We start from the raw sequence: 72,089 nt of genomic DNA on the forward strand, positions 1-72,089 counted from the left end.
CCTTCCCCATATGCGTCTTTTCAGGGGTGCATTCGTACGAGACTTCATTTTTATAGATGAGAATGGGCGGCCTCATCAAACAGCGCAGGTGGTGGTGGATACGGGAGAATACTCGGCGAACGAACTACCGTGCCCGTTGCCCCGGCTCCAATCCCATCGAGCACGTATGCGATGCATTGGGAAGACATCTACATCTACATACATACTCCGCAATCCACCATACGGTGCGTGGCGGAGGGTACCTCGTACCACAACTAGCATCTTCTCTCCCTGTTCTACTCCCAAACAGAACGAGGGAAAAATGACTGCCTATATGCCTCTGTACGAGCCCCAATCTCTCTTATCTTACCCTTGTGGTCCCTCCCCGAAATGTAAGTTGGCGGCAGTAAAATTGTACTGCAGTCAGCCTCAAATGCTGGTTCTCTAAATTTCCTCAGTAGCGATTCACGAGAAGAACGTCTCCTTTCCTCTAGAGACCCACACCCGAGTTCCTGAAGCATTTCCGTAACACTCGCGTGATGATCAAACCTACCAGTAACAAATCTAGCAGCCCGCCTCTGAATTGCTTCTATATCCTCCCTCAATCCGACCTGATAGGGATCCCAAACGCTCGAGCAATACTCAAGAATAGGTCGTATTAGTGTTTTATAAGCGGTCCCCTTTACAGATTAACCACATCTTCCCAAAATTCTACCAATGAAACGAAGACGACTATCCGCCTTCCCCACAACTGCCATTACATGCTTGTCCCACCTCATATCGTTCTGCAATGTTACGCCCAAATATTTAATCGACGTGACTGTGTCAAGCGCTACACTACTAATGGAGTATTCAAACATTACAGGATTCTTTTTCCTATTCATTTGCATGAATTTACATTTATCTATATTTAGAGTTAGCTGTCATTCTTTACACCAATCACAAATCCTGTCCAAGTCAACTTGTATCCTCCTACAGTCACTCAACAACGACACCTTCCCGTACACCACAGCATCATCAGCATACAGCCGCATATTGCTATCCACCCCATCCAAAAGATCATTTATGTAGATAGAAAACAACAGCGGACCTACCACACTTCACTGGGGCACTCCAGATGATACCCTCACCTCCGATGAACACTTACCATCGAGGAGAATGTACTGGGTTCTATTACTTAAGAAGTACTGACGTACTGCAGCGCGTTCACACGCGCCAACAACTATCCAGCAACAAATTGTCAGCTGGGGTGGAAAATGAGATGATATGAGCGTTTGGCGTCATAGGCCGGGAGGCCCCTTGCGGGGCAAGTCCAGCCGCCTTGGTGCAGGTCTTATTACATTGGACGCCATATTGGGCGACCTGCGCGCCGGATGGGGATGAAATGATGATGAAGTCAACGCAACACCCAGTCCCTGAGCGGACAAAATCTCCGACCCAGCTGTGAATCGAACCCGGGCCCGTAGGACGGCAATCCATCATGCTGACCACTCAGCTGTCGGGGCGGCCAAACTGCAATGGTAGAGAAATAGAACGCTCTACCACAAGAACTCGTTACCATCATGTCACCACGTTGCAGAGGATGAATTACCGTTCCTGGTGACCACACACCTTCACAACCTATTAAGAACCATGTTCAAATGGTTCAAATGGCTCTGAGCACTATGGGACTTAACATCTGAGGTCATCAGTCCCCTAGAACTTAGAACTACTTAAACCCAACTAACCTAAGGACATCACACACATCCATGCCCGAGGCAGGATTTGAACCTGCGACCGTAGCGGTCGCGCGGTTCCAGACTGAAGCGCCTAGAACCGCACGGCCACCCCGGCCAAGAAACATGGTCCTCTGTTTGTGATGTCCAGGGGTCCATCATGAATAGCCGTGACTTTATAACATCGCTGTACTCACTGTCTTTGAGTAGAAGTGTCATTTCTGTTCTTGTCGTTGCGTACTTCTTTCAGCTACCTTCTGTCCTCTATTGTAGCAAATTTTTCTATGTATGGTCCAAGTTTCGTCGAGCTATGTTATTTGGCGGTGGCACGTCACGCGAAAGTTCTCAAATGTTGCACACTACTGTAGCAGCCTCTCAGTTTGTATGACGCATTTACCTATTGCGCTGTCTGAAGAAAGCCGCACAAATATTCAGTCATATCTTGATAAGATTTCGAAGTATTGCAGGGATTGACAAAGAAGTGTAAATGTCCAGCGATATAAAATTTTGCGTTCCACGAATTAAAACAAAACATAGGATCCAATAAATGTAGCTGTGTGTTCAACCTTGTTTGGTTGTAATCTGATACGTAACGATCCTGGTATATTAATGTGTTTATTAACGTCAAAAGAAAAGTGATTAATTCGACTTTTTGACGGAATTTATGAGACAGTCGCTGTACTGCCAGATAATTGATCTGTTCCACTCGGCAGCGGAGTGTGAGCTGACGTAACCTTTCAGGAGGTTTCGAGTGCTGCACTGGTTGTGACCCTACTGTCGGTCGTGTGTTGCCGACCTCCTGTATCGCGTCGGTGGGAGGAGAGGGAGCCAAATGGCTCTGAGCACTATGGGACTTAACTGCTGAGGTCATCAGTCCCCTAGAACTTATAACTACGTAGACCTAACTAACCTAAAGACATCACACACATCCATGCCCGAGGCAGGATTCGAACCTGCGACCGTAGCGGTCGCGCGGTTCCAGACTGTAGCGCCTAGAACCGCTCGGCCATTCCGGCCGGCAGAGGGAGCCACTTTTTCCTTTTGCGAGTCTGTAGGAGCGGCTGCATCCAGTCGCAAGGGCAGTCCAAGGTTCATCCTGGAGCTGGTGAGTGAACTTCAAATTTTGTTATTTCCTCCCCCTGAACATCAATTCTTTTTCCAACTTCTCCTTGGTTTTCTTCGGAACTTACTCAACAAACAGGCTGAATGACATTGAGAATATGATACGCACCCTGTCTCGCTGTCCGTATTACAACGGTAATTGCTGAGATAAGAGAAATTAGCGAGGCCACTTCCTTTTCAGTAATGTTTATTCCAGTTTTCGGCTGCAAGGTATGAGATCCACGAAACTTCCTGACAGATTAAAACTGTGTGCTGGACCGAGACTCGAAATCGGGACCCCGAGTCCGGTCTCGGTCCGACACACAGTTTTAATCTGCCAGGAAGGTTCATATCAGCGCACATTCCGCTGCAAAGTGAAAATCTCATTCTGGAAACATCCCCCAGGCTGTGGCTAAGCCATGTCTTCGCATTCTTCCGGGAGTGCTAGTTCTGCAAGGTTCGCAGAAGAGCTTCTGTGAAGTTTGGAAGGTAGGAGACGAGGTACTGGCAGAATTGAAGCTATTAGGGCTGGTCGTGAGTCGTGCTTGGGTAGCTCAGTTGGTAGAGCACTTGTCGACGAAGGAAAAGGTTCAGACTTCGAGTCTCGGTGTGCTACACAGTTTTAATCTGTCAGGAAGTTTCATGTCACCGCACACTCCGCTGCAGAGTGAAAATCTCATTCTATGAGATCCATGTTTTTCCGCAATTACCCAGTGCATCGGTGCACTGTAGAAATTGTGTGTCCTTCAAAATTTGTTCATCACGTAATAATAATTTTACTAGTTTCTGTGTGATAATGTCTTGCTTATAAAATTAATTATCCATAAATTTCAAGGAAGAGTACCTACTGAGGCAAAATGCAGTTTGGTTTTTTTATTTTTTCTTCTTGATATTGATGTACTATCATTCACAACCAATGCTACTTATATATGATTATTTTAGAAATTTTAATTTATGTGAATCTTGTGGCCCGGAATATTTTGAAAATCATTTGCTTATTTTCGTAACTACATAAATACCTTTTTTAATTACATTTCAAAGAACTTTGCATTCATAAAAAATACAATTTCATTTACGTTTTTTCTATTGTTGAAGGCTTAAACTTCGCCATTTGTTAAGCTGACTAACAGAACTTCTAGTTCTTTTTGGAAAGAATACTGTTTTATATGTACTATGAATTTCGCGCCAAAGGCGTCAATTTAGTTCGGTGACTTCAGTTCCCCACTTCAGTGCCGTCACTTTTTGTAAGCTCTTAGACTGCTGGGATACTGCACATTTAGTCTTTGAAATAATATGGCAGACTGTGTGTGAACATGTTTTTGAGTTGCATTTAAACTGCTACATTGTAATGTAATATGTGAAGTTTGTGATGAGTGTACATAAAAATATAAAAGTGTTACAACTAAAAAGTCAGCATTGTGCTACAGTCTCATCGCAATAAACAACTGAGAGGTTCCATAATTTTATCAAGATTTTCAATGGACGCAAACACTTAGACGGTGATGTCATTTACGAGATGAGTAATAATATAAACTCTTTCCTTGGAATAACAAAATGTCAATTGCAAAAGTAGTGACTAGCACTGAAAATACATAGATCAGTTAATACCATGTCTTAGGGGGAGTTTATAGCGTGTGCGCCGTAATGGTAGAATTGCCAGCTGTATCGGACCACTGTTCAACGTCCTGAATCGCAGTGATGTCCAAAACACCGTGACGACTGCCCTCCCTGCTGTCGGCTGACGCTGTAACAGTCTTGACTTGTTGGAGGAGTTGGAGATTTACAAAGCGAAAAAGCATGAGCCCATTAAGGTACTCAATGGACAAAGCGATTTTATGACCAATGCCTACTTTGCTTTGTTTGATAATTCACAATATACATAAATGACCTTGTGGATGACATCGGAAGTTCACTGACGCTTTTTGCAGATGATGCTGTGGTGCATCGAGAGGTTGTAACAATGGAAAATTGTACTGAAATGCAGGAGGATCTACAGCGAATTGACGCATGGTGCAGGGAATGGCAACTGAATCTCAATGTAGACAAGTGTAATGTGCTGCGAATACATAGAAAGATAGATCCCTTATCATTTAGCTACAATATAGCAGGTCAGCAACTGGAAGCAGTTAATTCCATAAATTATCTGGGAGTACGCATTAGGAGTGATTTAAAATGGAATGATCATATAAAGTTGATCGTCGGTAAAGCAGATGCCAGACTGAGATTCATTGGAAGAATCCTAAGGAAATGCAATCCGAAAACAAAGGAAGTAGGTTACAGTACGCTTGTTCGCCCACTGCTTGAATACTGCTCAGCGGTGTGGGATCCGTACCAGATAGGGTTGATAAAAGGGATAGAGAAGATCCAACGGAGAGCAGCGCGCTACGTTACAGGATCATTTAGTAATCGCGAAAGCGTTACGGAGATGATACATATACTCCAGTGGAAGACTCTGCAGCAGAGATGCTCAGTAGCTCGGTACGGGCTTTTGTTAAAGTTTCGGGAACATGCCTTCACCGAGGAGTCAAGCAGTGTATTGCTCCCTCCTACGTATATCTCGCGAAGAGACCTTGAGGATGAGATTAGAGTCCACACAGAAGCATAGCGACAAACCTTCTTTCCACGAACAATACGAGACTGGAATAGGAGGGAGAACCGATAGAGGTATTCAGGGTATCCTCTGCCACACACCGTCAGGTGGCTTGCGGAGTATGGATGTAGATAATGCATCGCGTAATTATACCTAGCCTTACTTGATGATTCATGTCGAGAACAGTAGGCATTTGGCTTACTTCCATACATTAGTCGCACCAATCCTGTAACTGATTATGTCCTACCTATTCATGGAATGTATAGCCAGACTATATAATTTTATTTATTGACTGTTAATATGTTGTTTAAAAGTTTTCTGTGGGAGACATATAACAATGTATGCAAAGCCCTCTAGTGGTTAAGTTCTTACGATCGGTGGGCGCCTACATAACATCCTGGCAACCGACCCAACAGAGGGCGCTGATCATTGATCTGTCTCTTTTTCAGCTGTCATACAGACAATTTATCTTTCATAGGCAATTTATAGGTTTCTACAGGCAATGTATTACGTATATTAATTGTTGACCGTAAATTCACTATAAAAAGGATCGGACCTATTGTCTTCATAGATTCCCTTTTATTAATTTTGTATGGGTAGCGGTATTCGTCTTTTAATGTATCACAATTGGTTTCTATGATAGTTATCAATTTTAAAGGTCTGCTACATGTATTTTACCTAATGTGTTTTTATCAGATTATGTCTTTTTGCGTAAATGATGACTACATCGAAGCCCACAGTAGCGACGTCTAGGTAGGATGTAGGCAAACAGATTTCTGGTAGCTACTGTACTTCAGTAGCCAGTTGCAATAATGACTGTGTGGACAATGTGGCGTATTCTACACCTTATATTAGACCTCTGAGACGATGCTGTGCTGATTATATTTATATGTTTTGACGATACCATTATGGCCTTATCACTTTAGGACACGGTGTAAAAAAGGTACGTTTTACCGTATTTTATCTGTACATTTCCCTGGTTGTATGATAGTTTATTGTGATACGTATTGCTGTATTATCCTGAAAGACACACTGCTCACTAGGTATATTTGTATATTATATATCTGAGGATGGTCATTACGGACTGAAACCAGTCATCGTCTAAAGAATTGATGCTGTGATCAAAGACTGGAATAAAAAACACCTACCATGGTGGCCAGGAGAATGCGGATGTGTGTAGAGGGACCTTGTGCGGAGGTAATGGATGTTTTGATTAATTTTCCAAGGTCGTAGGTAGCTAGTCGACTTTGCGTTAACGTCAATGCCCAACCTGCGTCAGAGCTGCATCACTGCGATGAGAATGTCTACGTTCTAAGGTCAAGCCCAGGCAGATGTACTGTGGAGTTTTTGCACAGTTACGGTCGCTTGACAGCCGAGTGTTTGCAGGGACCTGGCCGGTCTGGACAAACACACGTAATGGGCATGGTGTAAGAGTGCTGTCTACACATATTTCCGTCACTTACTGGGAGCAGCCTCCCTTGCGGTAATAGCTTCCGTTAATTGCATTTTATTATTTATCCCATACGGCCACTGTATGCCTTTGCCAATGTATATGGAATGCCCTCTTCGTTATTCTGGATGCGGAAGGGAAAAAATACAGGGAGCGAAAGGTTATGTCCAACTTGTGCAGAAACCAGAGAGCAGTTACAAGAGTCGAAGGACACGAAAAGGAATGAGCAAATACATAAATACATACATTAATCCTTCTTCCATAGATCATGAATACGACATTTCGTAATGATGCGGAACGTGTCACTTTAACATAGGTTTTCTTTACACGAAATAATAAATAAATAAATTAATTTTTTACTGTTACTACTTCATATCTAAGAATTCATCTATTGAGTAGAAGGAGTTGTCATTCAGAAATTCTTTTAATTTTCTTTTAAATGTTGGTTGGCTATTTGTCAAACTTTTAATACTGTTTGGCAAATGATCAAAGATTTTTGTGGCAGCATAATTCACCCCTTTCTGTGCCAAAGTGAGATTCAATCCAGAATATTGAATATCATCCTTTCTTCTAGTGTCGTAGCTATGCACTTCGCTGATATTTTTGAATTGGTATGGGTTATTAATGACAAATTTCCTAAGTGAATATATGTATTGCGAAGGTACTGTGAATATCCCGAGTTCCTTAAATAAATGTCTGCAAGGTGATCTTGGGTGGGCTCCAGCTATTATTCTGATTACACGCTTTTGTGCAATGAATACTTTCTCTCTTAATGACGAATTGCCACAAAATATGATGCCATATGAAAGCAGTGAATGAAAATAGGCGTAGTAGGCTAATGTTTATGACCAAAATTGGCAATACCCCTAATAGCATAAGTAGCTGAACCTAACCGTTTCAGCAGATCATCGATGTGTTTCTTCCAATTCAATTACTCATCAATGCACACACCCAAAAATTTTGAGTATTCTACCTTAGCAACAGACTTCCGTTCATAGTCATTACTTATCAATGGTGTTATGCCATTTACTGTGCAGAATTGTATAAACTGGGTTTTCTCAAAATTTAGTGAGAGTCCATTTGCAGAGAACCACTTAATAATTTTCTGAAAGACATTATTTGCAATTTCCTCAGCTGATTATTGCCTCTTGAGTGTGATTACTGTACTTGTATCATCAGCAAAAAGAACTAACTTTGCATCTTCATGAATATAGAATGGCAAGTCGTTAATATATATTAAGAACAATAAGGGACCCAAGACTGAACCCTGTGGGACACCATTGTAAATGCCTCCCCAGTTACAGGACTCTGCTGGTTTCTGTAGACTATCTGTACTGTTAATTTCAACCTTCTGCATTCTTCCAGTTAAGTATGAATTAAACCATTTGAGCACTGTCCCACTCATACCACAATACTTAAGCTTATCTAGAAGAATTGCGTGATTCACTCAATCAAAAGCCTCTGAGAGATCACAAAATATCCCAATGGGTGATGTTCGGTTATTCACTGCATTTAATATTTGATCAGTGAAAGCATATATACCATTTTCTGTTGAAAAGCCCTTCTGAAAACCAAACTGACATTTTGTTAGTACTTCATTTTTGGAAATATGTGATGCTACTCAGAATACATTACTTTTTCAAGAAATTTGGATAAAGCTGTCAGAAGTTGTAGAGAAGGGAGTGAGACAGGGATGTAGCCTATCGCCGATGTTATTCAATCTGTACATCGAGCAAGCAGTGAAGGAAAGCATAGAGACATTTGGAAAGATAGTTAAAGTACAGGGAGAAGAAATAAAAGCTTTGAGGTTAGCTGATGCCATGTTAGCCAATATCATTGTAATTCTGTCAGTGACAACTAAGGATTTGGAAGAGCAGGTTACAGACTAGGGTTTGCGGCTCTGTAGCTTCCGTGGGGCGAGAACTGACACAGCTGGTGCGGAATTCTTAACATGATGATTGCCGGGTATTTTGGATTGTGAATGCTCACGCGTTATTCCGTATTTGGACAAAGAAAATCTCCTCTACAAATTTCAGTATGAATTCCACTAACTGCTCTCTCTGTTCGTGCACAAGATTGAGACAGCCGCGGACAACGGAGCCCAGATTGCTGTCGTGTTCCACGCCTCCTAGAAGTCATTCGACACACTTCCGCACTCTTGTTTAGTAAACAGGAGTGTTTTCGACCCAGACTTCACTTTTACGGGCGATAGTGCGCGATCGCATTGAACAGATGGAGTAGGTCTTGGAACGAGAAGATATTCTACGAATGTACTGACCTGCCTGTTTCCTGACTTAAATCCTGTGGGGCAGGTATGGGATGCGTTAGGCAACGTACTGCGGCAGGTCCAAATGCACCAATGACCATGGACCAGTTGTCAGCCGCGATGGTGGGGGAAATGAACGCCCAGCCAGAGGAAGCCCTTACCAACATTGTCAACAGGTTGGGAACACGTTACGGAGCATGTAGTACCGTCCGATGTCATGACACACCCTACTAAGAACCATGCCCCGCCATATACAGTGTCCAGGGGACCAGCATGAATCGCGGTGATTTCAGTGTAATTATTGTCTTTGACCAGAAGCGTTATATTTGTTTATCTGATTACGTATTTCTTTCATTTACTTTCTGTACTATACTGCAGCAGTTCTTTTTATGTATGGTGCAACTTTCAGGGAGCTGCGTTCCTTGGGAGTGACACATCACGCGAAAGTTTCTTTCGTACTTAAGTCCTGCACGCCAGTATACACTGAAGAGCCAAAGAAATTGGTACATCTGCCTAATATCATGTAGGATCCCAACGAGCACGCGGAAGTGCCGCAACACGACGTGGCATGGACTCAACTAAGGTCTCAAGTAGTGCTGCAGGTTATAGACACCATGAATCCTGCAGGGTTGTCCATAGATCCATAAGAGTACGAGATCTCTTCTGAACAGTACTCTCAATAATGTCCATGTCTGGGAAGTATCGTGGACAGCGGAACTCAGAAGATTGTTCCTAGAGCCTCTCTGTAGCAATTCTAGGCGTGTAGGGTGTCGCATTGTCCTGCTGAAATTGTCCAAGTCCGTCGGAATGCACAATGGGCATGAATGGATGCAGGTGATCAGAAAGGATGCTTACGTAGTGTCGCCGGCCGAAGTGGCCGTGCGGTTAAAGGCGCTGCAGTCTGGAACTGCAAGACCGCTACGGTCGCAGGTTCGAATCCTGCCTCGGGCATGGATGTTTGTGATGTCCTTAGGTTAGTTCTAAGTTCTAGGGGACTAATGACCTCAGCAGTTGAGTCCCATAGTGCTCAGAGCCATTTGAACCAATTTTTTGCTCAGAGCCATTCGAACCATTTTTTTTTACGTATGTGTCACCTGTCAGAGTCGTATCTAAATGTATCAGGGGTCCCATATCACTCCCACTGCACGTGCCCCACACCATTACAGAGCCTCCCCCAGCTTGAACAGCCCCCGCTGATATGCGGGATACATAGATTCATGAGGTTGTCTCCATAATCGTACACGTCCATCCGCTCGATACAATTTGAAACGAGACTCGTCCGACCAGACAACATGTTTCCAGTCATCAACAGTCCAATGTCGGAGTTGACGGGCCTAGGCGAGGCGTAAAGCTTTGCGTCGTGCAGTCATCAAGGATACACGAGTGGGCCTTCTGCTCCAAAAGCCCATTTCGATGATGTTTCGTTGAATGGTTAGCGCGCTAACACTTGTAGATGGCCCAGCACTGAAATCTAAATGTATCAGGGGTCCCACTTCTGCCACGAACGATTCTCGTCAGTTGTCGTTCGCCTCGTTCTTGCAAGATCTTTTTCCACTCGCAGCGATGTCGGAGATTTGATGTTTTGCTGGATTCCTGATATTCACGGTACACTAGTGAAATGATCGTACTGGAAAATCCCCATTTCATCGCTGCCTCGGAGATGCTGTGTCCCATCGCTCGTGTGCCGACTATAACACCACGTTTCCTTGTTATTTAGTATTGAAGTTAGCCGCTTAGTTCGTTGAAATGCGCAAAGTCGAAGGGATAAATATAGGCCAGATGGGCAAAAGCTACGCCTATTCGATTTGAAGAACACGTTTGGCGGCACTAAAATGTGGCATTGCACAGACTTCTGTGGGTCTGTGAGTTACCACGTGTCCAGCCGGCCGTTGTGGCCGAGCGGTTCTAGGCGCTTCATTCCGGTACCGCGCTACTGCTACGGTCGCAGGTTCGAATACTGCCTCGGGCATGGATGTGTGTGATGTCCTTAGGTTAGTTACGTTTAAGTAGTTCTAGGGGACTGATGACCTCAGATGTTCAGTCCCATAGTGCTCAGAGCCGTGTGAACCATTTTACCACATGCCAAGATAGTCAATACCAGTTAAAATATGCCTCTTTTGGAAGAGATAAATATAAACCAGGCGAGTTACAGCTACGCCCATTCGATTTGAAGAACATGTTTGGCAGCACTGCCTCTGGCAAGCCATTTGAATTTGTACACGCAATGACTTGATTGGATAACTTCTATGCTTAACAATTATTTCGCAGCACAGCCTCCCCTGCAACCCCCGTGTAAGCTTTTCAGACTTCGAGTTGACTTGACATATATGTGTATATAATTTGTGAGGTGATTCTGCAAGTGAAAATAAATCGAAAATGTCCTATGAACATGCCTCTGATTTTCAGTCTTTGTGGAACTAAAGCGGACTGAAGACTACGCTCATCCGTGAATTAATATGAATACAAGTGTGAATATTACTTCCCAAAATGCTGTAAAGAAGCTGTAGTGGACAGAATAGTTGTGGGATAGGTGACTGACCCACCCTACAAGAGGTGTAGGGGTTCTCCAACAGATGGCTGTATTGTGTTGTCGCACCGAGGCAACAGCTGCAGGAGTACCCAGTGTGCAGTTGTGGCTTGGATCACTGAGCGGCCGTGTGCGTGTCGTACTTGTGTGTTGTTTAGCTGAGCAAGTCCATTGTGTCTGCCGATACCAACACGCGGCATACATTCACCCATGCAGAATATGTAGACATGTTGTTTGTGTATGGGTACTATCAAGGCAGTGCCCGTGTGTCTGCGACAGAATACCAGAAACGTTTCCTTGATCAAAGAATCCCCTGTGTCAGATCACCCGAGCTAACCACATTAGACTTCTGTTTATGGGGCTGGCTAAAGGGTGTCTTTACACTAAGAAGGTGGACAAACGAGAAGAACTCGCTCACATCACGGACCCTGCTGCTTGCATTAAAGCCCGCTTAGATAGTGTTCAATGTGCAACACAACACACCCTCCAACGGGTTAAGAACTTCACTGACATGGGCGGGGTCTTTTTGAACACCTCTTGTAAGATGCATCAGTCATATGTTCCAGCATTATTCTGCCCACCACAGCGCCTACACAGCATTTCGGTAAATAATATTCCAGTATGAGATTTTCACTCTCCAGCGGAGTGTGCGCTGAAATGAAACTTCCTGGCAGATTAAAACTGTGTGCCCGACCGAGACTCGAACTCGGGACCTTTGCCTTTCGCGGGCAAGTGCTCTACCATCTGAGCTACCGAAGCACGACTCACGCCCGGTACTCACAGCTTTACTTCTGCCAGTATCTCGTCTCCTACCTTCCAAACTTTACAGAAGCTCTCCTGCGAACCTTGCAGAACTAGCACTCCTAGGAGACGAGATACTGGCAGAAGTAAAGCTGTGAGTACCGGGCGTGAGTCGTGCTTCGGTAGCTCAGATGGTAGAGCACTTGCCCGCGAAAGGCAAAGGTCCCGAGTTCGAGTCTCGGTCGGGCACACAGTTTTAATCTGCCAGGAAGTTTCAAATAATATTCACTCTTGTCTTCATAGTCATTCCTGGATGTGTGTAGTCTTAAACACGCTTCATTTCCATAACCATCGAAAATCGGACGCATGTTCGTAGGTCTCTTCCAGTTTCTTTTCACATGTACCATCACATCACAAGTTATGTAACATTGCTCCAGGAACAATCAAATTGTTCAAATGTGTGTGAATTCTTAAGGGACCACACTGCGGAGGTCATCGGTCCCTGAGCCTACACACCACTTAACCTAACTTAAACTAACGTACGCTATGGACAACACACACACACACACACACACACTTATGCCCGAGGGAGGACTCGAACTTCCGACGGGGGGAGCCGGCTGGACCGTGACAAGGCGCCTCAAACCGCGCGGCTACCCCGCGCGGCTCCAGGAACAATATGCATACACCTCATTTGGAGGACGCGGTTCTGTAGGCTAATGAGACGAATCGTAGCATAACCAGATCTGGTGTATGTACAGTCTTCCGCCTCCCTGCAGAGGCATGTTCATCTGTCTGAAAAGGACCCATGATCAGACAAATGCCCAAAAAGGGCTTGAAATGTTGCCTGATGTGGTTGGTGTCTGTGAGGAAACTTGTTTCGTTATGGCCGTGGCGACTTTCGATAGTTTCCATGTGCTTCGGTGTACACAAACACCATCTTGGCTTGTTTCTGACACGAATAACGGACCATTCTGCTACTTACAGTACGCTGCGTCAGTAAGATAGCGAGGAACACGCAGCACGCGATCAAAGGAACTGTCATTCATCAGCACCACCTACTGTGGCAACGAAGCATTTCTGGGCAAATGCTCATGGGACATTTTTTCCTCCATTTCCAGCCTGGAATATGTCCCTGCAGTTTGTTGGTGTGTGAGGTAGGCGTCAAATAGCCAGATTTTTGAAGAGGTGTCTATACGATGTTCTGCAGGTTGAGTTTAAACAAAAAATGATTGCATGACCCATCAGTGAAAGAAATTGATGTAGGTGCTTCATTGTAGAAAGACTCACTATAGCAATTACGCATACTGCAAATTTAGCTGGACTAACCCTCTCCATTAATTCGAGATACATGGTTTTCAGCTGAGTTTGAGTTCTATCTGTAGTCTCAAGATTGTTGTTGTTGTGGTCTTCAGCCCTGAGACTGGTTTGATGCAGCTCTCCATGCTACTCTATCCTGTGCAAGCTTCTTCATCTCCCAGTACCTACTGCAGCCTACATCCTTCCGAATCTGTTTAGTGTATTCATCTCTTGGTCTCCCTCTACGATTTTTACCCTCCACGCTGCGCTCCAATACTAAATTGGTGATTCCTTGATGCCTCAGAACATATCCTACCAACCGGTCCCTTCTTCTTGTCAAGTTGTGCCACAAGTTCCTCTTCTCCCCAATTCTATTCAATACCTCCTCATTAGTTATGTGATCTACCGATCTAATCTTCAGCATTCTTCTGTAGCACCACATTTCGAAAGCTTCTATTCTCTTCTTGTCTAAACTACGAGGGCTATCCACAAAGTACATTACGTTTTGGAATTAAAAATAAATAAAGTATTGGAAATTTTTTTAATTATATGCAGCTGAAAGCCACACTTAAATACTACTTTTCTACATAGTTGCCATTTAAATTAAGGCACTTATCGTAGCGATGGACGAGCTTGGAAATTCCTTCGTCGTAAAATTCGGCCGCCTGCGACTTCAACCACGTGGTTACCTCTTCTTGAAGCTGTGCGTCGTCATCAAAAATTGTATGACCTACCCATCTAATCTTCAGCATTCTTTTGTAGCACTACATTTCGAAAGCGTATATTCTCTTCTTGTCCAAACTAGTTATCGTCCATGTTTCACTTCCATACATGGCTACACTCCATACAAATACTTTCAGAAATGACATCCTGACACTTATATCTATACCCGATGTTAACAAATTTCTCTTCTTCAGAAACGCTTTCCTTGCCATTGCCAGTCTACATTTTATATCCTCTGTACTTCGACCATCGTGAGTTATTTTGCTCCCCAAGTAGCAAAACACCTTTACTACTTTAAATGTCTCATTTCCTAATCTAATTCCGTCAGCAAAGATGTGAACTCCGTTACTCCTGAGTGGTGCTAGCGCGAGTCTAGCAGAGGTTCGCTGGCCAGCAGGCGAGACGCTCGGTGTCGCAGCCGTGTCTTAATGTCAAGGCCTGCGGCTTGGCGTGATGTAACTCGCTGAGCCGGCGTTCTTACGGAGATAAGCGCTACCAACAGGTCAGGTCCCCACTGAGTTCTTCTCACACACACGAGCGATATAAATGGCGAGAATAGGCCTATAAAAACAAACAGGGCGAAAAGTCGATAGGGAAGTACGAGATGGAGGTCATCAGTAGCGGAACAAGTGCGCGAGGCATGGGAATCGGAACGCCGTTGTGAACCTTGCAGGCGAAGAGGTGAGAGTTTGCACGAGTACCTCGGAAGACCTACTATCAACTTTGATACTGGAAGTACAAATCTTACAAGTTTCCGTTTTTCCATCAGCCCGACATACTCTCTTCCTCGCTGGTTGCCGGCCGGAGTGGCCGTGCGGTTCTAGGCGCTACAATCTGGAACCGAGCGACGGCTACGGTCGCAGGTTCGAATCCTGCCTCGGGCATGGATGTGTGTGATGTCCTTAGGTTAAGTTAGGTTTAAGTAGTCTTAAATTCTAGGCGACTGATGACCTCAGAAGTTAAGTCGCATAGTGCTCAGAGACATTTGAACCAGCCTCGTTGGTTCTGCGGACAACCTCCTCATTTCCTCTGTTATCGGTCCATCTAGTTTTCTAAATCCTAGCCGGCCGCCATGGCCGAGCGGTTCTAGGCGCTTCAGTCCGGAACTGCGCTGCTGCTACGGTCGCAGGTTCGAATCCTGCCTCGGGCATGGATGTGTGTGGTGTCCTTAGGTTAGGTTTAAGTAGTTCTAAGTCTAGGGGACTGATGATCTCATATGTTGACTCCCATAGTGCTTAGAGCCATTTGAACCATTTTTCTAAATCCTTCTGTTCCGGTTTACCCACAATCCATACAGAGCTGTCTTCAATTGTACATTCTCAGAAATATCTTGCTCACACTGTTGTTGTGGTCTTCAGTCCAGAGACTGGTTTGATGCAGCTCTCCATGCTACTCTATCCTGTGCAAGCTTCTTCATCTCCCAGTACCTACTGCAGCCTACATCCTTCTGAATCTGCTTAGTGTATTCATCTCTTGGTCTCCCTCTACGATTTTTACCCTTCACGCTGCCCTCCAATACTAAATTGGTGATCCCTTGATGCCTCAGAACATGTCCTACCAACCGATCCCTTCTTCTAGTGAAGTTGTGCCACAAATTTCTCTTCTCTCCAATTCTATTCAATACCTTCACATTAGTTATGTGATCTACACATCTAATCTTCAGCATTCTTCTATAGTACCACATTTCGAAAGTTTCTATTCTCTTCTTGTCTAAACTATTCATCGTCTATGTTTCACTTGCATACATGGCTATACCCTTCCTCACATTAAGAATGATATTTGATACTAGTAGACTTCTTATGGCCAGGGAAAGCACGATTTCCGCGTCCAAGCCTGCCTTTTATGCCCTTCTTGCTCTGTCGTTCATGTATCCAACGTATTAGAATTCGTTTCACTTTGTCTAGATCATGGTTTAATTTTGATGTCATCTTTATCTTTAATCTTATTTCTCCCACCTTCATTACTTTCGGTTCACTTACAATCCGTATTCTGCACTCATTAGATTGTTGATTGCATTCAACAGCTCCTGCAATTCTTCCCCACTTTTCACTGATGACAGCAACGTTGTAAGTGAATCTAAATACGGAGTTCTCGAACCTAAGTTCTCATTCCGTTCTTACTTCTTCGACGTACGGACTGAACAGTAGAGGAGAAAGACAATATCGCTATCTTACATCATTTTACAAACGGCTCACTTAGTTCTTGATCTTCCATTATCATTCTTCCTCCTTGGTAGAATATCCCAGGAAAAAAAGGCCACCCATAGTACAACGCTACTCCCCCCATGAACCATGGACCTTGCCGTTGGTGGGGAGGCTTGCGTGCCTCAGCGATACAGATAGCCGAACCGTAGGTGCAACCACAACGGACGTGTATCTGCTGAGAGGCCAGACAAACGTGTGGTTCCGAAGAGAGGCAGCAGCCGTTTCAGTAGTTGCAGGGGCAACAGTCTGGATGGTTGACTGATTTGGTCTTGTAACACTAACCAAAACGACCTTGCTGTGCTGGTACTCCGAACGGCTGAAAGCAAGGGGAAACTACAGCCGTAATGCGGGAGTAGGTTTAATAGTGAATAAAAAATAGGGGTGCGGTTAAGCTACTACAAAGAGCATGGTAAACGCATTATTGTAGGCAAGATAGACACGAAGCCCATGCCTAGTACAGTAGTTCAAGTATATATGCCAACTAGCTCCGCAGATGACAAAGACATTGATGAAATGTATGAGGAATAAAAGAAATTATTCAGATAGTGAAGGGAGACGATATTTTAATAGTCATGGGAGGACTGGAATTCGATAGTAGGAAAAGGAAGGGAAGGAAACGTAGTAGGTGAATATGGAATGGGTGTAAGAAATGATAGAGGGAGCCGCCTGGTAGAATTTTGCACACAGCATAACTTAACCATAGCTAACACTTGGTTCAAGAATCATGAAAGAAGGTTGTATACATGCAAAAGGCCTGGAGACAGGGGAAGGTTTCAGATAGATTATATAATGGTAAGACAGAGATTTAGGAACCAGGTTTTAAATTGTAAGACTTTTCTGGGGCAGATGCAGACTCTGACCACAATCTATTGGTTATGAACTGTGGAGTAAAACTGGAAATTTAAAGAGATGGGACCTGGATAAACTGAAAGAATCAGAGGTTGTAGTGAGTTTCAGAGAGAGCATTAGGGAACGACTGACAAGAACCGGGAAAGGAAATACAGTAGAACAGGAGTGGGTAGCTTTGAGAGATGAAATAGTGAAGGCAGCAGAGGATCAAGTAGACAAAAAGACGAGGGCTAGTAGCAAGCGTTGCGTAAGAGAAGATATATTGAATTTTATCGATGAAGGAAGAAAATATAAAAATGCAGTAAATGAAGCAGGCAAACAGGAATACAAACGTCTCAAAAATGAGATCGACAGGAAGCGCAAAATGGCTAAGCAGGGGAGGCTAGAGGACAAATGTAAGGATGTAGAGGCTTACCTCACTAGGGGTAAGATAGATACTGCCTACAGGAAAATTAAAGAGACCTTTGGAGAAAAGAGAACCACTTCTATGAATATCAAGAGCTCATATGGAAACTCAGTTCTAAGCAAAGAAGGGAAAGCAGAGAGGTGGAAGGAGTATATAGAGGGTCTATACAGGGGCGATGTACTTGAGGACAATATTATGGAAATGGAAGAGGATGTAGATGAAGATTAAATGGGAGATACGATACTGCGTGAAGCGTTTGACAGAGCACTGAAAGACCTGAATCGAAACAAGGCCCCGGGAGTAGACAACATTCCATTAGGACTACTGTTAGCTTTGGGAGCAAGCCCTAACAAAACTCTACCATTGGTGAACAAGATGTATGAAATAGGAGAAATACCCTCAGACTTCAATAAGAATATAATAATTCCAATCCCACAGAAAACAGCTGTTAACAGGTGTGAAAACTGCCGAACTATCAGTTTAATAAGTCACAACCACAAAATACTAACACGAATTCTTTACAGACGAATGGAAAAACTGGTAGAAGCCGACCTCGGGGAAGATCAGTTTGGACTCCCTAGAAATGTTGGAACACGTGAGGCAACACTGGCCCTACGACTTATGTTAGAAGATTGATTAAGGAAAGGCAAACCCACGTTTCTAGCATTTGTAGACTTAGAGAAAGTTTTGACAATGTTGACTGGAATACTCTCTTTCAAATTCTGTAAGTGGCAGGGGTCAAATACAGGGAGCGAAAGGCTATTTAGAATTTGTACAGAAACCAGATGGCAGTTATAAGAGTTGAGGGGCATGAAAGGCAAGCAGTGGTTGGGAAATGACTGAGACAGTGTTGTAGCCTATCCTCGACGTTATTCAATCTGTATGTTGAGCAAGCAGTAAAGGAAACAAAAGAAAAATTTGGAGTAGGAATTTAAATCCGTGGGAAAGAAATAAAAAATTTAAGGTTCGCCGACGAGATTATAATTCTGGCAGATGTAGCAAAGGACCTGGAAGAGCGGTTGAACGGAATGGACAGTGTCTTGAAAGGAGGATATCAGATGAACATCAACAAAAGCAAAACGAGGATAATGGAATGTGGTGGAGCCGCGCGACCGCTACGGTCGCAGGTTCAAATCCTGCCTCGGGTATGGATGTGCGTGATGTCCTTAGGTTAGTTATGCGTAAGTAGTTCTGAGTTCTAGGGGACTGATGACCTCAGAAGTTAAGTCCCATAGTGCTCAGAGCCATTTGAACCATTTGGCCACCCAGAACGCCCGACATGAATCACATCGAACATTTATGGGACATAATCGAGAGGTCAGTGCTTGCAGAAAATCTTAGACCGGCAGCACTTTCGCTGTTGTGGACGGGTGTAGAGGCAGCTTGGCTCTGTATTTCTGCAGTTAACTGCCAGGGACTTGTCGAGTCCATAACACGTCGAGTTGTTGTATTACGCCTGGGAAAAAGGACGTACGACACGATATTAGGAGGTACCCCAAGACTTTTGTAACGTCAGTGCAAACAGAGAACAGAAAAGGAGACATGAGCTGAAAATCAGTCTGTCTCTTTGACCACCTCTTTTCCACATTCATATCGGCCTTGTCCTTAAAAAATTGGCAGATCGTGTAATCATCCAGGAATTAAATTACATAATAACACTAATTTAAGAACAGTATTGTTTGCGGTCGATCGAGTAGTAATACAAGAAACGAAGATTGCGTCGTTAGCTGTACTTCGGCTAAACCAAGTGTCTACTGAATTCAGTCTTAATCTTTGATTAGGAAGACGAAACTTATGGCCTTCCAATGAGAGTACCGATCGTGGAGGTAGACAGTAATTAACAACGAAGAGACTCAATCGGTGTCATTCATATCTTTAGAACAGACACCGCCTTATCTTGCAGCTTTGACAGACTCTGGTTGCCGATAACCGATATTCCACCCAGGGACATGTAATGGACTGTACCCATCAAGGATTAATAGAGCCGATCACACAGTCAGGACTCTATCGTAGCACTGAACATTCCTGTGCGAGACGTAAAAATTTATAAACCCAGGAAGGCGAAACGTAGCTGATGTCCCACTAGCTGCGACATACTCGCGTATATGAACAGTGATCCAATACTGTCAAATGTTTTTTATTCCAGTCTTTGATCACAATATCAGTTCTTTTGACGATGACCAGTTTCAGTCAGTAATGACAATCCTCAGATCTTTTCTACTTTAGGACATGGTGTAGAAAAGATCTGAGGATGGTCATTACTGACTGAAACCGGTCATCGTCAAAAGAATTGACATTGCGATAAAAGACTGGAATAAAAAACATTTGATAGCTCATGTCTGTGCGTGGAATTTTGTGATGGCTAAGATTTGGAAAGAATCTTTTACATCTTAAAGAGAAGTCCCTGATGTCAAAACCGAATATATCGAAAAGATGGGCAGATGAGTGCAACAAACGGAGTGTAATCGTGAAACCTGTAAGAATTTTGTACAAAAGTTTCGAATTAGTTCGAGAAGCTGCAAACCAATGGCGCTGTAATAGCAATTCTTGGAGTCTATAAATAGTGCAACGCAGCTCAGAGCAATCAACATCGCTGGAACGTGTAAAGTCGGCGTACCGAAGGAAGAGGTTGAGATCAAACATTCCATTCAACAACGTATTTTTTTGGTACTGAAATTCTATGGGTTAGAATAGAGTCCTACAGCAAGAAAGAGCAGTTTTCAAACACGATTTAATGTTCCAAAAGTATCCGATTCGAAACCCATTGGCAAGCTCTTCGCCAAATTCCAATGGACAGGCAGCGTGGCTGATGATCTAGCGCGAAATACTGACCCCAGGTAAACTGCAGTTTCTCTTGAAAATGTCGCCACTGTTTCTGGAATAATTCAGCAAAATCCAAGGAAATCTGTCCGAAGAGTTGCAAGAGAGATTGGTTTGAAACGTTATAGCATGCAGAAAGTGTTGAGACAGAGCCTACACATGTTGCCATCCAAAAGTCAGAGCCACCAGGCCATACCTGTATGGGCAGTACACACAGGGCTGACTTTGCTAACGAGATTCACACAATGATTGATAATGAATGATTTTGCTGTTGGCTGCATCAGATTTGTTGATGAAGCACATTTCCACCTGAATGAATTCGTCAATAAAAAATTGGCGATTTTGCTGTTCCGAAAATCCCCGTTTCTGTGAAGTGAAACCACCGTCTTCTCCCCAAGTTACTGTTTGGGCTGTGGTATGCAGCAGACGCTTTATTGGCCCTTTTTTCATGTGAGAGACGGTCACTAGTGAACGTTACGTGACAGTTATGGAGAAATTTGTCCCCAGATTGCTGGCGGTGGAGGATCGACCACACACCAAGTGGTTCATGAAAGATGGGACCAGACCACACCGCACCGAACAGGTATTTTGGTTTCTTCATGAGTACCTGGGGAATAGAGTCGTTGCGTTGGATTATGACAAATTTTCTTACGCAGGGATGTGCCTACATATTCGCCCGTTCTGAATCATTGTGACTACTTTATGTGGGGCACATTGAAAGACGCTGCCGGAACTATCCAACCACGACGGACGACTTCGAATCGGCGATCTGTGTATTGTCTTCCATTGAGAGATAACACGATGTGATGGCAAATTTCATATTTCATTTTCATCACCTCTGTACTGCGAGTGGTATTTCGAAAAGACTGTGATGTCATTGCAGGGGACGAGTTGAATTATGCACACTAACACTGTACTACCTGCATAGTGCACAGCGCCATCTGTTAGCAGCTTTTCGAACTATTTTGAAACTCTGTATAAAATTCTTACTGTTTTCACAAAAAAAGCGTACCTTTCGTTCCACTCATCTCTCGATCATAGTCATCGAGATATTTAATATTGAAATCAAGCACTAATTCGCTGGACACCCTATATTTGATCCCCGGGTATGGTTGGGTATACCGTCTTCACATTTGCTAAGAGCAAACGCTCGCTGGTGTTTCCGGTATGCCTCACGCATCCTGTCCACGCAGATAGATGGTTGGATGGTTCATTTTGGGGAAGGGACCTAGAAGCGGGTTCAAATGGTCCAAATGGCTCTAAGCACTATGGGACTTAACATCTGAGGTCATCAGTTCCCTAGACTTAGAACTACTTAAGCCTAACTAACCTAAGGACATCACACACATCCATGACCGAGGCAGGATTCGAACCTGGGACCGTAGCAGCTGCGCTGTTCCGGACTGAAGCGCCTAGAACCGCTCGGCCACAGCGGCCGGCCTAGAAGCGGGGTCATCGGTCGCATAGGATTAGGGATGGATGGGGAAGAAATTCAACTGTGCTCTTTCAAAGGAACAATCCCGGTACTTGCCTGAAGCGGTTTGGGGAAATAACGGAAAACTGAAATCAGGATGGCCAGACGCGGGTTTGAACCGTCGTCCTCCCGAATGGGATTCGCACATGTGCCTATACAGGGTGTTCGGCAATTCCCGGTACAAACTTGTAGGATCTGTAGACAGGAGTGAGTAGATAATACGAGGGCAGTTCAATAAGTAATGCAACACATTTTTTTTCTCGGCCAATTTTGGTTGAAAAAACCGGAAATTTCTTGTGGAATGTTTTCAAACATTCCCGCTTCGTCTCGTATAGTTTCATTGACTTCCGACAGGTGGCAGCGCTGTACGGAGCTGTTAAAATGGCGTCTGTAACGGATGTGCGTTGCAAACAACGGGCAGTGATCGAGTTTCTTTTGGCGGAAAACCAGGGCATCTCAGATATTCATAGGCGCTTGCAGAATGTCTACGGTGATCTGGCAGTGGACAAAAGCACGGTGAGTCGTTGGGCAAAGCGTGTGTCATCATCGCCGCAAGGTCAAGCAAGACTGTCTGATCTCCCGCGTGCGGGCCGGCCGTGCACAGCTGTGACCCCTGCAATGGCGGAGCGTGCGAACACACTCGTTCGAGATGATCGACGGATCACCATCAAACAACTCAGTGTTCAACTTGACATCTCTGTTGGTAGTGCTGTCACAATTGTTCACCAGTTGGGATATTCAAAGGTTTGTTCCCGCTGGGTCCCTCGTTGTCTAACCGAACACCATAAAGAGCAAAGGAGAACCATCTGTGCGGAATTGCTTGCTCGCCATGTGGCTGAGGGTGACAATTTCTTGTCAAAGATTGTTACAGGCGATGAAACAGGGGTTCATCACTTCGAACCTGAAACAAAACGGCAATCAATGAAGTGGCGCCACACCCACTCCCCTACCAAGAAAAAGTTTAAAGCCACACCCTCAGCCGATAAAGTCATGGTTACAGTCTTCTGGGACGCTGAAGGGGTTATTCTGTTCGATGTCCTTCCCCATGGTCAAACGATCAACTCTGAAGTGTATTGTGCTACTCTTCAGAAATTGAAGAAATGACTTCAGCGTGTTCGTGGGCACAAAAATCTGAACGAACTTCTCCTTCTTCATGACAACGCAAGACCTCACACAAGTTTTCGCACCCGAGAGGAGCTCACAAAACTTCAGTGGACTGTTCTTCCTCATGCACCCTACAGCCCCGATCTCGCACCGTCGGATTTCCATATGTTTGGCCCAATGAAGGACGCAATCCGTGGGAGGCACTACGCGGATGATGAAGAAATTATTGATGCAGTACGACGTTGGCTCCGACATCGACCAGTGGAATGGTACCGTTGAGGCATACAGGCCCTCATTTCAAGGTGGCGTAAGGCCGTAGCATTGAATGGAGATTACGTTGAAAAATAGTGTTGTGTAGCTAAAAGATTGGGGAATAACCTGGTGTATTTCAATGCTGAATAAAACAACCCCTGTTTCAGAAAAAAAATGTGCTGCATTACTTATTGAACTGCCCTCGTATTTTGAATTGGAACACATGTCTGGAAACATACCATTTCCGTGCTACAGCTGTTTGAAAATATGTTGGAAATGCGACCAATTTTACAAAAAAATTTTTAGGTGTGACCTGGTACATCACTTGTTTTACAGTTCCACCCATTAACAGCCAAAGAAACTGCTCGTGTTTTCGTTGACGGATTATGTTCAACGCTACACAGTATGGCCTCTTTCCGCTGCGGCGTCTCCTTGGAGCACCTCGGTGACGCCTGCTGATGGCGAAGGTATCCTTTCTTGAAGCCGTTGTGTAATTGTGGCGAAAAGGGTGTGGAGAACGATCTTGATAAAGGCGACGAGCAGCTCTTCCATTACCGTGAGCTTGGCAATTCAGAGGGATCATGTCGGTGTATTCTGCAAACGTGTACACAACCATGTTGCTCTAACACTCACAGACACTTGAATGTGGCTCGAACCAGGTCAGGGAGGTAGGATAGATGTCAAATGACATCCCACATCAGATGAAATCGGAATTGCGAATAATGACTGTCATCGGCTGCAGAAAGGAATGACGGGAATGAAAATTCGTGCCGGACCGGTACTCGAACCCACATTTCCCGCTTATCTCGAGCAGTCGCCCTACCATTTGGCTACCCACACACAACTCACGGCCAGACCCAAACTTCCATATGCCATCAATCATATGCCTACGATCTCTACTTGCACATCCATTATGTGTATTCCTGTATAGATCAGATGTTGTTCTTGAATGTGGCATGCCCGGTATCGGCAAGTACATACAGTACTGCAGTGCAGCCCCCGGCTGTGAAAACCACACATCAATAGTATTTTCCATTTCCACAATGTCTGCGGTGCAGTCTTTAAGTGATTCAAGCTGTATACATTGGAAGGTGGTGTGGTCTCCTGACCTTCATTTCTTACATATTCCATCCTCACAATCGTACTCTGCACATCAAGACGCTTCATTCGAACCCAGACTCGGTAAGGTAGAGTCAATTTTGTGTGAATTCATGTAATCGACATGCAAATCTAACAAGCCAATCGCAAGTGCGCACCGAGGTTGAAAAAAGTCGAGGTTGGCGTACACAACATGACAGCCATAGGAATTTTCGTTCTAAAGAGGAAATCAGCCCATTGGGAAGACCGTCCCTTCAGAGGGCTGGGTCAACAACCAACAACATACCTACTTCGGCCGAAGCGACCACCCGGAGAGAAGACAGCTTTTGCCATAGCGAAGGGATAACGACCCCTGTGTTCGACTTACAAGCAAATTTTTGGACAACATGGTTTGTAGTCCTTCGATATTAGCCGTTTTAGTAAATTGACACAAATGTTTTCTACGTAAATGTACGAATAGATGTATTATAATACAAGACGACAACAGTTTTTGTGAGTCCCAAATTGTTTTACTTTATATTATGGCACATAATGTAATATACTTTTACTAATTTTTCGAGTTGACCACGGAATATTTGCTATTATTTTAAAATTAACACTATAATTGTAACTCTTTTTAAATGGAATGGTTCCGTTTTCTGTTATTTACTGTCACTTAAATTTATGTTAAACCAAGGTGACTAGCAATTAGATATAATAAACTGTATTAAATGCCGTTGATCGCCGCTGGGAGTGTTACCGTCTATTCACGTGATCTCAGCTCGCTATTTAAGCCCATAACGAAGGGTTCGTCTCGCATTGTTTCCTGCCGTTATGTAGACAAGAGTGACACCAACAGCAGTCGAGCAATGGCTAACATATTTTAAATTTACTTAATTTTAGCTGTTGTATAATGGAGTCTTTCTGGCGGATATCTATAATTTCGCAGTGTAAACGCCCAGAAGATGACTCCTTCATCAGGTTGAAACTGGTTGGCGGTATAATAATAATAAATGCGATTAAGACCGTTTTTTAACAATTGATTAAAAACAAATTCCGCTACATTGTGTGGGAGCGCCAAAAAGACGCATTTTTTCACGGACCGACTGCGTAGTTACTGAGTTCTCACAGGAGGACAGTATGCGCCTAACAGAGATGCTACAGATTTGCGCATTGGTCGACTTAAAAGAAACGTCATTCTCCCATTTAAAAGAGCAACGCTGATTGGCGGAATATTTCTGACGCAAAGAGTCATAGGAGTGAGGGAAGGCAGCGAATGATATACCCTTGCAAGTTTCACTTGATTTCTCAGAATTTTTTGTAATAAATAATATTTTTCGTTCGTTTAATGTTTTTCTTTCACTAACTAGCAATACTCCCGTACCCAAGTAAGAATATATAGAATATTTTTGTGTCTTTTCCTTACAGCGGACGACTCCAGAAGATATTTGTTGCTGAATGTTTTTCAATCAGTTTTTGTTGGTACATTAGGAGTGTCTGTCTGACTTCTGTAGTAGTGTGAGGTGGAAATTGTTTCTTGCAGGAACCAAAGGGTACTTGTTGGATCAATCAATTGCGCAACTTGACAAAACAAAACCCACTCACTCACAGAACATAACTAAGTTTGTGCGGAACCTTTCTAATCACACTTGTGCGGTTTATTCTAAGGGGGAGGAGCGGCTAGTACCGGGTGATCAAAAAGTCAGTATAAGTTTGAAAAAATGGCTCTGAGCACTATGGGACTTAACATCTATGGTCATCAGTCCCCTAGAATTTAGAACTACTGAAACCTAACTAACCTAAGGACATCACACAACACCCAGTCATCACGAGGCAGAGAAAATCCCTGACCCCGCCGGGAATCGAACCCGGGAACCCGGGCGAGGGAAGCGAGAAGGCTAGCGCACGACCACGAGCTGCGGAAGAGTTTGTAAACTGAATAAATCACGGAATAGTGTAGATAGAGAGATACAAATTGACACACATGCTTGGAATGACATTGGGTTTTATTAGAACCAAAAAATACAATAGGTCAAAAAATGTCCGACAGATGGCGCTTCATCTGATCAGAATAGCAACAATTAGCATAACAAAGTAAGACAAAGCAAAGATGATGTTCTTTACAGGAAATGCTCAATATGTCCACCATCATTCCTTAACAATAGGTGTAGTCGAGGAATAATGTGAACAGCACTATGAAGCATGTCCAGAGTTATGGTGAGGCATTGACGTCGGTTGTTGTCTTTCAGCATCCCTAGATATGTCGGTCGATCACGGTACACTTGCGACTTCAGGTAACCCCAAAGCCAATAATCGCACGGACCTGGTAGGCCAAGCATAACGAAAGTGGCGGCTGAGCACACGATCTTCACCAAACGACGCGCGCATGAGATCTTCCACGCGTCTAGCAATACTTGTTTTTTTCCAGGCATGTGAGTCAATTTTTACCTCTCTACCTACATTATTCCGTGGTTTATTAAGTTTTCAAATTTATACTGACTTTTTGATCACCCGGTACTTTTCTGGGTGAGCGTCATTGTGCTGAATGACGGCTACCAGCGTCAGTAGCACGCCACGACACGTGCAGGGAACCTCCACTCCTTAGAGGCGCGAAACCAGCAGCCGAGACGGCGGCGGCGAACTCCGCTCTGCTGTGCGCCGCGGACGCTCCAGCTGAGTCCAGCGCGGGTGGCGCAGCCGACCGCTCGCCGACTGGAGTCTGTTTTTCTGCACCGACCGGTCGCTCCCGCGTCACGGGCGGCGTGCGGTCAGTTTACTCGACCTCAAAGCGGGGCGCAAGAGTACGCGGGAGAGAGAAAAACGAGTCTCTGGAGAGGAACGTGGCAGCCTCGGCGCTAAAATAGACCCCCCTGACGTCAGACGCCGCCGGTGAAGCCTCTCCACGGCCGCCGATGAAAGCCGCTTCTTGTGCCGCGCCGACGCTGCGTGGCTGCTCCAGAAACTGCGTTCTTCTGCGACGGAATGGCTGTTCGGGGTCCAAATGGTTCAAATGGCTCTCAGCACTATGGGACTAAACTTCTGAGGTTATCAGTCCCCTAGAACTTAGAACTACTTAAACCTAACTAACCTAAGGACATCACACACATCCATGCCCGAGGCAGGATTCGAATCTACGACCGTAAAGGTCGCGCGGTTCCAGAATGTAGCGCCTAGAACCACTCGGCCACTCCGGCCAGCTGTTCGGGCTCCGATGGCAGAATATGTCATTTGGGGATGGCAGATGCGCTTAGAATGGTTTCAACGCTATCCTCCAGCAGGTAGCACAGTGTCTCTGTGTCTGCCTTTTAAAAGGGCATGCACGTGCCCATAAAGCTCGACACCATCGACGAAATATCGATAAGAGAAGGTTCGTCGACCCTGCGGGCACTGAATCCCGAGAAGGCTGCGGGGCCCTGTGAAGCGTCCACCGCCTTCCCAAAGCAGTTGTCTCTGGCAACCACCAGCGCACACCTGGTTGATGTCTTCAACGACACTTCCCGCACCAGCTACTTACCCTTAACGTGGAAACGCGCGGGGATATTGGCTGTCCCAAAAGTGGGTAAAGATCTTCACCTCATCCAGAGTTATCCCACTATCAGTTTACTGCTGGCGATCGCTGAGGTCTTTGGGTGGCTCTACTTGAGGAGACTGTAAGACAACATCACTGCAGAAACTACAATTCCTGTTTCGTCAGGGCTATTCGAAAGAACACCAACTGCTGCGTCTGGCAATCCATCGAGGACAGTGGGACAGCAGCCATACGTGAAGTACATGATTAGTGATAATTAAAAACCAACAGCTATATTGTAATCTGATGTCGTTTATTCAACACATGCTACCAATTCGACGCCCAAAAGCGTCATCTCCAGATCCTAAATCTGTCATCAACGTATGAATCACAGTGAGAAAGACCAACTGAGTCTTCAAATGGAAACAGTACAACTTACTAAGCATATACGCCAGCATCTCTTCTGACCCTTGGTGGGCTTGTTATTGCTATAAAGATACGCAATCCAGTTGATTTTGTCCCCGCTGCACTCGACTTTGTAGGTTGCACATGCTGGTGTACATGCTTCATAAGTTGTACTGTTTCCATCTCAAGACTCCGTTGGCCTTTGTCGTTGCGGTTCGTACGTTGATGGCAGATAACGCTTGGGGCTTGAAGATGAAGCTTTTTTGCTTCGAAACTAGTAGCATATTTTGAATAAACGACGTTGAATGGCAATACAGCTCTTGGCTTTAATTATTATTATTCAGGTGCCAACTGCTGTGGCTGGTCGAAGAGACATTTGACGTGGTGGAGCGCCTCGAGTTCTTCCGTGTGGTGTTCCTCGATGTATGACCACATCTTTTGACACAATGGTCTCTTGTTCAAGGGGTTGCCAGTGTCACATGCACGAATCATCAAATGCTACCTCGTTCACAGGACCTTCTATAAGATGCCCAAGTCAAGATTGTCCAGTGTTCGTCGCCACAGGGCTCAGTTTAAGAACCACTCCTGGTAAACGTTATACACTATGTGATCAAAAGTATCCGGACACCCCAAAAAGCATACTTTTTTCATGTTAGGTGCATTGTGCTACCATATACTGCCAGGTTCTCCATATCAGCGACCTCAGTGGTCAGGTGATAGGGTGTCACTTGTGGCATACGTCTGTAGGCGAGATTTCCATACTCCTAAACTCCCCTAGGTCCTCTGTTTCCGATGTGAAGTGGAAACGTGAAGGGACGCGTACAGGCCGACCTCGTCTGTTGACTGACAGAGACTGCCGACGAAGAGGGTCGTAATGCGTGATAGGCAGGCATCTATCCAGACCATCGCACAGGAATTCCAAACTGCATCACGATCCACTGCAAGTAATATGACAGTTAGTCGGCAGGTGAGAAAACTTTGATTTCATGGTCGAGCGCTGCTCATAAGCCACACATCACGCTGGTATATGCCAAACGACGTCTCGCTTGGTGTAAGGAGCGTAAACATTGGACGACTGAACAGTGGAAAAACGTTGTGTGGAGTGACGAATCACGGTACACAATGTGGCGATCCGACGGCAGGGTGTGCGTGTGGCGAGGCCTGGTGAGCGTCATCTGCCAGCGTGTTTAGTGCCAACAGTAAAATTCGGAGGCGGTGGTGTTATGGCGTGCTCGTGTTTTTCATGGAGGGGCCTTGCACCCCTTGTTTTGCGTGGCCCTATCACAGCACAGGCCTACACTGATGTTTTAAGCACCTTCGTGCTTCCCACTGACGAAGAGCAATTCGGGGATGGCGATCGCATCTTTCGACATCATCGAGCAGCTGTTCATAATGCACGGCCTGTGGCGGAGTGGTTACACGACAATAACATCCCTGTAATGGACTGGCCTGCAGAGAGTCCTGATCTGAATCCTATAGAACACCTTTGGAATTTTTTGGAACGCCGACTTCGTGCTAGGCGTCACAAACGAACATCGATACCTCTCATCAGTGCAGCACTCCGTGAAGAATGGGCTGTCATGCCCAAGAAGCCTTCCAGCACGTGATTGAACGTATGCCTGCGATAGTGGAAGCTGTCATCAAGGCTAAGGGTGGGCCAACACGATACTGAATTCCAGCATTACCGATGGAGGGCGCCACGAGCTTGTAAGTCATTTTCACCCAGGTGTCCGGATACTTTTCATCACATAGTGTATGCCGCCAATAAGCGCAAGACTGACCGAGTGCAGCTCGCACTATGTGTTGCCGCCACGGTTGTCTTGAACGATAGCACCGACACCGGGCCTCTATCGCCGACTGCAGCTCGCCGCCGACGCCATCGCATATCGGGCTGTGAAGCGCCATCTCAAATTCGACGGCGTGAGAACGAAGTTCCTGACAACTACTCGTCACTTCACCCAGCAGCTGTGCCTCCCATCACCTTCACAGCCAACGTGATACCTTGGTGTCTCCTCGGACACATCTAGTACTTACCCCTTGCTTAATCCGCTTCCACCTTGGCAGGGTGTCACGATGTACAAGGGGCTGCTCCACCCTACCATGGAGTTCGTCACCGTTGTTTGGGGCGGCAACCCATCGACGACCATCTCAAGTCGCTTCAAATCCTGCGGAACCGTGCTGTTCGTCCGACTCTCCGCTCACCTCGCGAATTCCCATCCGAGCCTCTCTATGATAAAGCGCAAGTCTCACGACTCCGGGACTGCTTCCAAGTGATAGCCCCTTACTTTTACAATAAACGTTATCGCACAAAAGCAAGTTATGGAGGCTGGGCCAGAGGATACAGCGGAGCGTCACAACGAGATGGCCGCACTTACTCGCTATGTAACCAGTTCTTCTAGAACTGAGGTGAAATCGATAACCCGGATCAAAAGAGAAGTCCTCAGATTACAAATGGATCTAAGCACTATGGGACTTAACATCTGAGGTCATCAGTCCCCGAGACTTTTTTTTTTTTTTGGGCATCAGTCTACTGACTGGTTTGATGCGGCCCGCCACGAATTCCTTTCCTGTGCTAACCTCTTCATCTCAGAGTAGCACTTGCAACCTACGTCCTCAATTATTTGCTTGACGTATTCCAGTCTCTGTCTTCCTCTACAGTTTTTGCCCTCTACAGCTCCCTCTAGTACCATGGAAGTCATTCCCTCATGTCTTAGCAGATGTCCTATCATCCTGTCCCTTCTCCTTATCAGTGTTTTCCACATATTCCTTTCCTCTCCGCTTCTGCGTAGAACCTCCTCATTCCTTACCTAATCAGTCCACCTAATTTTCAACATTCGTCTATAGCACCACATCTCAAATGCTTCGATTCTCTTCTGTTCCGATTTTCCCACAGTCCATGTTTCACTACCATACAATCCTGTACTCCAGACGTACATCCTCAGAAATTTCTTCCTGAAATTAAGGCCGGTATTTGATATTAGTAGACTTCTCTTGGCCAGAAATGCCTTTTTTGCCATAGCGAGTCTGCTTTTGATGTCCTCCTTGCTCCGTCCGTCATTGGTTATTTTACTGCCTAGGTAGCAGAATTCCTTAACTTCATTGAATTCGTGACCATCAATCCTGATGTTAAGTTTCTCGCTGTTCTCATTTCTACTACTTCTCATTACCTTTGTCTTTCTCCGATTTACTCTCAAGCCATACTGTGTACTCATTAGACTGTTCATTCCGTTCAGCAGATCATTTAATTCTTCTTCACTTTCACTCAGGATAGCAATGTCATCAGCGAATCGTATCATTGATATCCTTTCACCTTGTATTTTAATTCCACTCCTGAACCTTTCTTTTATTTCCATCATTGCTTCCTCGATGTACAGATTGAAGAGTAGGGGCGAAAGGCTACAGCCTTGTCTTACACCCTTCTTAATACGAGCACTTCGTTCTTGATCGTCCACTCTTATCATTTCCTCTTGGTTGTTGTACATATTGTATATGACCCGTCTCTCCCTATAGCTTACCCCTACTTTTTTCAGAATCTCGAACAGCTTGCACCATTTTATATTGTCGAACGCTTTTTCCAGGTCGACAAATCCTATGAAAGTGTCTTGATTTTTCTTTAGCCTTGCTTCCATAATTAGCCTTAACGTCAGAATTGCCTCTCTCATCCCTTTACTTTTCCTAAAGCCAAACTGATCGTCGCTTAGCGCATTCTCAATTTTCTTTTCCATTCTTCTGTATATTATTCTTGTAAGCAGCTTCGATGCATGAGCTGTTAAGCTGATTGTGCGATAATTCTCGCACTTGTCAGCTCTTGCCGTCTTCGGAATTGTGTGGATGATACTTTTCCGAAAGTCAGATGGTATATCGCCAGACTCATATATTCTACACACCAACGTGAATAGTCGTTTTGTTGCCACTTCCCCCAATGATTTTAGAAATTCTGATGGAATGTTATCCATCCCTTCTGCCTTATTTGACCGTAAGTCCTCCAAAGCTCTTTTAAATTCCAATACTGGATCCCCTATCTCTTCTAAATCGACTCCTGTTTCTTCTTCTATCACATCAGACAAATCCTCACCCTCATAGAGGCTTTCAATGTATTCTTTCCACCTATCTGCTCTCTCCTCTGCATTTAACAGTGGAATTCCCGTTGCACTCTTAATGTTACCACCGTTGCTTTTAATGTCACCAAAGGTTGTTTTGACTTTCCTGTATGCTGAGTCTGTCCTTCCGACAATCATATCTTTTTCGATGTCTTCACATTTTTCCTGCAGCCATTTCGTCTTAGCTTCCCTGCACTTCCTATTTATTTCATTCCTCAGCGACTTGTATTTCTGTATTCCTGATTTTTCCGGAACATGTTTGTATTTCCTCCTTTCATCAATCAACTGAAGTATTGGTTTCTTCGCAGCTACCTTCTTTGTACCTATGTTTTCCTTCCCAACTTTTGTGATGGCCCGAGACTTAGAACTACTGAAATCTAAAAAACCTTAGGACATCGCACACACCCATGGCCGAGGCAGGATTCGGATCTGCGACCGTAGCAGCAGCCCGGTTCTGGACTGAAGCGCCTCTCGGCCGCAGCGGCCGGCCACAGACTACGAAATATGCAAAACACGAATATTTTGTGATCTCCACCAGCCTCAGAGGAAAAGGGAACACAACTAAGATCCAGCGGCCTAAGGCCCACTGTGCTGCAGAAGTGCAGAGCGAGCGGGCACCGTGCCATGGTGTGGTGCGTGTGCAGTTGGAATGATATGGGATTCCTGATACGTCTAGATACGACTCTCACACGTAAGCATCCTATCTGATCACCTGCATCCATTCCTGTTCATTGTGTATTCCGACGGACTCGGGAAATTCCAGCAGGACACTGCGACACAGTCACATGTCCAGAGTTGCTACAGAGTGGCTCCAGGAACGCTCTTCTACGTTTAAACACTTCCACTGGCCACCAAACTCCCCAGATGTTCAGAAGAGATCTCCACGCCCTGGTACTGTTACGGATTTATGGGCAGCACCTCAGGATTCATGGTGTCAGTTCCCTCCAGCACTACTTCAGACATTAGTCGAGTCCATGCCAAGTCGTGATGCGGCGCTTCTGCATGTTCGCGAGGGCCTTGCACGATATTAGGAAGTTTTACGAGGGGCGTTGGAAAAGTCCGTGCAAAGTCCGAGAGATGGCACCACCGACGCGTGTCGAGGTCATGTTTAATTAGCAGTATCTTTGGAAAGAACACACACGAAGTTTCAGCCATATTGGTCTATGTGTTTGGCATTCGTATAACTCAAGGAAGTCGAGTGACTGTCAAAAAATGGACGATAAAGAATAAACGCCTCAAGAGACTAAAGAGAAGCTTGATAAACATTACAGTGACTCTGCACCTTCTATTAGAACAGTTTATAAGTGGTTTCAATATTTTCGGAGTGGCCATATGGGCACAAGTGATGCTGAACGTTCTGGACTCCCTGTGGTGGTTACGACTCCAGCAATCATTGATAAAATCCATGATGTGGTGATGGAGGACAGTAAAGTTAAGGTGCGTGAGATTGCTACTACTGTGGGCATCTCAAATGAACGGGTACTTAATATTTTGCATAAACATTTGGACATGAGAAAGCTATCCGCAAGATGGGTTCCCCGATTGCTCATATTTGCCCAAAAACGGAATCGTGTGATGCGCTGCAAGGATGGTTTGCAGCTGTTCAGGAAGAATCCGCAGGACTTTAAGCGTCCTTTCGTCACTGTGGGTTACCAAGGGAGAATCTGCACCAAAAAAGGCGAAGACCATTCCTTCAGCCGGAAAGGTAATGGCGACTGTCTTTTGGAATTCGACTGTCTTTTGGAATTCGCAAGGGATGATCGACTATCTGCAAAACGGTAAAACTATTACAGATGCATATTATTCATAGTTATTGGACTGTTTGAAAGCCGAGCTGCAAGAAAAGCCGCCTACGATTGGACAGCAAAAAAGTCCTTTTCCATCACGTCAATGCAGCAGCACACACCTCAGCAGTTGTGGTCGCAAAATTAATGGAAATAGGATTCCAACTCGTTTCACATCCCCCCTATTCTCCAGACTTGGCTCCCTCGGATTCCTATTTGTTCCCCAGTTTGAAGAAATGGCTGGCGGGACAAAGATTTTATTCAAACGAGGAGGTGATTGCACCAACTAATAGCTAATTTGCATCCTTGGACAATTCCTATTATTTGGAAGAGATCAACAAGTTAGAACAGCGTTGGACGAAGTGTGTAAGTCTAAAAGGAGATTATGTCGAAAAATAAAAGAGGTCTACCCTATACAAGTGAGTAGTTTTTATTTTTGCTCACGCGCCTCGTACAGGTCTGTTTGTTTCTTCAGTGTATATCGATTCCTCGTGGAAAAATGTCGGTACAGCCCTAGTTGGTACAACTATTATGACGGTTTCTAATAAGTTGTAGGGCTGACATACTATCGGTGATGTTGGCTATGGTGTCTGCCGTCGACGTGTGGAGCACCAACATCGGCCAGGATTCAGAGACGTTTCTACGAGGAACGTCTGCAGTGGCTCGCGGCGTGAGCTTCGAACGACGGAGCGCTAACGAAGCTGTCTGGCTGTCCGCAAATAGCAGTGCTCTTAGCCGCTCTTTTTGCCTGCAGCGGACGAGTCAAATGAATTAAACGGCGAAGGTGGGAGGAGACCCACGTCACACCAACCAGCGGCGCCGCTTACGCAAGTCTGGACGGCGTTCGGTCGCGAATTGTGTGAGCTAGTCTCCGCTTCCACATAGGGGCGGTGGTTATCACTTAAACAGCCGCATTTCGGTTACATGGCTTTCCCTCCACGCCTGCTTAACCTGCATGTCAAAACTGATCAAAACAACCGGTTACTGTAATAACCGATTTTTTGTTTTTTATTCCTGTTATTTCCTGTAATAAACATAGAAATGGAACAAAGATGAAAAAAATTGGATCGAGTTTCTAGATACATAGAATCAAAATATGAAAATCAATTGAAAAATAAAAGCACTTCTTCTGTCCATTGTTCGTTGCCTTTCTCGAAAAGTGGTAAGTGGTTGAATGCTACAAAAAACCACCAGCATTCTCCTACTGACCCTAATTTTTTGAAACTCTAGTCAAAAATCAAGGGCCGGCCGCGGTGGTCTAGCGGTTCAGGCGCTCAGTCCGGAACCGCGCGACTACTACGGTCGCAGGTTCGAATCCTGCCTCGGGCATGGATGTGTGTGATGTCCTTAGGTTAGTTAGGTTTAAGTAGCTCTAAGTTATAGGGGACTGATGACCACAGATGTTAAGTCCCATAGTGCTCAGAGCCATCACAAATCAAGGGAATCATACAACTTTTTGGGCACACTGTATTTTTAGACAAATACATTGTGGGGACATACGTACTGGGCCCATAGTAGGCCGCCATGAATTCTGAATGTAACTCGCGAGGTGTGGGAGCGTGGTGCGTGTTTTTGCTGTGTGTGTGTGTGTGTGTGTGTGTGTGTGTGTGTGTGTGTTTAGGACGGGAGGCTGTAAATGGGCGACTTCCTGGTCCCACCGCAACAGCGCTAAAGGACTGAGGTGGAATAACTCTATTTTTCGTATTAATTTGTAAGTTCTCAAGGGCTGCAAACATATAAAGGCATATTACGTAGACACAGGCAGAAGATCTGCTACTTTCTATTTTTAGTGTATAGTAAGTATGAATTGTACACTACTGGTCATTAAAATTGCGACAGACTCGAAATTTAACCGATAGGAAGAAGATGCTGTGATATGCAAATGATTAGCTTTTCAGAGCATTTACACAAGGTTGGCGCCGGTGGCGACACCTACAACGTGTTGACGTGAGCAAAGTTTCCAACCGATTTCTCACACACAAATAGCACTTGACCGGCGTTGCCTGGTGAAACGTTGTTGTGATGCCTCTTGTAAGGAGGAGAAATGCGTACCATCACGTTTCCGACTTTGATAAAAGTCGGATTGTAGCCTATCGCGATTGCGGTTTATAGTATCGCGACATAGCTGCTCGCGTTGGTCGAGATCCAAAGACTGTTAGCACAATATGGAATCGGTGGGTTCAGGAGGGTAATACGGAACGCCGTGCTGCATCCCAACGGCCTCTTATCACTGGCAATCGAGATGACAGGCATCTTATCCGCATGGCTGCAACGGATCGTGCAGCCACGTCTCGATCCCTGAGTCAACAGATGGGGACGTTTGCAAGACAACAACCATCTGCACGAACAGTTGGACGACGTTTGCAGCAGCATGCACTATCAGCTCGGAGACCATGGCTGCGGTTACCCTTGATGCTGCATCACAGCTAGGTGTACTCAACGACGAACCTGGGTGCACGAACGGCAAAACGTCATTTTTTCGGATGAATCCAGGTTCTGTTTACAGCATCATGATGGTCGTATCCGTGTTTGACGACATCGCGGTGAACGCACATTGGAAGCGTGTATTCGTCATCGCCATACTGGCGTATCACCCGGCGTGATGGTATGGGGTGTCACTGGTTACACGTCTCGGTCACCTGTTGTTCGCATTGACGGCACTTTGAACAGTGGACGTTACATTTAAGATGTGTTACGACCCGTGGCTCTACCCTTCATTTGATCGCTACGAAACCTTACATCAGGATAATGCACGACCGCATGTTGTAGGTCCTGTATGGGCCTTTCTGGATACAGAAAATGTTCGACTGCTGCCCTGGCCATCACATTCTCCAGATCTCTCACCAATTGAAAACGCCTGGTCAATGGTGGCCGAGCAACTGGCTCGTCACAATACGCCAGTAACTACTCTTGATGAACTGTGGTATCGTGTTGAAGCTGCATGGGCAGCTGTACCTGTACACCCCATCCAAGCTCTGTTTGACTCAATGCGCAGGCGTATCAAGGCCGTTATTACGGCCAGAGGTGGTTGTTCTGGGTACTGATTTCTCAGGATCTATGCACCCAAATTGCGTGAAATATACATATACTATCTATTTTTCCAATAATATATTTGTCCAATGAATACCCGTTTATCATCTGCATTTCTTCGTGGTGTAGCAATTTTAATGGCCAGTAGTGTAGTTAAGTTTTTAATTTATTACTCTTACCACAGTCTCTTTCCTCTTTTATTATTTCATGGGATTTTCAGACAAATTTTTAATCTTTTAAAGCAAATGAAGCATTGCACTTCCTTGCTACGCCACTTCGCAAAAATATTTTCAGTCAAGGATTGGTGTCATTCTGCAATACAACGGATGTCTGGCGACGACACCGAGAAACCACCATACAGACCAGGTTGGGGGAAGCCTTGCACACTGCCCGTACTCGTGTACTTAAGCCACGACACACAGTAACAGGGACATTGTCTAACCAATGTTGTACCAATGCTTATGCCATGTGTTCGCCGCTCGTTTCTGTCGGCACTATTATTAAAATAACACTGATCCCTTTTGCCATTTTCTGTAGTAATGCAACATTCCTAAGCAAGCAAATTTCACGAATAAAAATTACTCGTTTTTTTAATAAAGGTTTCTTTAAAACCGAAAAATTTTCGCACTGCTGGTAAGGCTAATTCTTTTTACTGTGTTATTAGTAAAAATTAAAAAATAACAGCTGTTATATGTGAGATCAAACAAACGCTTGAAAATACACTATTCAGAAGTAAAATACCGGTATAGGTTTCAACCAATCGGTTTTTCCATCCCTACTTCCACGTTGACCTTTGAACTCCGTCCACTGAAATTTACGCCGAGAACACGTGGAGGAAAGGTCCACTGAGCTTCCTACCCCAACTCCGCGACTTGCTCCGCAGGTGGAAGAGCCGAGCACTCTTATGCTCTGTTTTACCTAACAATAACCGCTGATGCAGACCACTCGAGATGCTCGAAGAAGAACTGTAATGTCAAATTTTTAAAATTTGGCGCGATCGTAACTTATTTTCTGTCCGACGCAGTCACAGAAGTTTTACTTTTGACCATATCTTCAGATAATGCAATGGAAAACACAAAAACTAAAATAGAGGATTTAAAATTCGTATCTCATCTACTGGATAAAACGTACTTTACAGTAAACATGAAATAAAATGTGGCCCATAACCGTGGATCGGCATATGTTCAAGCAATGCAAATAAGATGCAAATAAGGATGTTTACCCGCCAGGGTTGCCGAACGCGCTAACGCGCTGTTTCCTGGACGGATCGAATCCGCCCGACGGATTAACGACGAGGGCCGGTGTGCCAGCCAGCCAGGATGTGGTTTTTAGGCGGTTTTCCACATCCCGCTAGGTGAATACCGGGCTGGTCCCGTTCCGCCTCAGTTACATGTGTCGCAGACATTTGATACACGTTCGCAGTATTTCACGATTGACACTTGATGCAGACAGCTGGGGTGCACTGATTCCTTCCGCCGGCCGTTGTGGCCGAGCGGTTCTAGGCGCTTCAGTCTGGAACCGCGCGACCGCTACGGTCGCAGGTTAGAATCCTGCCTCAGGCATGGATGTGTGTGATGTCCTTAGGTTAGTTAGGTTTAAGTAGTTCTAAGTTCTAGGGGACTGATGACCTCAGATGTTAAGTCCCATAGTGCTCAGAGCCATTTGAACCATTTTTTGATTCCTTCCCTGGGGGTACGGGATGGCAGCAGGAAGGGCATCTGGAGACCCCTAAAACTGATCTTGCCAACTCCGTTCTAACCACGCCGACCCTGCGATCGCTGCGGGACTCTGGAGTAAGCGAAAGAAGAAGTAATCTACAGGATGTTTCCATAAGACCGTGCAAAAATTTAACAGGGCATAGAAGATGTTCCACTGCACAATTTGAGGTCGGGAAATTGTGGTCAGACAAGCCAGCTTAAGGAGTAAAATCACATTACTGCCTGCTTTTTTAATTTACATTAGTTACAGTTAACTATAAATACCATCACTGACACAGTAAACGTACAATTTGTCCTTTACCCTACAAAATGTGCTGAAACTGACGGGGAAAAACCTCAATGAAAGCATGGCATCACCTAGCGATAGCGCAGTGATTAGCACACTGGATTCGCATTCGGGAGGGTACAATCCCGCGTCCAACCATCCTTAGTTAGGTTTTCCATGATTTCCCTATAGCGCTCCAGGCAAATTCCGGGACGGTTCGTTTGGAAGAGCAAGGCCGACTTCCTTCCCCGTCCTTCCCTAATCCGATGAGACCGATGACCTCGCTATTTGGCCTCCTCCCTCAACCGACCCAACCACAAAGCATGACATCGACGAACAAGTTTCTGATGCACTGTGACAAATATCCCTGGTGTACCCTGGTGTATTTCGCACCAGATCAAAGGTAGCTACAATTCTGGCAACTAATTCCGTCTCCATATCCACTGGGGTCTCATACACAAGTGACTTCAGATATCCCCATAGCAAATAATCAAGGGAATTCAGCTCAGGTGACCTCGCAAGCCATGGAATAGGGCCTCCCGTTCCAATCCAGCGACCAGGAAATACTTGTCCGGTATCGCTCCATGATTTCGGATGGCGAAGGACAAACACATGGCATAAGCATTGGTACATCAGTGCTGAGACCATAATGTCCCTGTTGTCGTCTGCCATGGCTTAAGGTCCCGTGGTGTCCTGAGCCACCTAGACATAGAGAGTGTTCCACTACTGCCCTATGGCGGGCCGTTGAGGCCGAGTGCTTCTAGGCGCTTCAGTCTGGAACCGCGTGACTGCTACGGTAGCAGGTTCGAATCCTGCCTCGGACATGGATGTGTGTGATGTCGTTAGGTTAGTTAGGTTTAAGTAGTTCTAAGTCTATGGGACTGATGACCTCAGATGTTAAGTCCCATAGTGCTTAGAGCCATTTGAACCATCAGAGGACATTCTCCACATATTTAATCCACTTCAAACGCCTGACCGAAAAGTTCTACGCAGGCACTGCGACTGAGTGACTTACCTGTGTCTGCCGTCCGAGCTGGATGCTCCAAGAGTTTACAGCCGTTGGGGGTTGGGTTGGGTTGGGTTGTTTGGGGAAGGAGACCAAACAGCGAGGTCATCGGTCTCATCGGATTAGGGAAGGACGGGGAAGGAATTCAACTGTGCCCTTTCAGAGGAACCATCCCGGCATTTGCCTGGAGCGATTTAGGGAAATCACGGAAAACATAAATCAGAATGGCCAGACGCGGGATTGAACCGTCGTCCTCCCGAATGCGAGGCCAGTGTGCTAACCACTGCGCCACCTCGATCGGTGTTACAGCCGTTGTTGGTGCCAGATGTGCGAACTGCATGCCTAATTTCGCATCCTGTATGCTCCAAAATCACTTACAAATTTTCTCTCGCTATTACGCAGCATTCGTACAACAAGCAAAATTTCGTTACTTGTTATCCAGTGTTCCAACATACACTAATCACCAGAACATTAAGACCATCTACCTAATAGCTGCTATATTCACCTTTGGTACAGATAACATTGGCGACGCATCATGGGATGGAAGCAATGAGGCGTTGGTAGGACGCTGGAGGCAGTTAGCACCGCATCTTCACATACAAGTCACCTAATACCCGTAAATTCCGGAGAGAAAAAGGGGGGGGGGACGAATTTTACCACGTTCAATCACGTACCAGAATTATTCGATCGGGTTCAGATCTGGCAAGGTGTGGGGCCAGCACATCAACTGGAACTCACCATCATGTTCCGCGAACCACTCTATCGCACTCCTGGCTTTGTGACGTGGCGCATTATCTTACTGAAAAACGCCACTGCCGTCGGGAAACATCGTCATGAAGGGGTGTACATCGTCTGCAGCCAGTGTACGATACTCCTCTGCCGTATGGTGTCTTGCACGAGCTCCACTGGAACCAAGGATGCCCACGTGAATGTTCCCCAGGGCATAAAGGACCTGGCGGCACTACACGTGTCATAGAGCTATTGGCCCGGAAGAGAACGAATTCGCGCCCTTCCATCGGCTTGATGAAGAAAGTATCGGGGTTCATTAGACCAGTGCCGATGGTCACGTGCCCATTTTAGCCGTAGTTTCCGGTGTCGCGGTGTTAACATTGTCACATGCAAGGGTGGTCGACTGCGGAGGCCCATCGTTAGGAGTGTGTTCAGACACACTTGTACTCTGCTCAGCATTAAAGTCTGATGTTAGTTCCGCCACAGTCTGCCCAGCCTACGACGTCCGTAATGCGGGGTGGTCGCACAATCCCACGACATCGGAAAGTAGTTTGACCTTTGTTTCGCCACGTGTTGAAGGCACTCACCTCAGTACTCCTGCAGTTTCCGAAATGCTAGTGCCGAGCCTCCGGGCCATCACAAATGGCTCTGAGCACTATGGGACTTAACTTCTGAGGTCAACAGTCCCCTAGAACTTAGAACTACTTAATCCTAACGAACCTAAGGACACCACACACATCCATGCCCGAGGCAGGATTCGAACCTGCGACCGTAGCGGTCGCGCGGTTCCAGACTGTAGCGCCTAGAACCGCTCGGCCTCTCCGGCCGGCTGGACCATCACAAGCTGCCCTGGATCAAACTCAGATAGAGAGGTCATTCAGCGACTGGACCGGCCTGCCCGTTTTCCGACTTAAATCCCACCCAGCACGTGTGCGATGCGTTGTGGGTACGTATTTCAGCACGTCCACATGCCACATGCACCAGCGACCACGGAGCAGCTGTCAAAAGCGCTGGTGTAGGAATGGAACGCGCTGCCACAAGAAGTCCTTACCAACGTTGGAGCCGGCATTGGAACACGTTGCAGCGCATGCATTGCTGTTTGTGGTGTTCACACACCGTACAATAAATGAAGTCCCGCCTTTTGTAATGTCCATGTAATTGTCGTGAAACTCGACGACTTCAGTGTAATTATTGTCTTCGAATAAAAGTGTCATTTCTGTGCGTCTCATTGCGTATTTCTTTCAGTTACCTTCTATACTATACGCTAGTAGTTCTTTCTATACGTATGGTCCACATGTCACCGAGTTTATGTTACTTGTCAGTGGCACATCTGAGAAAGTTAGTTTTATCCTTAAGTTTTGGACGTCAGTGTATTAACGAAATCACCTTTCTTTTATTTCCGTCATTGCTTCTTTGATGTACAGACTAAACCGTAGGGGAGAAAGACTGTATCCCTGCCACACGCAGTTTCTGTTTCGTGCACATCTCTCTTGTTTTCCATTGTTATTGTTCTTTCTCTGTTACGGTTCTGAGAATTCCAGACAATTGGCATCGTTTCACTTTATTCAAATCCCATTCCAAGACCGACAGATCATATGAAGATGTCTTGATTATTCAGCCGTGCATCAGAGGATTACTCGTTCATCATCGTCATCGTCACTGCCAGGAAAAACTGAAGATTTTAACAGAAGATGGCAACAAATGTTTACTTATTAATTCTGGTAACCGGTTACATTCAAAAATTATGATTTTGAAACTAGACATTCATTCATAGTCACCCCAGACTGGAACCGGTTACCATAACTAATAAATTCATATTTGTTGCGATCTGGACTGACTGTTTCTGTCATTATTGTGCTCTTCGGTCCAAAGACTGGTTTGACGCAGATCTCCATGCTACTCTATCCTGTGCAAGCCTCTTCCTATCCGAGTAACTCCACACTTCTGAATCTGCTTACTGTATTCATGTCTTGGTCCCCTCCTACCTTTCTTACCCCCACGCTTCCCTCCAGTACTAAATTGGTGATCCCTTGCTGCCTCATAATGTGTCCAACCAACCGATCCCTTCTTGTAGATAGGTTGTATCACAAATTTCTCTTCTTCCCAGTTCTACTCAGTACCTCCTCATTAGTTACGTGATCTACCCATCTAACGTTCAGCATTCTTCTGTAGCACCACGTTTCAAAAGCCTCTATTCTCTTCTTGTCTAAACTGTTTATCGTCATGTTTCATTTCCATACATGGCTACGCTCCATACAAATACTTACAGAAAGGACTTCCTGACACTTAAATCTATACTCGATGTTAACAAATTTCTCTTCTTCAGAAACGTTTTTCTTGCCCTTGCCAGTCTACATTTTATATCCTCTCTACGTCGACCATCATCAGTTATTTTGCTCCCCAAACAGCAAAACTCATCTTCTATTTAAAGTGTCTCATCTCCTAATCTAATTCCTTCAGTATTATCTAATTTAACTCGACTACATTCCATTAACCTCGTTTTGCTTTTGTTGATGTTCATCTTCTAATCCCCTTTCAAGACAGTTTCCATTTCATTCAATTTCTCTGCCAAGTCTTTTGCTGTTTCTGACAGAATTACAATGTCATCTTCTCCTTGGAGTTTAATTCCACCTCCAAATTTCTCTTTGGTTTCCTTTACCGCTTGCTCAGTGTACAGAAACCAGACTGCAGTTGGGTATAAAATGGAAGCAGCGGTTGAGAAGGGAGTGAGACGAGGTTGCAGCCAGTCCCCTATATTGTTCAGTCTGTTGGCTGAGCAAGCTCTAAAGAAAACGAAAGAAAAATTTGGAGGAGGAACTGAAGTTCAGGGAGAAGAACAGAAACGTTGAGCTTTTCAGATGACACTGCAGTTCTGTTACGGAGAGAATAAGGACTTGGAAGAGCAATTGAACGGAATCGATAGTGTGTTTGAAAGGAGGATATAAGATGAACATTGACAAAAGTCCACGGGAATAAACTAGACGTTTATCCTCCAAACTAAACATCAAACGACCGTCATGCCAGAATATGAAGCTGTTACATATGCGAGCATGCGAAGTATGAGTGACGGAAGCATTAAAACCCACAGATTACTCACAACGACAATACTATGGAGACTGGTTGCTCACGCGTCTCGCTGATTGTTATCTGGATCCAAATCTTCACTCAGACGAAGCATGGCTTAACCTGGTCAACAAATAATGCAACGGAGCGCTTTGTGGTGCCTCTGCATGACTCGAAAGTATGCGTTTGGTTCTTTAACAATGCCGTGAACTCCCAAGTCCGTGTAGCGGAACTCCTGCACCATTCCTAGCGCAGCTAACGGAAGAAGAACAACAGTATACGTTTTTCGAGCGAGATGCCGCTACGGCGCATGCTTCTCTGTTTTCAATGTCATGCGTCTATGGAGCTTTCGGAGAAGAACTTAGAGTTTCCGCAAGTTCATGGTCTCCCATATCCCCCCCCCCCCCCCCCCGATCTGTGCGCCTGTGATTTTTATTTGTGGGGTAATTTAAACAGTAATGTCTATAGGAGCAACCCGGTACAATTGAAGAGTTGAAAACAAACATTCACATTGAAATCACGAAAATCACACCAAATGAACTGGCAGAAGTTTCCACAAACATTATTGGTTAAAAATAGTCTTGGTTGCAATTTCAGTTTTCTCTTTTTCGACTACGCGTTTCGCCTTATTTAGGCACCTTCAAGTTGATCTTAATTTGGTATTTCTTAGAACGATTCTTTAGACAGTGTAGCCAAAGGGCATCGTCGAATACATCAGGCCAACATCGTCTTCGTTAAACTCAGTAAAAACTTTTCCAGATGGACATGAGTCACTCAAATAAGGCGAAACGCCTAGTCGAAAAATAAAAAACGAAAATTGCAACCAAGACTGTTTTTAACCAATACTGTTAAACACCGGTTTGCTGTATGCCACAGATGGATTGGAAGAATACCACAAACATGTTGAGAATCGAAATTTATTGGTTTCATCCTTTATGCAAAACACTTTTCTTGTTCCCAAACATGTTTGAGCACTCTGTGCTCTCATCAGTGGATTTTGTTTATTGGACAAATGTAAAAATTAACATATTTTACGTTGTTACTGGTCTAACAAACTGAGGCCTAAAGTCAATTTTTGTTCTTACTTTGATTTTATATTATTTGGGTTTGTAGGACCATCTGTATGGTGTCCTGTGCTGATAGCTTGCTATCTGCAAACCAAACGATGCAAATACGAATTTTATCAGCAAGTTAATCTAACCCACGATTTCTTAAAAAACCCGATTTTGGTGTGTCAACATGTTTTGTGTATTTATTGGGTAATGTACACAAAGTGCATTGAATAAGTGCGAGCTGTGCCCTCGGATCGAGAAACGTGAAGGATCGGTCACAACAAAACGTGAGTAATAACAAATATATACACGAAAGATGTTGTTTTTAAAAAACTCGCTGACAGTCTTCACATTTACATCGTTTTGTTGACATATGACAAGCTATCAGTGCAGGACACCATACAGATGATCCAGCAAAACCGTATAATTTACATCAATATAAAAACAAAAACGAACAAAAACTGTCTTGAGGCCTCATTCTTGCTTTGTGTCGTGCAATCATCAAGGATACATGAGTGGGCCTTCTGCTCTGAAACCCCATACCGATGATGTATCGTTGAACGATTCGCACGCTGATACTTGTTGATGGCGCAGCATTGAAATCTGCAACAATTTGCAGAAGGTTTCCACTTCTGTTACGTTGAACGATTCTCTTCAGTCGTCGTTGGTCCCGTTCTTGCAGGATCTTTTTCCGGCCGCAGCGATGTCGGAGATTTGATGTTGTACCGTATTCGTGATATTCACGGTACACTCGTGACATGGTCGTGCGGGAAAATCCTCACCTCATCGCTACCTCGGAGATGCTGCATCCCATCGCTCGTGCACCGACTGTAACACCACGTTCAAACTTACTTAAATCCTGATAACCTGCCATCGTTACAGCAGTAACCGTTGCAACAACTGCGCCAGACACTTGTCTTATACAGACGTTGCCGACCGCAGTGCCGTATTCTGGCTGTTTACATATCTCTGTATTTGAATACGCATGCCTATACCAGTTTCTTTGGCGCTTCAGTGTATGAACGTGTAATTTTTCCTCCTATCTACGTAATTAGGTAGCTCTCTATTCGTTCGAGCAATCAATCATTCATGATAGGAAACACAGTCATAGCTCAGTCACTCAAAATGATTCTGAAATTTTACTTGTTAGAATGAAATCAGGCGATGATTCTTCTTATCTGCAGGCTCGTTCTTTGCGGCAGTCTGCTAATCTGTACAAATAAAATGCCTCGTAATTTTGGGAGCGTTGTATAATCAGTCGGGAAACCTCATATCAAGCGGATATTTGGCTTTGATGAAGTTTAACCTTCCGAAGAAGTAATGGAGCTCTTGGATTATTAAATGCAGGTTCGTATCCAGTCCTTCGGAAGTTTCCTTCTGATTAACAACTACGCAATATATCGACAAATATCATTAATTCTCAAATTTCAAATACACACCTTTTATTTGAAGGAGCAATCTATATATATTTCCTTTTAATCGTACAGTTCGTATCAGTTATCTTCTGTGATAAATCTCAATAATCAGATTACAGTTCTTCCAAACCAAGCTCAGGCTAATCGGCACGAAGACAATTTCGGAAGCCCCCTTTTTTTTTTTTCTAACCACTAGCAGAGAGAGTACTAAAAAGAATACTTATGCGCTCATGGCATAGCTATTGTATGAACTACTTTTCGCGTGGATTCTGCGAGTGTGAAGATAGAAAATTAGTAAACGTCAATCAAGGGTAGAATTGTATCTGAATAATTCATCGAATATAAAGAGATATTACAAACGCGCTACTATTCGGCTGCGGCGATTACCTCTGGACGCATCTGGCGTGACAGTGACAGACGGGTACCTCGCTAGCTCTCGCGGCCTGTGCCACAGGTCCCGCGCTCTGCGAGACAGCGCAGCCACACACGCGGCTGCAGCGCGGTGCTGCGTGCTGTGACGTCAAACGCGTCCTTGAGGGCTAAGGTCGCCAACCGCGGGCCTGCCAAGGACCGGGAAGGGAGGGGACTGCCGCACCAGACCGCCAGCCGCTCCAGGAAGCTGCCGCAGGTGCGCACTGCCACCGACCGCCGAGGCAGCTGCTGCTAAACACGTCTCTCTCTCTCTCTTCACACGACGTACTACACGGTCGCCGTAACACACTGAAGCGCCAAAGAAACTAGCATAGGCATGCGTATTCAAATACAGAGATATCTAAACAGGAACAACACGGCGCTGCGGTAGGCAACGCCTATACAGGGTGTTACAAAAAGGTTCTGCCAGACTTTCAGGAAACATTCCTCACACACAAAGAAAGAAAATATGTTATGTGGACTTGTGTCCGGGAACGCTTACTTTCCATGTTAGAGCTCATTTGATTACTTCTCTTCAAATCACATTATTCATGGAATGGAAACACACAGCAACAGAACGTACCAGCGTGACTTCACTTTGTTACAGGAAATGTTCAAAATGTCCTCCGTTAGTGAGGATACATGCATCCACCCTCCGTCCCTGATGCGCTGATGCAGCCCTGCAGAATAGCGTATTGTATCACACCCGTCCACAATACGAGCACGGAGAGTCTCTACATTTGGTACCGGGATTGCGTAGACAAGAGCTTTCAAATGCCCCCATAAATGAAAGTCAAGAGGGTTGAGGTCAGGAGAGCGTGGAGGCCATGGAATTGGTCCGCCTCTACCAATCCATCGGTCACCGAATCTATTGTTGAGAAGCGTACGAACACTTCGACTGAAATGTGCAGGAGCTCCATCGTGCATGAACCACATGTTGTGTCGTACTTGTAAAGACACATGTTCTAGCAGCGCAGGTAGAGTATCCCGTATGGAATCATGATAACGTGCTCCATTGAGTGTAGGTGGAAGAACATGGGGCCCAATCAAGACATCACCAACAATGCCTGCCCAAACGTTCACGGAAAATCTGTGTTGATGACGTGATTGCACAATTGCGTGTGGATTCTCGTCAGCCCACACATGTTGATTGTGAAAATTTACAATTTGATCACGTTGGAATGAAGCCTCATCCGAAAATAGAACATTTGCAGTGAAATGAGGATTGACACATTGTTGGATGAACCATTCGCAGAAGTGTACACGTGGAGGCCAATCAGCTGCTGATAGTGCCTGCACACGCTGTACATGGTACGGAAACAACTGTTTCTCCCGTAGCACTCTCCATACAGTGACGTGGTCAACGTTACCTTGTACGGCAGCAACTTCTCTGACGCTGACATTGGGGTTATCGTCAACTGCACGAAGAATTACCGTTGTCCTCGTCGTTCAAAAATGGTTCAAATGGCTCTGAGCACTATGGGACTCAACTGCTGTGGTCATAAGTCCCCTAGAACTTAGAACTACTTAAACCTAACTAACCTAAGGACAGCACACAACACCCAGCCATCACGAGGCAGAGAAAATCCCTGACCCCGCCGGGAATCGAACCCGGGAACCCGGTGTCCTCGTCGTCCTAGGTCTTCCCCAGTCGCAGGTCATAGGCTGGAATGTTCCGTGCTCCCTAAGATGCCGATCAATTGCTTCAAACGTCTTCCTGTCGGGACACCTTCGTTCTGGAAATGTGTCTCGATACAAACGTACCGCGCCACGGCTATTGCGCCGTGCTAATCCATACATCAAATGGGCATCTGCCAACTCCGCATTTGTAAACATTGCACTGACTGCAAAACCACGTTCGTGATGAACACTAACCTGTTGATGCTACGTACTGATGTGCTTCATGCTAGTACTGTAGAGCAATGAGTCGCATGTCAACATTACCTTCCTTCAATTGGGTCAACTGGCGGTGAATCGAGGAAGTACAGTACATACTGTCGAAACTAAAATGAGCTCTAACTTGGAAATTAAGCGTTTCCGGACACATGTCCACATAACATATTTTCTTTCTTTGTGTGTGAGGAATGTTTCCTGAAAGTTTGGCCGTACCTTTTTGTAACACCCTGTATAAGACAACAAGTTTCTAGCGCAGTTGTTAGATCGGCTACAGGCGCTACAACAGCAGGTCATTAAGATCTACGTGAGTATGAACGTGGTGTTATAGTCCGTGCACGAGCTATGGAACACGGCATCTCCGAGGCAGCGTTAAAGTGAGTACTTTCTCATATGAACATTTCACGAGTGTACTAAAATTATCAAGAATCCGTAAAACATTAAATCTCCGACACTGCTGCGGCCGGAAAAAGATCCTGCAACGTGACAGAAGTGCAACTCTTCCGCAAATTGCTGCAGATTTCAATGCTGGACCACCAGCAAGTGTCAGCGTGCGAACCATTCAATGAAACGTTATCGATAAGGGCTTTCGGACCCGAAGACCCATTCGTATACCCTTGATGACTGCACGACCTAACGCTTTACGCCTCGCCTGACCTGTCAAGGCCGAGATTGCTGATGGCTCAAATGGCTCTCAGCACTATGGGACTTAACATCCACGGTCATCAGTCCCCTAGAACTTAGAACTACTTAAACCTAACTAACCTAAGGACATCACACAACACCCAGTCATCACGAGGCAGAGAAAATCCCTGACACTGCCGGGAATCGAACCCGGGAACCCGGGCGCGGGAAGCGAGATTGCTGATGTCTGGAAACATGTTGTCCGGTCGGACGAGTCTCGTTTGAAATTGTATCGAGCGGATGGACGTGTGCAGGTATGGAGACTACCTCGTGAATATCAGAAGGGGACTGTTCAAGCTTTTGGAGGCTCTGTAATAGTGTGGAGTGTGTACAGTGGGAGCGATATGGGACGTATAGATACGACTCTGACAGGTGACATGTACGTACGCATCCTGCCTGATCATCTGCATCCATTTATTTCCATTGTGCAGTCCGACGGACCCAGGCTATTCCAGAAGGACAATGCGACACCCCACACGTCCACAATTGCTACGGTGTGACTCCAGGAACACTCTTCTGAGTTTGAACGCTTCCGCTGGCCACCAAACTCCCCCATACATGAACGTTATTGAGCATATCTGGGAGTATTGCAATGTACTATTCAGAAGAGACCTCCACGCCCTCGTACTCTTTCGGATTTATCGACAGTCCTGTAGGATTCATGGTGTCAGTTCCCTCCAGCACTACTCCAGGGATTGGTGGAGGGCCACGTCTTGTTGCGGCACTACTGTACTAGGCAGATGTACCAGTTTCTTTGGCTCTTCAGTGTAGCTCGCTCGTGCGCAATGACCTTTGCACAGTGCTTCGAGACGACTGCGTAGTCACTGCAATGTTCTTCAGTCCGTGATGTTTCGCAAACAGTTGTCATTGTCTAACTTTCGGAGTGTCGACGTAGAGATAACAGTAAAGTACTTGAGGTAAACAGACATTTAGCTCAAAATTCCCAGCTGGTTCGAAATGACCCACAACAGGTGAGCACGTCCTCACTTTGAAGCTTCACGTAAGGCTATCAACCAGCCACAACCCACAAACTGCCACAATGACACATACTGCTACATAAAATTAAAACACAGTAGAAATTCCTATTCCTTACCTTTCTTACCCCACAAGCGTATATAACGTGCGAATCTTAAGCTTGGCTGAAGTGGCAACTGTGCAGATGTAATATAAGGGATAAAAACAGCCACCAGTTGGGGAAGGCACCAGTCAAAAACTCTTGACCTTTGTTTCAACCCATAGAAAGTCTTATTACGTTTACATGGTGATTATAATGTGCCGCCAATATGACTAAGGCTATTGGTGGCACACCATGATCAGCATGTAAAATGTAATAAGACTTCTAAAGAAGACACATTTCTATGAGCTGAAACCTAAGTCAAGAGCTTTTGACTCGTGCCTTCCGCAACTGGTGGCTGTATTTATTCCATATGTTAATATAACTTGAATTCTTTAACATTATGTAGTTAAAAAGTGGCGATGTTTAATATCACCCGTTGAATAAAAATGTAATTTACAACGTAAAACATGTTTGTTGCGTAACATAAGTTACTAGCGCTCAGTTAACTAGCTCTCAACCAATGTCACGACCACATAAACTATGGCATCACAACCATATAACATGTAATAGCGTAGGATTGTGTGGAATACTGTCCATGAGTAATGTTTACAGTGTTAAAAAACATGTTTGATGCACAACATAAACGAAGAGTCAACAGTTTAACAATTTTTCAGCCGATGTCAACATCTCACACCATATAGCATTGTAACCATTTAACCTGTAATATTGTGCGGTTCAATTATTTATTGAGTTTAGCGTTGTCCATTGTGTAAAGTGTAGTTTTAACGTCAAGAAACAAACTTTATGCCAACACTCTATGCAAGTGGATTGTGTCTTTGCTTATAATGTTTGTTTTCTTCTAAGTAGCGTTCCTCCCATATGTTGGTCGGTTGTTTCCTGAAGATGGCCCAAAAAGCCGAAAACTAGTTTGAAATAAACAAAAATCAGTAGACGAAAAACGGAAAAAGAAGATCGCATCAACTTGAGAAACTCAACTTGTGGCATACGTAGTGTAATAAGCTACTGGTCATTTACACTGACGGGCCAGAACATTACGACCACCGACCTACTATCGATATAGACCGGTCCGGCGACGGCAGCGTCACCTGCCGAGGAATGAGTGCTAGTCAGACACACGCACTGTGCATGTAGTCTCAGACAGCGTGCTGTCTGTTTCTAGAGTGGGGAAGGTTCGCCGTTGAGTACACCATCGCAGACGCTCCTCTCTGTGATGCAGCTTCAAGGTGCTCCGAGCTGATAGTCCGTGCTGCTGCAAACGTCGTCGAACTGTTCGTGCAGATGGTTGCTGCCTTGCAAACGTCCCCATCTGTTGACTCAGGGATCGAGACGTGGCTGCACGATCCGTTACAGCCGTGCGGATAAGATGCCTATCATCCCGACTGCTAGGGCCGTTGGGATCCACCACGGCGTTCCGTATAACCCTCTTGAACCCAGCGGTTCCGTATTCTGCTAACAGTCATTGGATCTCGACCAAGGCGAGCAGCAATGTCCCGATACGATAAACCGCAATCGCAATAGGCTACAATCCGACCTTTATCAAAGTCGGAAACGTGATGGTACGCATTTCTCCTCCTTGCACGAGGCATCACAACAACGTTTCACCAGGGAGCGCCGGTCAACTGCTGTTTGTGTATGAGAAATCGGTTGGAACCTTTCCTCATGTCAGCACGTTGTAGGTGTCGCCACCGGTGCCAACCTTGTGTGAATGCTCTGAAAAGCTAATCATTTGCATATCACGGCATGTTCTTCCTGTCGGTTAAATTTCGCGTCTGTAGCACGTCATCTTCGTGGTGTAGTAATGTTAATGGCCGGTAGTGTATGTAGATGGCGGTGGTATCATGTGCGCAAGTTATAAAAGGACAGTGCACTGTACTCAGGTGATATACGTGAATAGTTATCCGACGTGTTTATGGTTGCATGACGGGAATTAACAGACTATGAATGCGGAGTGCACACGCACGGAACATTATGTTTCGGAAATTGTTAGGGAATTCAAAATTCTGACAGCCATATTGTCAAGAGTGTGCTGAGAAAACCGAATTTCAGGCATTACATCTCACCACAGAGAACGCAGTGGCCGACGGCCTTCACTTAACGACAGAGGGCAGCGGCGTTTGCGTAGAGTTGTCAGTGCTAACAGACAAGCAACATAGAAATTCTTTCAGTCCATCTGTGGCATGAATCAGTAAACCAGTGTTTAATAGTATTAGCTGAAAACAGTCTTGGTTGCAATTTTAGTTTTTTTTATTTATCAACTATGCATTTCACCTTATTTATGCATCTTCAGGCTGATGTACATAGAAAACAGAGAAGGAATTCATCCATTTAAGGATCCACATCGCGTTGTGCAGATTTGGATAACCTAAAAGCATGTATAAACAGATCAAATACTGAAAAGCAAATATCTTAATTTGGTATTTCTTAGGATGATCCTTTAGACAGTGTAGCTAAAGGGCATCGTCGAGTAAATCAGGCCAACATCGCCTTCGTCTTTTTTTTTTCTTTATTGTGATTTCATTCCCCTGCCCCATATGGGCAGGGGAAGGCTGTCAGCGGCACAATCCGCCGCTCTTCAGCCGAGAATAAAATGTTACATACATAAGGCGAGAAAGGGGAACTTAAATCAGAATAACGGGAGAAAATTGAGGTAAAAAACAGACTAACACGGAGACGTTCATGGAGGACAGTTAAAAGTCACCAGAAAGTTAAAAAACACAGTTGGCGAGTCTTCAAAACTCAGAGAAGACACTGAATGGACATGCGCACATTAAAAGTTGGCCACAGTAGTAAAAACACTCCGGAACAACACACTTAAAACCCACTTGGAGCACACACGACGAAGAATAAAACTGCCAGGCGGGACCTGCCGAGGGAAAGGGCAGAGAGGATGGAAAAGGAGGGGAGAGCAAGGGGCAGCTGGGGAAGCGGCGGGATGAAGAGAGGAGGGGCATCAGTGGGTACACGGAGAGGCAGGAGACACGTGGGGCGGGAGAGGAGGAGGGAAGACAGGGCAGGAGGGAGTGCAGAGACACTGAAAGGGAGCACAAGAGAGGGAGGGGGAGTAGGAGGGGGAAGCCGCTCAGGAGGAGGGAGGGGAGGAGAGGGAGCCCTGAGGAGGAGGCAGGAAAAAGGGGTTAGAGTTGGTAGGAAGGGTAGATGTCAAGGCGAAGCTCATCATACGGGAGGGGTAGATGGTGGAAGTTGCGTTGGGAAAGGAGATGAAGGGTGTGGAGATGGAGAGAGGGCGGGACACAACGGTAAAGGCGTGGCAACTGGTTGGGGGTGGAGAGGAAGGGAGGACCAGGAGGTGAGGGGGATCAAGGCGGCGGACAATATATAGTGTGCGGATGTGTTCAAGGAAAAGGAGAAGGTGGGAGAAGGGGATGAGGTTGTAGAGGATGCCCGTGGGGGATGGAAGGCGGAAGCGGAAGGCTCGTTAACCTCAGTAAATACTAGAAATATAAAATAGTAAAAACGGATGAGAGAATTGACCGATGATCGGACACTCAGAAATGCAATCATATTGCCGAAGCCTTATGATAAGGCCTTACCTTTCTAGATGGACGTGAGTGACTCCAAGAGCTGCATAACGCGTACACGTTCACAGGAGCAAATAATAGAATAAGATGCGGCTTAAGTAGTAAGTATAATGCACCACAGCGTCGTGTGCTAATACTCACGCCTAATACAGAATCACCTCATTAGATGGCGCTGCCACGCAGCTGCTTGTAAGAATGAGAGATCGTAAACTGGATATACATTGACACTAAAACTTTATAATTATAATGCACATAAAACATTAATAAGACAGAATTACTAGAAGCAACATCTGTCATAATTTTTGGATAAATTAATGCACAGCATTTGATCTGTTTATACATGCTTTTACGTTATCCAAGTCTGCACAACGCGATCGCGATCCTTAAATAGATGTATTTCTTCTCTCGAATGAAATTTTCACTCTACAGCGGAGTGTGCGCTGATATGAAACTTCCTGGCAGATTAAAACTGTGTGCCGGACCGAGACTCGAACTCGGGACCTTTCGAGTCTCGGTCCGGCACACAGTTTTAATCTGACAGGAAGTTTTATTTGTTCTCTGTTTTCTATGTAGATCAGTCTGAAGATGCGTAATTAAGGTGAAACGCGTAGTTGATAAATAAAAAAACTAAAATTGCAACCTAGACTGTTTTCAGCTAATACTAAGACAAGCAACATTTCATGGAATAACCGCAGAAATCAATATGGGATGTACGACGCACGTATTCGTTAGGGCAGTGTGGCGAAATTTGGCATTAATGCGCTGTGGCAGCAGACGACCGACGCGAGTGCCTCTCCTAACAGCAGGACATCGACTGCACATCTCCTGGGCTCGTGACCATATCGGTTGGAGCCTAGACGTGACCTTGTGAGATGAATTCCCATTTTGTAAGAGCTGATGGTAGGGTTCTGGTGCGGCGCATACCACACGAAACCATGGACACAGGTTGTCACCGGCCTTGTGTCCCAGCGGTTCTAGGCGCTTCAGTCCGGAACCGCGCTGCTGCAACGGTCGCAGGTTCGAATCCTGCCTCGGGCATGGATGTGTGTGATGTCCTTAGGTTAGTTAGGTTTAAGTAGTTCTAAGTTCTAGGGGACTGATGACCTCAGAAGTTAAGTCCCATACTGCTCAGAGCCATTTGAACACACGTTGTCAACAAGGTACGGTTGAAGCTGGTGGTGGCTCCATAATCGTGTGGGCTGCGATGATATGAAACGGATTGGGTTCTCTCATCCAGATGAACTCATCATTGATTCTTAATGTTTACGTTCGGCTACTTTGAGACTATTTGCCGCGATTCAAGGACTTAATGTTCCCAAACAACGATGAATTTTTTATGGGTGGAATGCACCATGTCCCATGCCACAACTGTTCGCGATTGGTTCGAAGAATATTCTGGACCGTTAGAGTGAATGGTTTGGCCATCCATATCGCCGACATGAAACCTAAGGAACATCTAAGAGACGTAATCGAGAGGCCATGTGCTCAATCCTGCACCAGCAACACTTTCGCAGCTATGGACGAAAATAGAGGAACCAAGGCTCAATATTTCTGCAGGGGAGTTCTGACGACTTCTTGATGGCATGTCCTGTCAAGTCGGAGCACTAAGCCGGGTAAAAGGAGGTCCGACAGCACATTAGAAGGCATCAAAATGGCTCTGAGCAGTAGGACTTCTGAGGTCATCAGCCTCCTAGAACTTAGAACTGCTTAAACCTAACTAACCTAAAGACATCACACACATCCATGCCCGAGGCAGGATTCGAACCTGCGGCCATAGCGGGCGCGCGGCTCCAGACTATAGCACCTAGAACCGCTCGGCCATTCCGGCCGGCAAGAAGGTATCACATGACTTTTTTCACCTCAGTGTATGGCGAGAGATGGGACCACGTAATGCCCCCTAGAACACAGAGGAACACGATCGTTACCCTTGTCAAATGGATAAAGACTTAGCCTCGAAATACAGGGTGTTTCAAAAATGACCGGTATATTTGAAACGGCAATAAAAACTAAACGAGCAGCGATAGAAATACACCGTTTGTTGCAATATGCTTGGGACAACAGTACATTTTCAGGCAGACAAACTTTCGAAATTACAGTAGTTACAATTTTCAACAATAGATGGCGCTGCGGTCTGGGAAACTCAATAGTACGATATTTTCCACATATCCACCATGCGAAGCAATAATATGGCGTAGTCTCTGAATGAAATTACCCGAAACCTTTGACAACGTGTCTGGCGGAATGGCTTCACATGCAGATGAGATGTACTGCTTCAGCGGTTCAATTGTTTCTGGATTCTGGCGGTACACCTGGTCTTTCAAGTGTCCCCACAGAAAGAAGTCACAGGGGTTCATGTCTGGCGAATAGGGAGGCCAATCCACGCCGCCTCCTGTATGTTTCGGATAGCCCAAAGCAATCACGCGATCATCGAAATATTCATTCAGGAAATTAAAGACGTCGGCCGTGCGATGTGGTCGGGCACCATCTTGCATAAACCACGAGGTGTTCGCAGTGTCGTCTAAGGCAGTTTGTACCGCCACAAATTCACGAAGAATGTCCAGATGCGTGATGCAGTAATCGTTTCGGATCTGAAAAATGGGCCAATGATTCCTTTGGAAGAAATGGCGGCCCAGACCAGTACTTTTTGAGGATGCAGGGACGATGGGACTGCAACATGGGGCTTTTTGGTTCCCCATATGCGCCAGTTCTGTTTATTGACGAAGCCGTCCAGGTAAAAATAAGCTTCGTCAGTAAACCAAATGCTGCCCACATGCATATCACCGTCATCAATCCTGTGCACTATATCGTTAGCGAATGTCTCTCGTGCAGCAATGGTAGCGGCGCTGAGGGGTTGCCGCATTTGAATTTTGTATGGATAGAGGTGTAAACTCTGGCGCATGAGACGATACGTGGACGTTGGCGTCATTTGGACCGCAGCTGCAACACGGCGAACGGAAACCCGAGGCCGCTGTCGGATCACCTGCTGCACTAGCTGCACGTTGCCCTCTGTGGTTGCCGTACGCAGTCGCCCTACCTTTCCAGCACGTTCATCTGTCACGTTCCCAGTCCGTTGAAATTTTTCAAACAGATCCTTTATTGTATCGCTTTTCGGTCCTTTGGTTACATTAAACCTCCGTTGAAAACTTCGTCTTGTTGCAACAACACTGTGTTCTAGGCGGTGGAATTCCAACACCAGAAAAATCCTCTGTTCTAAGGAATAAACCATGTTGTCTACAGCACACTTGCACGTTGTGAACAGCACACGCTTACAGCAGAAAGACGACGTACAGAATGGCGCACCCACAGACTGCGTTCTCTTCTATATCTTTCACATCACTTGCAGTGCCATCTGTTGTTGAAAATTGTAACTACTGTAATTTCGAAAGTTTGTCCGCCTGAAAATGTACTGTTGTCCCAAGCATATTGCAACAAACGGTGTATTTCTATCGCTGCTCGTTTAGTTTTTATTGCCGTTTCAAATATACCGGTCATTTTTGAAACACCCTGTACAATGGTCTGACTTCGAGTATCGGTGCGGTACCCTGCGTTAATCGGCCACGAGGATTCGTAATAGAGTACACGCCATTCACTGAGATCATTCTGGACCCGGTGGTAATTCCTTCACTGTTATGCAGGTGGCCAAAGCGGCTGGAGATAATGTGGCTACAGATGGACCGTAAATGAATAGCGGCGTGCAGGAGCAGCGCTGTCTGCAGATAATAATTGCTGACTCCCGCTGTGTTAAGCGTCCGGCAGTGACGCAACTGGGCCGATAGCACTGGCGCCAGCGAGCGAGGGAGCAGATAAGCGCCAGCTATAATAGCAAGCGCCGCTGCGGGTCAGGCGTACTGCGCCTCTTCGACACCCGGCCATCGCGGTGATAATTCCGCCTATCTGGGGGCGTGTTCTCTCGCCATCTGCCCGTGTCCGGCTACACTGCTCACTAAAAACAAAATGGTTCAAATGGCTCTGAGCACTATGGGACTTAACATCGGAGGTTATCAGTCCCCTAGGCTGAGAACTACTTAAGGGGGGGAGGGGGGGAGGGGTAGGGCGTCAAACGGGCCGACTTGGAGCAGGAGAGGCACCACAGGACATTTTATTTTCTACTGTCTATACTTTTACAAATAAATTCATAGAACTTTGTCAGCATGACCAGGAAGGAGTCAGGATTCATACTCATAGCAGTGGAAGTGCAAAAACATAACAAAATAAATTTTTTTTAGATATGAAATTTCATCATTTTTTCCCTTACTGTTGGCTGCATTTGTTGACATAGGTACATTTTTCTTCACAAGTAAGAGAGACTGATGAATTTTGCACAGCACACAAACCATACTTACGGGTGTATGAAACTCTAGAATTTTCCAAATCTATTAACAAGTGTGGTAAAAATTGAGATAATTAACTACAAAATTTGATTTTTTTCTAAACATAAAGTTTAAAACGTAACAGGTCATTCATTTTTTCATAAATTAAATAGATTCTAGAGTTTCAGACACCTGTAAGTATGGTTTGTATGCTGTGCAAAATTCATTGAACAGTCTCTCTTACTTATGAAGAAAAGTGTACCTATAGCAACAAATGCAGCCAATAGTAAGTGAAAAAATGATGAAAATTCACATGTAAAAAAAATTATTTTGTTATGTTTTTGAACTTCCGCTGCTACAAGTGTGGATCCTTAATCCTTCCTGGTCATGCTGACAAAGTTTTATGAATTTACTTGTAAAAGTATAGACAGTGGAAATTAAAATGTCCTGTGGTGCCTCTCCTGCTCCAAGTCGCCCCGTTTGACGTCCTACCCCCCTTAAACCTAACTAACCCAAGGACATCACCCACATCCGGATTGAAGCGCCTAGAACCGCTCTGCCACAGCGGCCGGCCACTGCTCACTGCCTGAAGATCTGTTACAAGGGGGTTTACATTACAGCCCCGCCATATAGAATCCAGGCTGTAGCAAAAAAGACATGGCCAAACTTTCACGAAACATTCCTCACACGTAGAGGACAAAAATACACTGTTGTCCAAAATTAAAGCAACAAACGGAAATTTTGCAACGTTGCGTCTGTTTTGCCACAATACAATGTAAACAGGTGATAGTAAAGTAGAAACAATGTAAAGAATACAAAACGTAAACAACTGCGAAGAGCATACTGGTAGACAACAATGTTGTTAGGTGTTTTCCAACTTAACGAATTTGTACGCACATTATGGCAACTGATTAATGTACTCAGCATGGTGAGTGACCACAGTTGACAGCAATACAAGCCTGACAATGACTGGGCATAATGTGAATGATGTCATCAACCTCAGGTTGAGACAGTAACGCCCGTTCTTCCTGCAGAGCTGCTTGCAGTCTTGAGGGATCGGTTGGGTTGGGTTGTTTGAGGGAAGAGACCAAACTGCGAGGTCATCGGTCTCATTGGATTAGGGAAGGACGGGGAGAGAAATTGGTCGTGTCTTTTCAAAGGAACCATCCCGGCATTTGCTGCAAGCTGTCTCCAGAGTGATCCCAGACGTGCTCTATGGGATTCAAATCGGGAGAGCGTGCAGGCCACGTCATGTGTGCAGTATCTTCCAAGAAAACATCAACCACCTATGCTCTATGAGGACGAGCATTAGTGTCCTTCAGTGCGAAGTCCGAGCCCACAGCACCTCACCTCAAGCGTACATGATGTTCCAAGATCTCGTCACGATACCTGACAGCAGTTAAACCATGCCGATTCACCCGTACAACTTCATGAAGAGCTGTTCGAATGGTCAACATAATCCCTGCCCACACCGTTAGCGGTTCCCCTCGATGTCGGTCTCTTTCCACAACGTTTGTGTCCCGAAATCGTGTTCCACGTACCCTCCAGATGCGAACCCGTCGAGACTCACTCTCCACAGCAAATCGGGACTCATCTGTGAGAAGAACACTAGCCCACTGTTCGAGCGTCCAGGTTCCACGTTGACGACTCCACTCTAGATGGTTCAAACGGTTGAAATGGATCTAAGCACTATGGGACTTAACATCTGAGGTCATCAGTCCGCTAGACTTTGAACTACTTAAACCTAATGAGCGTAAGGGCATCACACACATCCATGCCCGATGCAGGATTTGAACCTGCGACCGCAGCAGCAGCGGCGCGGTTCCGGACTGAAGCACCTAGAACCTCTCGGTCACAACGGCCGGCTCCACTCTAGACGTTGCTTTCCGTCAGATGTACACATACAGCAAGTTTCCGACAATAAAGGCGTCTCTGCTGGAGCCTTCCGTATGCCGTTTGCCTGGACACAACACGTCCAGTGGATGCTGCGAGGTCAGATACCAGTCATCGTGAAATACTAAGGCGGTTCCGCTGTGCCCTTAAAAGCCAAATAACGGTGTTTTTCTGATGTCTCATGTGGTCGGCCCTGTCCTGGTCTCTGGGATACAGTTTCGGTGTGTATCAACTGTCGCGTCATCCGAGAATCAACAACGATTCACTTTAAGCCCTCGGGACACATCAATTTGTAACTGTCCTGCTCCCATTCTTCCTATGGCTCTCTCCTGCAGAGAGCTTGGGTCTTCTCCATGCTATACTGCACCGCCTGTGACTGTACACAGCGATTGTGGGTGTAGGACTGCCCCTTTGATGGGTCATCGATGGCGTGGCTCTCCGTTAACCGGAATGTCATCTTCCGTGCGGAACACGATCGTACGCATATGTTGATAGTTTGTATGATTATATCAGTACGTAGGTACAGCACGAGGAAATAGCAGTTTGCTGCTTCAATTTTGACACCGGCGTTTGTTATACGTAGGACCGAGTGCGGACACCCCTGCGAGAAGTCAGGATAGCTGCTGGGGACCTCTGAAGCGTCGATGACGACATCAAAGGGTTATCAGAGTTCAGTTATATATAATTCGTGTCGGGGGAGGGGGGGGGGAGTGTGTGCGAAAAAACAGTGCAATCGTTATCGTAATGCGGAAACGGAGCGATTCATCTGACGTCCGAACGGGCATAATCACTGACTTTCCGGCCAAGGGTGAAATCATTTCCGAAACGGCTAAGTTTGTAAAGTGTCCACGTGCCGCTGAGGTTAAAGTACGGGGGGCGTTTGGAAAGTCCGTGCAAAAATAAAACTACTTAAGTGTTTGGGGTAAACACTTTATTTTTCGCCATAGCCTCCTTTTAGACTTACACACTTCGTCCAACGCTGTTCTAGCTTGTTGATCCCTTCCGAATAATAGGAATTGTCAAAGTCTGCAAAATAGCTATTAGTTGCTGCAATCGCCTCCTCTTTGTACTGAACGAGGGTCATCTTTAACTAGCATCCGGCAATTTCAAGCCGCGTGAGACATTCGTGACACCTAGTACGGCTTAAGCACTCACCACCGTAGGCTTCCTGCATCATTTGGTGTGTCTCTGTAAAGGTCTTCTTGAATTTCAAGCAAATTGGAATGCAGACGTGTTACTGCTCTATCTCTGCTGTCTCGAAAATCGCAGACTGTGTGACACAACGTTCTACCCAATACAGCACTGAACAATAACTAACAGGCATGTTGTTTTTGTGGTCTTCAGTCCACAGACTGGTTTGATGGAGCTCTCCATGCTACTCTATCCTGTACAAGCTTCTTCATCTCCCAGTACCTACTGCAACCTACACTCCTGGAAATGGAAAAAAGAACACATTGACACCGGTGTGTCAGACCCACCATACTTGTTCCGGACACTGCAAGAGGGCTGTACAAGCAATGATCACACGCACGGCACAGCGGACACACCAGGAACCGCGGTGTTGACCGTCGAATGGCGCTAGCTGCGCAGCATTTGTGCACCGCCGCCGTCAGTGTCAGCCAGTTTGCCGTGGCATACGGAGCTCCATCGCAGTCTTTAACACTGGTAGCATGCCGCGACAGCGTGGACGTGAACCGTATGTGCAGTTGACGGACTTTGAGCGAGGGCGTATAGTGGGCATTCGGGAGGCCGGGTGGACGTACCGCCGAATTGCTCAACACGTGGGGCGTGGGGTCTCCACAGTACATCGATGTTGTCGCCAGTGGTCGGCGGAAGGTGCACGTGCCCGTCGACCTGGGACCGGACCGCAGCGACGCACGGATGCACGCCAAGACCGTAGGATCCTACGCAGTGCCGTAGGGGACCGCACCGCCACTTCCCAGCAAATTAGGGACACTGTTGCTCCTGGGGTATCGGCGAGGACCATTCGCAACCGTCTCCATGAAGCTGGGCTACGGTCCCGCACACCGTTAGGCCGTCTTCCGCTCACGCCCCAACATCGTGCAGCCCGCCTCCAGTGGTGTCGCGACAGGCGTGAATGGAGGGACGAATGGAGACGTGTCGTCTTCAGCGATGAGAGTCGCTTCTGCCTTGGTGCCAATGATGGTCGTATGCGTGTTTGGCGCCGTGCAGGTGAGCGCCACAATCAGGACTGCATACGACCGAGGCACACAGGGCCAACACCCGGCATCATGGTGTGGGGAGCGATCTCCTACACTGGCCGTACACCACTGGTGATCGTCGAGGGGACACTGAATAGTGCACGGTACATCCAAACCGTCATCGAACCCATCGTTCTACCATTCCTAGACCGGCAAGGGAACTTGCTGTTCCAACAGGACAATGCATGTCCGCATGTATCCCGTGCCACCCAACGTGCTCTAGAAGGTGTAAGTCAACTACCCTGGCCAGCAAGATCTCCGGATCTGTCCCCCATTGAGCATGTTTGGGACTGGATGAAGCGTCGTCTCACGCGGTCTGCACGTCCAGCACGAACGCTGGTCCAACTGAGGCGCCAGGTGGAAATGGCATGGCAAGCCGTTCCACAGGACTACATCCAGCATCTCTACGATCGTCTCCATGGGAGAATAGCAGCCTGCATTGCTGCGAAAGGTGGATATACACTGTACTAGTGCCGACATTGTGCATGCTCTGTTGCCTGTGTCTATGTGCCTGTGGTTCTGTCAGTGTGATCATGTGATGTATCTGACCCCAGGAATGTGTCAATAAAGTTTCCCCTTCCTGGGACAATGAATTCACGGTGTTCTTATTTCAATTTCCAGGAGTGTATATCGTTCTGAATCTACTCTTAGTGTATTCATCTCTTGGTCTCCGCCTACGATTTTTACCCTCCAAGCTTCTCTCCAATACTAAATTGGTGATCTCTTGATGCCTCAGAACATGTCCTACCAACCGATCCCTTCTTCTAGTCAAGTTGTGCCACAAATTCCTCTCGTCTCCAACTCCATTCAATACCTCCTCATTAGTTATGTGATCTACCCATCTAATCTTCAGCATTCTTCTGTAGCACCACATTTCTAAAGCTTCTATTCTCTTCTTGTCTAAACTATTTATCGTCCATATTTCACTTCCACACATGGCTACTCTCCATACAAATACTTTCAGAAACGACTTCCTGACACTTAAATCAATACTCGATGTTAACAAATTTCTCTTCTTCAGAAAGCTTTCCTTGCCATTACCAGTCTACATTTTATATCCTCTCTACTTCGACGATCATCAGTTATTTTGCTCCCCAAACAGCAAAACTCATTTACTACTTTAAGTGTCGCTTTACTTACTCAATGCCGGCCGTTGTGGCCGTGCTGTTCTAGGCGCTACAGTCTGGAACCGCGTGGCCGCTACGGCTGCAGGTTCGAATCCTGCCTCTGGCATGGATGTGTGTGATGTTCTTAGGTTAGTTAGGTTTACGTAGTTCTAAGTTCTAGGGGACTGATGACCTCAGATGTTAAGTCCCATGGTGCTCAGAGCCATATGAACCATATACTTAGTTTAATTCCCTCAGCATCACCCGACTTAATTCGACTACATTCCATATTAACAGACGTACAGCAATGAAACTTTCAGCAGTTACACGTTAAACACAGGCGTGTGCAGGAATAGCAACCGCATTTCTCTCCAACACACCACTGGCGGGAAATTACGTGTGTTCCAGAATTTTTTGATCAGACCTCGTACATCCAGCAAGCAACTGAGGACGTATGGTGCGATGCTACTGTGAAATGAAGGTGTCAGAAGGCTGATGACCCGGAAGAGGTCATCCAAAAAGTGCGAGTTCGCGGTCTATCCGATGACATATGCGGTTGGATAGAAAGTTTTCTAACAGACAGGAAGCAGTATGTCGTCCTGAATGGGGCGACTTTAACAGAAACAAGCGTAACTTCAGGTGTGCCCCAGGGCAGCGTAATAGGTCGTCCTCTTTTTACGATTTACATAAACGATCTAGTTGATGGTATTGACAGCGGCATTAGACTGTTTGCCGATGAAGCTGTAGTCTACAGGAAAGTAGTATCACACGAAAGTTGTGAACAAATCAACGAGGATTTGCAGAAAGTAATGGCGTGGTGTCATGACTGGCAGTTATCTCTCAATATTAGTAAGTGTAACCTACTGTGTATAACAAGGTGACAATCCCCATTGATGTACGAGTACAAAATAAATGCCCAGTCTTTGGAAGCGGTAACATCCGTCAAGTATCTGGGTGTGACTATTCGAATTGATCTCAAATGGAATGATCAGATTACATAAGTGAAGGGTAAGGCAAACTCTAGATTGTGGTTTATTGGTAGAATACTGAAGCGATGCAGTGGTTCAACAAAGGAAATAGCTTACAATGCGTTAATTCGTGCAGTCTTATTGTTCGTATGTGTGGGACCCTTACCAGTTGGGTGTGATTCAAGAAATAGAGAAGGTCCAAAGAAGGACGGCAAGATTCGTGACTGGTACATTTAGCTATCGTGAGTGCGTTACAAATCTCACAAAAATTTTGTAGTGGGACACACTTGCAGATAGACGACGCCCTAAACGGAAGGGGCTGCTCACTAAATTCGGAAACACGATCTTCACCGAGGATGTAGGGCACATATTATTACCACCAAGTTTCAAATCGCGCAATGGTCATCATTAAAAGATATGGGAAATAGAACTAGTACTGAGGCGTTCAGACAGTCGTTTTTCCCTCGCTTTGTAACAGACGGGGGGGGGGGGGGGGGGGGAATTGAATTTGGCGCGTATTGTGCCCTCCGCCACACACCGCTTGGTGGTTAGCAGAGTATATATGTAGATGTAGAGGGAGAGGAAGAGGGAAAGAGAAAGAGGGGGAGGGATTGAGGAAGGGAGAGAGAGAGAGAGAGAGAGAGAGAGAGAGAGAGAGAGGGATGGAGCGAGTGAACTGGTACCGCAGAAAAAATGGTTCAAATGGCTTTGAGCACTATGGGACTTAACATCTGTGGTCATCAGTCCCCTAGAACTTAGAACTACTTAAACCTAACTAACCTAAGGACATCACACACATCCATGCCCGAGGCAGGATTCGAACCTGCGACCGTAGCAGTCGCGCGGTTCCGGACTGAGCGCCTAGAACCGCCAGACCACCGCGGCCGGCTGGTACCGCAGACCCACACCAAATAACGCAACTGTCCTCGTCTGGGTTCTCCACGTCGCTAAAGGACTGCGAAACTGCGCAGTGGCTCCCCTGTTCCCGCCCCGTTCCACGAAGTGTGCCTACGTGTTAATCTCGTCGGGGAAGAACACTTCGATACCCCGGTACTCCGTCGCATCTGGCCGTTGGCGAGACCGGCCTCGGCGCCATCTTGGAAATAATTTCCCCCCGTTTTCCTTGACCCAGTCGGCCCACGGACAATCGCCGAGAAAAACTTGCGGGTACTCCGTCAAACGTGGAACAGCCGGTGTGCGGCTGTGTTGACAGTTCTGCGACGCGGAAGTTGTCCGGACCACAGGGTTCAGTCCGTATCGTGGAGCGCACTGTATCGACACTAGCAAGGTCACGAAGACACACGTCTGCAGCGGCAGGGATGGCAGTTATCGCTTAAACAACCGCTTTTGTCTTAAACCGGTCTTTTGCTATGCCACCTTCACCTGACTATCAAAACCGCCCAAAAGTAACCGGTTTCTGAAATAACCGATTTTCGCTTTTTCATTACTGCCACTCCCTGTAATAAACGTAGAAATCGAGCGCAGTTGAAGAATTTTGATTCATTCAGTCTGAAGATACGAAGGTGAGTCAAATGAAAACCTTAAATTTGTAAAAACAAACCGAAATTTCGCGCTATTATCCTGTAAGTTGGTAAGCGAGCTACAAGCAGCGTGCAGAATGGCCTGCAGGTGGCAGCATAGTGCAGATGCACACATACCGTCGCAATATCAGTATAAAGATGGCCGCCCCACTTGCGAGGGAAGAACAGCGTCCTGTTACTCGGTTTTTGCGTAGTGAAGGTGTGAAACCTCTTAAAATTCATCGACGAAGGAAGGTTCAGTACGGTCATGCATGTTTGTCACAACAGCAAGTCTACGAATCGAGTAGGAAGTTTGCAAATGGTGTGACTTCAGTGGAAGATGCTCCTCGTCCAGGTCAGGTACAACGAGTTGTGACTCCACAGGCCATTGCAGTAGTTGAAGCCATAGTGAAGGAAAACCGCCGTGTGACACTGAATGACACTGCAGCATGTTTACAGATTAGTCATGGGTCAGCACACCACATTGTGCGTGATGTGCTCCAGTTTACCAAAGTGTCTGCAAGACGAATGCCACGGCAGCTGACTCCTGAAATGAGAGAACGACGTGTTGATGCTTCTGAAGAACTTTGAACGAGAAGGTGATGGCTTCCTTACAAGAATCGTTACTGGGGACGAAACCTGGGTTCACTTCCACCAACCGGAAACGAAGAGAGCGAGCAAGGAATGGCGCCATTCCTCATCACCAAAACCAAAGAAGTATCGAACAGAACCATCAGCAGGGAAGGTTATGCTGACTCTTTTGGGACGAAAAAGATGCCATTTTGGAGCATTACGTGCCTAGAGGGACCACTGTCACCAGTACATCATACACAGATCTCCTAAAAAATCATCTGCGGCCTGCAATCAAATCAAAGCGATGGGGATTGCTGTCCTTTTCCAACATGACAATGCAAGGCCCCACACTGCCTGTTCAACAGTTGCATTTTGAGTGTCTGCCTCATCCACCATACTCACCAGACCTTGCCCCAAGTGATTTCCATATGTTTGGACCACTCAATGACGCAGTGGGAGGAAAGAAGTTCCGTTCTGATGAAGAGGTACGCCACGCGGTGCATGAGTGGTTGCGCGGACTACCGAAAGAATTTTTTTCTAAAGTAATTTATGCACTTTGTAAGCGCTGGAGAACTTGCATTGAGCTTGGGGGAGATTATGTTGAAAGTGAAACAGCTTTGTACCACTTCTGCACAATAAATAATATCTAAAAAATATTTAAGGTTTTCATATGGGACTTAACAGCAGAGGTCATCAGTCCTCTAGAACTCAGAACTACTTAAACCTAACTAACCTAAGGTCATCACACACATCCATGCCCGAGGCAGCATTCAAACCCCGTAGCGGTCGCACGGTTCCAGAATGAAGCGCCTAGAACCGCTCGGCCACACCGGCCTGCCATTAAATAAGGAAATACAAGAACACTTAGTCGGTCCATTGTTCGCTGCTTTTCTCGGCAAGTGATATGAGGTCGAATACTACAAAAAGTCACTGGTATTCTCCTACTGAATCTAATGTTTAGAAACTGGGTTCAAAAATCATATTGTAATCAGGGTTCAGCAGACTAGCTACTTTCCATTTTTACTGTGTACTATGAATGAAATGTTAAGTTTTCAATTTATTACTGTTCCAAAATTGTCTTCCTCTTTTATTGTTTCATAGAAATGAGAGACAAATCTTTAAACTTTTAGAGCAAATGAAGCATTGTACTTCATTGCTACACCACTCCGTAAAAATATTACCAGACTAGGGTTGGTGCCATCCTGCAGTACAACGGATATCTGGGGACGACAGCGAGAAACTAGCGTATAGACCAGGTGGGGGCAAGTCTTGCCTGCTGTACGTACAATCGTACCTTAAGCCACGACAGACGGCTACAGGGACATTACTGTCTCAGCAATGATGTACCAGTTCTTATGCCAAGTGTTTCTTGTTCGTTTCTGTCAGCATCGTTAACTGTTAAAATAGTACTGATCGCTTTTCCCACTGTCTACAACAGTGGTTCCAAACAGGTGGTCCGCGGACCCCCAGGGGTCCGCGAGCTATGCCAGAGGGCTCCGCAAGATGCTATTAGAATAAAAAATTATATTAAATATATTTCATATGATAGAAGATTTTTTGTCTTGGCCGCTTCCTGCATGAGTAGAGCTTTAGCGAACGCAAACTTCTACGTCTTGCGTCTTCCTAGAGTGAAAGGGATCGGCAGTGAGCACGAGCAACTTCTTATTCACATTGAAGTAAGATGGCTTTCTCGAGGTAGGATCTTGTCAAGATGTTTTGAACTTAAAGACGAGGTTCGTGTCTTCCTTCTTGACACAAAGTACACGGATTTTCTCACTAACTGACCTTGGCTTTGCTGAGTTGCGTACTTAGCTGATGTGTCTGAACACTTTAATGTGTTAAACTTTAGTTTACAAGGAAAAAATGTAGACATGGTCAAAGTTGAGGATAAGATTAGTGCCATGGTCAAAAAGTGTCAGATCGGGGCGTCAAGGATAGAAAACGAGTCATTAATTTTTCTACTTTAAAACAGTTCTTGGAGTCATCAGAGGAGAGTTTGCCTGACCAGATCAAGATCAATGTAGCCGAGCATCTACGCAGCCTAGCCACCACTTTTAGAGAGTATTTCCCTGAACCTGACCTTGACGACAGATGGATTCGAAATCCCTTCAGCTGTGAAGAAATAGACAAAATCCAAGGACTCACTGAAGGAGAGCAAGACCATCTTGTGGATCTGTCCATCTGTTGTACGATGATAAACATTTTCATCGGTGATTAAATTACAGACTTCTGGGAATCAGCACGCAAGGACTACAAGAAACGTGGAGATAAGGCAATGAAAAAGATTCATTTGCAGCCAAATATCGGTGTGAGCAAGCATTTTCTTCCATGTGTTTCATGAAAAACAAATATAGGAATCGGCTCGACATGCGGTCGGATTTGAGAGTGAAAGTTTCAAGTTTGGAACCTAATATATCAGAAGTAATGGACTCAAAGGTCAGATTCAACTCAGTGTAGTACACTCGAAAGACCAATACACTCAGTTTTAATTTTTTCTGTCATTTTCAGTTCATACCCAATTTTTATTTTTTGGAGGGGTTTGTTATACTAAACACCCAGATTTGAAGACAAAGATTTTGAGCAATAATGAAAAATTTAACAATAACAATGATGGCTAAATTGAAATAGTTTTAAACTCAATATTTTTTCAATAATGAATATGTCAATGTTTTTTATAAGTACCAAAAATAGAAAACGTATTAAAAGACTCTTAAATTGGCTTTTTTAGGTACTTGATACTGTGCTATGACAAAGTATCAATCATGTTCGATGAGGGGGTCCTCGAGAAAATTTTGTTGGGAATCCCTCGTCTGTAATAACGCAATATTTCAAACCAATACAATTTTCAGTTTTAAGAATATTTTTTTTAAGGCTCATTCAAAATTTTACCATTTGCTATGGTTAACTGATCTTTCGCTGCTATGCTGTTTGATATTTCGATTTCTGCTCCGTTATTAGACCTAAGTCGAAACAATGCCCCGGGAGTAGACAACATTCCATTAGAACTACTGAGCCAGCCCTGACAACACTCTACAATCTGGTGAGCAAGATGTATGAGATAAGCGAAATACCCTTAGACTTCAAGAAGAATATAATAATTCCAATCCCAAAGAAAGCAGGTGTTGACATATGTGAAAATTACCGAACTATCAGTTTAATAAGTCGCAGCTGCAATATACTAACACGAATTCTTTACAGACGAATGGAAAAACTGGTAGAAGCCGATCTCGGGGATGATCAGGTTGGATTCCGTAGAAATACTGGAACACGTGAGGCAATACTGACACTACGACTAATCTTAGAAGCTAGATTAAGAAAAGGGAAGCCTACGTTTCTAGCATTTGTAGACTTAGAGAAAGCCTTTGAAAATGTTGACTGGAATACTCTCTTTCATATTCTGAAGGTGGCAGGGGTAAAATACAGGGAGCGAAAGGCTATTTACAATTTGTACAGAAACCAGATGGCAGTTATATGAGTCGAGGGGCATGAAAGGGAAGCAGTGGTTGGGAAGGGAGTGAGACAGCGTTGTAGCCTCTCCCCGATGTTATTCAATCTGTACACTGAGCAAACAGTAAAGGAAACAAAAGAAAAATTCGGAGTAGGAATTAAAATCCATGGAGAAGAAATAAAAACTCTGATGTTGGCCGATGACATTGTAATTCTGTCAGAGACAGCAAAGGGTAGAGCAGCTGAACGGAATGGACAGTGTCTTGAAAGCAGGATATAAGACGAACATCAACAAAATCAAAACGAGGATAATGGAATGTAGTCTAATTAAATCGGGTGATGCTGGGGCAATTAGATTTGGAAATGAGACACTTAAAGTAGTAAAGGAGTTTTGCTATTTGAGGAGCAAAATAACTGATGATGTTCGGAGTAGAGAGGATATAAAATGTAGACTGGCAATGGCAAGGAAAGCATTTCTGAAGAAGAGAAATTTGTTAACATCGAGTATAGATTTAAGTGTCAGGAAGTTGTTTCTGAAAGTATTTCTATGGTGTGTAGCCATGTATGGAAGTGAAACGTGGACGATAAATAGTTTAGACAAGAAGAGAATAGAAGCTTTCGAAATGTGGTGCCACAGAAGAATGCTGAAGATTAGATGGGTAGATCACATAACTAATGAGGAGGTATTGAGGAGAATCGGGGAGAGGAGAAATCTGTGGCACAACTTGACTAGAAAAAGGGATCGGATGGTAGGGCATATTCTGAGGCATCAAGGGATCGCCAATTTAGTATTGGAGGGCAGCGTGGAGGGTAAAAATCGTGGAGGGAGACCAAGAGATGAATACATTAAACAGATTCAGAAGGATGTAGGTTGCAGTAGGTACTGGGAGATGAAGAAGCTTGCACAGGATAGAGTAGCATGGAGAGTTGCATGAAACCAGTCTCTGGACTGAACACCACAACAGCAACATTAGTAAAAAATAATAAACTTTCGCTATAACCGAGACCAAACAAATCCCGAAAAATACCGATTATTCAGAACTAAGATACCGGTATTGTTTTTAACAGGTCGGTTTTTCTCATCCCTAGCCGACAGCGAAACTGACGCGGCTGTGACAGGTCGGTCCAACTGACTTCTCTTGCCGCCTAAAGACCGCCGTTGAGTGCTGGCTGTACCGCTGTGGTCGCGAGACAGAGGAGCCAAGGTAGCAGTGCTGACATGTGGACTCAGCACCGCCGAAAAGGGCGAAAAAGCGACCGTCGTAGGGCAAGACGATGCTGAGTGTTTTTCCGACTGCCTCGGTGTGTTGTGTGTTGCCAATACACTGAGCTCGTAAGGGGGTAACACACACACACACACACACACACACACACACACACACACACACGGGCATTCAAGAGGTTCCAGTGTGTTGTCAAGACGCATCGTTACGAGAAGCTGTATGATTCTGCTGCACGACATCGCCCTGGTTCGCCCTGGACAGTACATGTTGTGGATTGGCAAGACAGCCAACCCACTATGAGAGGAAGCCGAAAGGCACGCGTTTTAGCTCACGCAGGCTGGCGTGAGGTTTGGAAGAGGTCAAGGAAATGAGACTAGCAAAAAAAGGACGTAGCTGTGGAATACTTAACTTTAATCCATAAATGGTGAACATCGCTCTTGACGGTACATGTTTTACAGCATCAATAGTAACTGGTAATGGCGCCTTGCTAGGTCGTAGCAAATGACGTAGCTGAAGGCTATGCTAACTATCGTCTCGGCAAATGAGAGCGTAATTTGTCAGTGAACCATC

The sequence above is a fragment of the Schistocerca americana genome, chromosome 9 (genome assembly GCF_021461395.2).
Source record: "Schistocerca americana isolate TAMUIC-IGC-003095 chromosome 9, iqSchAmer2.1, whole genome shotgun sequence".
Taxonomy (NCBI): Eukaryota; Metazoa; Arthropoda; class Insecta; order Orthoptera; family Acrididae; genus Schistocerca; species Schistocerca americana.